Source organism: Hippopotamus amphibius, chromosome 12 (genome assembly GCF_030028045.1).
Source record: "Hippopotamus amphibius kiboko isolate mHipAmp2 chromosome 12, mHipAmp2.hap2, whole genome shotgun sequence".
Lineage (NCBI taxonomy): Eukaryota > Metazoa > Chordata > Mammalia > Artiodactyla > Hippopotamidae > Hippopotamus > Hippopotamus amphibius.
The window spans coordinates 53,844,987-53,917,075 of record NC_080197.1 but is presented as its reverse complement, the minus strand read 5'-3'; the positions used below and the strand labels follow the sequence as shown (position 1 = coordinate 53,917,075).

The window sequence follows — 72,089 nt, the reverse complement described above, 5'->3', positions numbered from 1 at the left end:
TTATTTTACAGATGGGTAACTGATACTTCGTGTAAGGGAGGAAAAACTTTCCTGTACCCTCTTATGTTCAGTGTCTGGGATCTGCAAGTTAAACTGAAAAAAGTTTAACAGAAGGAAAAAAACAGAGTTTACACATGCCACACATATGCACAGGAGAATTCACTGATGAATAACTCACAGGTGGTTGTTAGAATTTTGTGTTTCTATATCTAACTTAGTCGGTGTTGATGAAAAATCAATCAATAGTCAATCTAAAGAAAAAACAGAGGAGTTATTTTTTGAGCCAACCTGAGGGTTATAACCCTGAAGACAAGTCTTTCAGAAAACTCTGAGGATTGTTCCCCTAGTTAGAAGTCGAAAGCACATTTATATATATTTTTGAGACAAAGAATCATTCATCAAAATGACACACTGACATTTTACATAACGTTCACCAGAGATACAAAGTCCAGACATACATGTAGGAAGGGAGCAGCAGGTCACCATGACCCCTTACAGGACTAGGAAAAGAATGTTATCTTCCAAGGAGTTACACTGCTGGCATCAGAAGAAGGGGAAAATGATCTTTATGGTTAAGCAGACATTCCTGCCTTTGAGGAGGTCTGGTTAATGTATAACGTAGATGCACATTGCACATTAGGAAGAGTCCCGTAGCGGAGGGCATATGTTATGCCTCAATTTTCTTGTCCTACCTTAAAAAATATACATTTTATTTCATCATAGGTGATGGGGAAGGAGAGAAAGGGCACTTACAGGAATGGCTTTTTGGAAAGATAAATGTTTTTTAGGAGAATAGATAGGAGATATGATAGTCTTGAGACAATGTCTGTTTGGGTGTGGTGTCCACTTCTCAAGTCCAAGAAGATTGAAGTTGTTCTCGAGGAGGGGTTTTATGACAACTGAGTTCTTTTGGGAGAGTCTGCTTTAGGTAGATAAGAGATTTTAGAAATTCAAGTCTCTTTCACTCAAAACAATTCCTGTGCCACAGTGGCATATCCTAATCCCCTTTATTAGGAAGGTTTAATAATGTGCCCAAGGTCATACAGCTAATAAGTATGATTAAATAACTTGACCAAAAAAGCCTTAAAGCCAGATCTGAGTATGGGGATAATTTTTTTTTTACTTGCACTTGCAAGGGTGTCCAGTTATTAGAGAATTGGCTTGTGTACAAAATGGCAGATATTTAAAGGCAAAGATCACAAGGTCAGATGATAGCTCAATTGTTATCAGACAGTTGATGGGTCTGCTTGGTTGCATTTGGGTCAATTTTGATAAAAGTGAGACAATTCTTTCTTTCAGTTAAAAAGAACAAAAGGTGGGGACTTTCCTGGTGGCCCAGTGGTTGGGACTCCGTGCTCCCAATGCAGGGGGTTCGGCTTCCATCCCTGGTGGGGGAACCAAGATCATCTGGCAGGCCATGGTGGTGACCCCCCCCCAAAAAAAAAATCAACACCAAACAATAGAAAAGAAATCCAGGTTGGTTTGTTTCTCAGGGTTTAGGGTCTGTTTATCTTGGCTTATCTGGCTTATCTTATCTTGTAGGAATGTAAGGCCTTTTTTTTGGACTATGGAATGAAAGTTTCAGAAAAAACCATTGAAGCTGCATGATACAGAATGGGATAGAGGAAGGCAGGATTGCAGAGAGACCAGCTGCAGGAGGCATGGAAACAAGCACATCAATTTAAAAATTATCACTGGGATAGAATACAGAAGCTGGTTAAAAACAACAATCCTTAGACAAATTGATTTTTGGGGGGGCAGGCCGCCTGGGCAGCATGCAGGATCTTAGTTTCCCCACCAGGGATCCAACCCCGCACTTGAGAAGTGGAAGTCGGTGAAGTCTTAACGACTGGACTGCCAGGAAGTCCCTAGACAAATTGATCTTGAATATCTATTAAGAATTATTACTAGCAAGAGAAATCAGTGAGTGTCATTGAAATGAGAAGTTACAACTGAGAAAACAAAAAAGATTGTACGTGTATGAAAATTATAAAAGGGAGGACATATTATGATTTACTCCCGGCTGAATGTAAGCGTCAAGGGTTTATGCTGTGTCTGTTTTGCTCACCACTCTATGCCCAGTGTGATTGGCAGAGTGTGATTGGCACAAAGCAGATGCTCCACGGCTTCACAGTGAATTTTTTAGAAATCAGTATTTGACATTTCCTTATTTCCCAAGTGAGGTCAGGGTGCCCTCTGGTTTCGCCCTTCCTGCCCCTTTAAGAAGCCCAGGTGCGGCGAGAAAGCGCCGCCAGGAAGGAGGGCGGGGCGGGGCCGGGGAGGAGGGCGGGGCGGGGCGGAGCGGGGCGGAGGGCGGGGCGGGGCCGGGCGCCGGGGGCCTGAGCGGGTGGGGAAGTGGGACGCCGAGTGCGGATGTAAAGAAGGCGCGAAAAGAGACTCGAAGGCGGGCGACAGACGTGCCCCATGTTCAGCTTCCCAGGGCGGGGTTAGCACAGCCAGGTAAAGAGAAAAGGAGGACTGTGCCTGCTTCCTTTAAGACTGATTCCCGTCCTCCTTGGGGGGAAGTCACGTGCTAACGCTTCCGGAACTTGTCCTTTTAAACCGGTCTTCTTTCCTTACCAATTAACCCGTATACCAGGTATCCACCGCATAATCGCAAATTCGTAAGGGATGCTTCACTGGTGCTGGCGTGGGAGGGGGCATCGTCGCTCTGGATGACGCGGTGTCCACGTCGTGTTTGCTCTGCTTTCTTTTTAAACCGTAGGCTTTTGCGATTCAAGGGCTGACAGGATCCTTCCTACGCAGTTAGTCCAATGAGGTCGGGCTTTTAGAGACCCTGGATTACAAGGGCAGGAGCGTGCGCTGACACCCACTCAAGGTTGATCCCCAGTTCACAGACTAGTGGCCTGACAGGCATTTTGTCCCCCCGCCTTGTCCCTTGGTATTTTAACTAATTGTCCGCGCTTAAAAGTCGGAGTTTATGGGTAAATAGCTGGATTATCTTGAGAAATTGAAAGATCTGGCCACGTGTACCCTGGCTGACAGCAGTTTGCTGGCTCCTTTGGACTGTTTTGAAACAGTTTCCAGTTTGCCACAGTCCCTCTGTTATCTAACAGCCAGCCTGCATCACTTATTCATCACCAGTCTGGCCCGGGGTAGGCATTTGAGTTTGGGCCTCCTACTCTAAATACTTGGATGGATATAAGACTATTTTTTTAAAATAAATTTATTTATTTATTGGCTGCGTTGGGTCTTCCTTGCTGCGCGTGGGTGGGCTTTTTCTGTTTGCGGAGAGTGGGGGCTACTCTTTGTTGTGATGCCTGGGCTTCTCATTGCGGTGGCTTCTCTTGCTGCGGACCCCAGGCTCTAGGCGTGCGTGAGCTTCAGTGGTTTTGGCACACAGGCTCAGGAGTTGTGTCGTAGGGCTTAGTTGCTCCGTGACATGTGGTATCTTCCGGGACCAGGCATCGAGCCCATGTCCCCTGCATTGGCAGGCAGATTCTTATTCTTAACCACTGTGCCAGCAGGGAAGTCCCTATATAAAGCAATTTACATATTTATGCAGACCAGGTCAGAGGCCCCAGACAACTGGGGGTATAATTTATGTTTAAACTGCTCTTCCTCATTCTTACCAAGGTGTCTTTCTGTTAAGTCCAGGTTTGGTAAAGATGACTTATCAGGGTATTTACAGAAAGAGATTTGGGAGTTGATACTTTTATTACAATTAAATCCATAGTTTTTTGTTGTTTGTTTTGGGTTTTTTGTTTTGTTTTTAAGGAAAAAACCCTGAATCTTGGTTACATTGATGGTTTATGCTAGGACTATCTTTATTGAGCAGTCAGTATAATTTGTATGTCTCTAACCACAGTTATAATTTGGTAATCTGTACAACTCTTGGCTAGACTTCATAAAGGCAAGAACAGTGTTTGCCCTGATAATTACCCTAGTCCATCACTAGAATCTAAGCTTCCTGAAGATGGGGACTTTTATTTTGCTCACAGCTGCCAAGCACACTGCCTGTTTAAAGGGAAGTGATTAAATGAATGAAGGAACTTTATTGTATGTAACAGGCATGTTCCTGAGGATTCTCTCAAAATCAAATGCTTGTATATTTGTTGTTCTAAATTATTAAAAGGATTCTGTTGTGAAAAGGCATCTTTTAGAAGATTGGATTTTCCTAAATTAATGCACCAACGCTTTCATCTAAAATGAACTTGCACTTGTGCATCATCTGCTACAGAGCTAACACTGATATTTTCTTACTATGTAATAGGCTTGGAAGTGTCGATGAGCCTTGGAGTTTTCAGTACTATTGATGTTTTCAGAGGTCCAGGGATTCCAGCTGAGATCAGTTTGGCAGCCAGACCCTTATTCTTTCCCAAGGAGGAGCAGCTCTTATCAAGAGCAACACCAACAGCCTGTGCTGTGGGACAGCAGGACCAATGGCCTTGAGTCCAGGTTGGAGAGCATTTGCATCATTTCCCATGAACCGCTGTGGTGTCCTTCGGAAAGCTGTGAGAAGCAATGGTTTTCCCTTGTTTCCCTGGCACCACTGCCCCTGGAGAGGAACTGGAAGCTTTTTGGACCCTGAGATGAAAGCTCTCCTGGAGGAGAACACTGAAGTCACCAGCAGTGGCAGCCTCACCCCTGAAATCCAGCTGCGGCTTTTGACCCCCAGATGCAAGTTGTGGTGGGAGAGAGCTGACCTGTGGCCCCACAGCGATCCTTACTGGGCAGTCTACTGGCCAGGAGGCCAAGCCCTGTCTAGGTACGGCCCTAAGTGAAGCAAGAACCTTTAAGGCTCTCCACACATCCTTTCTCTTGTCAGTCCCTTCCAACTCCGCATTCTCCCTGCTGCTCGCAAAAAACCAGAGCGAAACCCCACATTCTTTTTTTTTTTTTAAAGTTCAATTTACTTTCTTTTTTTAAAAAAATCTTTTTGTTTATTTATTTACTTTTGGCTGTGTTTTCGTTGCTGTGCATGGGCTTTCTCTAGTTGTGGCGAGCGGGGGCTACTCTTTATTTTGGTGCGCAGGCTTCTCATTGCGGTGGCTTCTCATTGTGGAGCATGGTCTCTAGGTGTGCAGGATTCAGTCATTGTAGCATGTGGGCTCAATAGTTGTGGCTCACAGGCTCTAGAGCGCAGGCTCAGTTAGAGCGCAGGCTCAGTACGGGCTTAGTTGCTCTGAGGCATGTGGGATCCTCCCGGACCAGGGCTTGAACCCATGTCCCCTGCATTGGCAGGCGGATGCTTAACCACTGCACCACCAGGGAAGCCCCCACATTCTTTTCTTAATTTAGAGCAGTTTAGAAATAGTTTTGGGTTGCTTTGTTGCATAGTTTTACCTTCTACTCCAAGCTTATCAAGGTGTCTCCCCATATATAGGTCTCTCCCCAAGGGAAATCCTAGGTCAGCTGTCAAGACCCTAGGTAGCTGGTAATGATCCAGAAACCTCGCACTGTTCTCAGGTTCATGGTTCATGATGCATGGCCTGTGCAGAGTTCCTCGGTGGAACTTAAAGGCCCTAGTCCTTCAGTTCTTCTGGTTTAATCCTGTAAATGTTGCTCCTCAAACTTCACACTTCCTCCATCATTGCCTCTTCCCAAGCTCCCAGACAACGGGGGATATAAGTGATTGGGACATTGCTCAGGTGAACTCTGGACTTGCATCTGCATTTTTTATAATTATTTTTAAAAATTTATTTATTTATTTGGCTGCACCAGGACTTAGTTGCTGCATGTGGGATCTTCACTGTGGGGTGCGGGATCTTTTCGTTGTGGCATGTGGGCTCTTAGTTGCGGCATTGCATCTGCTTTTTTAAGGTCCCCCCTTCTAGCTCCTCATACTGCAAAGGTCTTCTTTAGGACATTTTCTCAAACACTCACACAATGCTTTTTATTAAAACAGCTGCTGAAACAAAGGCAAGAACTTTGAGCATTTTAATCTAGTCTTTGCTCTTAGATTGGTAAATGATTTAATCTTTTTATGCCTTAAGGTTACAAAACTGAAAGGAAAAGGATAAGGACTTCTCTTTCACATGGTCTAGCAGAATTCAGGTTGTATATAGTTTTAAACGCAAAATAAATAAATGCAAACAGAGCTTTTTGGAGACTCCTGAGTTCTGTAAAGTTTTCCAGGTTGTATCAAAGAATTCCAATTTTCTGTCTATTGTGTTGCCAAATTTTCAAGTTTTATTTACTTACATCATTTAAAAAAATACTCACATTTTAAGTAATATCTATGCAAGTTGTTGTTTATCAACTACAAATATAAGTGCAATCAAATTCCTTAAGAGGCTGTGTGGGGACTTTCTTGGTGGCTCAGTGGTTAAGAATCTGCCTGCCTATACAGGGGACATGGGTTCTATCCCTGGTCTGGGAAGATCCCACATGCTGCTGAGCAACTAAGCCCATGCGCCACAACTACTGAAGCCTGTGTGCCTTAGAACCCACATGCCACAAACACTGAGCCCGCTTGCTGCAACTATTGAAGCCTGCATGCCTAGGACCATGCTCCAAAACAAGAGAAGCCGCCACACTGAGAAGCCCATGCACCGCAACGAAGAGTAGCCCCTCCTTGCCACAATTAGAGAAAGCCCACGTGCAGCAACAAATACCCAACAGAGCCAAAAATTAAAAAAAAAAAAAAAAAGACTTTCTGAATCAGAGGTCACAAATTGGTGATCCACAGATGTGTTTTCTTTGGCCTTTACTTGTAAACTTTAAAAAAATCTGTCGCTAACATTTAAAACTTGAGGGATTGCATGTAAAAATTTACTTCGATTTGAAAAATAAGAATCTCTGGAGAATTCCCTGCCGGTCGAGTGGTTAGGACTTGGTGCTTTCGCTGCCTGGCCCAGCTTCAATCCCTGTTTGGGGAACTAAGATCCTGCAAGCTGCAAGGCATGGCCGGGGAAAATAAAATAAATAAATAAAATAAGTAAATAAATCTCTTATAACACCCGATTTCTGTGTGACAACAGTTAGCTCAAGATGAGTAACAGCTGTCCCTTTAGACGGGGCACTGCATCCCTGCCTTGCTGTAGTTCCTTAGTCTTATTCTGGCTTGCGGGATCTTAGTTCCCCGACGGGCCCTTGGCAGTGAAAGCGCAGAATGCTATCCACTGGACCACCAAAGGAATTCCCTCTGCTCTTCTTTATTATTCCAGTATTCAGGTCAACGGTCAGTTGACATTTATTATTTCAGTGTTTTCCCATTCACCTTCACTTGTTTGGTAACTACTTAGCCCGGGTCCAAATTCTTTGGTCGACCTGAACTTTGATCATACCTTACCAGAGAGGTCATTATAATACAGTTCAAGCAGTAGGTAAAACCACTGTCTGATGAGCAATGAAAAGGAGACTGTGAATTTTGGATCTAGTTTACTGAGTCCTGATTACAGCAGTACTTTGTCAGTCTGTATTTTTGGTGCTTGGTAGTTTCTGGATCATAGTAATACTTCAAAAAAGTTGACTTGAAGAGCATGATTAGTCAGTCGTATGGAACTGCTCTTCACACCTGCTAAAGAGGGACCCCAAAATGACTAGGTCTTCTCACTGCCACCTCTGCCCAACTCTTAAGATTGACATTTTATCTCACTCTAGACAGTTCAAGCTTGCCGATGTTGGACCAGATTCTTCTGCTAAGTTTCACTATTTGTCTGGTCAATCCAAAGAAAAAATTTGGACACGTCTTACTGACCTTCTGCCATCTCTCTCAGATGACGTTTTCCCTTTTCTTTCTGATTTAGGTATCTTTTGGATAATCCTGATGTTGTCAGAGGAAAATCTGTGTTGGATATTGGGAGTGGATGTGGAGCTACAGCTATCGCTGCTAAGATGAGTGGAGCTTTGAGGGTCTTGGCCAACGACATAGACCCTAGTAAGAATGTCGTATTTTAAAATGTTTGAAGCTCGTCTTTTTTTTCTTCCAGGATAAATATCTACAGATGCCTCAACATCATAGTCCATTTCCATGTGTATTTTTTTAAAATTTATTTTTAATTTTTTTTTTTGGCTGCATTGGGTCTTCGTTGCTGCGAGTGGGCTTTCTCTAGTTGTGGTAAGCGGGGCTACTTTTTGCAGTGCACAGGCTTCTCAGTGCAGTGGCTTCTCTGGTTGCAGAGCACAGGCTGTAGGCGTGCAGGCTTCAGTAGTTGTGGCACATGGGCTCAATAGTTGTGGCTCTCGGGCTCTAGAGCACAGGCTCAGTAGTTGTGTCGCACAGACTTAGTTGCTCCGCGTCACGTGGGATCTTCCTGGCCCAGGGCTCGAACCCGTGTCCCCTGCATTGGCAGGCGGATTCTTAACCAGTGCACCACCAGGGAAGTCCCTCCATGTGTATTCTGTGATCTGATATTGTGAACTTATTCAGTGGCACATTCTCTGTGGGAACCCTGTGAGGCCTGAGTTGGTGGTGCATCTTTCACAGGGGGCTTCTCTTTGTGTCTGGCAGGTATACCAAAGTGATACCCACCTGGGAGCACTCTGGGCTAGGGATTTCCTGAAATATGTAGGTAGTGTTTATCTGACCAAAACCCAAGTGAAGGTAGGCCTGTGTCTTTGAGGGAGATTTTATTCCACTTGAACCCAAGGTGAGACAGGTAAGGTTTAATTTTATCTGATCTTCTAGTCTTCCCTTTCACCGAGGAGCCAGCCCTTGAGGAGCCTCATTGTGCACAGGGGTCTCGGTTCCAGCCTGTCATCCTGTGCTCCAGCTCAAGGCTTGTTTCCCTGTCTCCTCTACAGCTGTGACAAACCAAACCTCTTCATTGTCGAAATAGCAAATGTCCCTTAAAACCTCAACATTTCCAGGTGTTTGGTATTGTTTTTCTGTTTTCAGGAATTCATGTATTTGAGAATTGCAGGAAACAGCTTAAATTGGCATATGCTTTAGGCTTCTTTACGTAAAGAAACAACTTTCAACAGAAAGGGGAAAAAAACATACTGTTAGGAGATTTTCTAAATTATTTAAATGAATTAATAGGGAATGAAAACAACCTAGCATATACCAATTCACTATGTGCTTTTTTAAAGTTGCAGGAATGGCTATTACACTAAATTGTGAGTTGAACCACCTGAATCCTTTTCCCATTTTAACCAAAAACGTTTTGGATTTGGAACAAGATAAGTGGGACCTTGTTGTGCTTGGAGATATGTTTTATGATGAAGACCTTGCAGACAGTCTACATCAGTGGCTGAAGAATTGCTTCTGGGCCCACAGAACTCAAGTACTGATCGGTGACCCCGGGCGACCCCAGTTCAGCGGACATTGCATTCAGCATCAACTGCACAAGGTGGCAGAATATTCACTTCCAGAGCCTACTCGGCAGGAGAACCACGGACTGACAACAAGCACGGTGTGGGATTTTCATCCTTGAGCTGTTGAAGTACCTCCAGTATGGATGTAGCTATGTTTAGGTTTAACCCTAAAAGACTCTCCAGCTCAAGGAAGGCAATTTGTATTAAATGGTGAATCTTGTTTCCAAAATATGGAGGTTAAAGTTTTGTCAGCCTTTGTCATGTAACTTGTTCTGCAGTAAGCCAAATCTAGGAATCTCTATCTGTAATTTTTTTTCTGGTTTTACTGCTATAGGAATATAATTATAGAAGGTAATATCCAATAGTAACCACATGTAACTTAAGTAGCTGAGAGGAATCAGATATTTCAGTAGTCTGTTTCTATAGTTGAGGACAACTATGATGTATCTTTGAATTAAACAAAATAAAAAATACAGAAGAATACTGTATTTAAAAAAATTATCTGTAAAGATCAGAGATGCCGTTAGTGTGGTACACAGTACACTAAGTCCCCTACGTACAAACCTTCAAGCTGCAAACTTTCAAAGATGCAAACATGCCCCTGTATGCCAGCTGTTGTACTGTACTACTGTACTTTTCAAGGTACTGTACTGTAAGATTTAAATTTTTTTTTTATGTACTGTTTGTGTGAAAATTATTATAAACCTATTACTATTTAGCCGACTGTTGGACTTATGAACCAGTTGGACTTACAAACCCACTCTCAGTAAGGAACACATTCGTATGTTGGGGACTTACTATACGTGGGCTTTGGAGTGAGGCCACTCTCTCACTTTATAGTTGGGATTTGGGGCTAGTTAATCTCTTTGAGCTTTCATTTCTTCACCTGTAAGATACTAATAAAATTTAATAAACCTCACCTCAAAGGGTTATGATAGTAAATGAAAGTATAACATGCCTCCTATAGGATTAGTACATAATAGGGCATCAATTAAGAAACATAGATAAAAGTAAAGATTTTAGAATTTCCTGCATACTTAGCACTGTGATAACCTCAGATAACTCTTTATGGTTTACTAAGGTCAGAAACTGGTTATGCTACCACTCCGTGTTCCAGGCTGCCAGGATCTTACATATCGATAAGAACATTAGGACATAAATGAGAAATGATGTGAAGAAGAATGTGGATAGTATACCACTATTTATGTAAAAAAGATGTATATAAATATCTACGTGTGAATGTATGTGTAAAAGATATATACTTACTTGCAGTAGACACAGCATACCCCTGGAAAGATATGTAAGAAACGGGTCACAGTGGTTGTCGTCTGAGAGGGCACCAGACGGCTGGTGGCTGAGGGTGGGAGGGAGACCTAGCTTTTATCATACTTTTGGGTCTGTAATTTTGTACTGATTATATGTACTGTGTTTCTTATGCTTCAATTTAAAACAAAACATGACCACAGTATATGTTACAAGTGTAAAACGCAGCCTCTCGAATGCACAGTTGCCCCTTCTACAACATGGGGGTGAGGGGCGCTGACCACCCCCCCCCACCCCCCTGGAGTTGAAATTCTATGTACAGCTTTACAGCGTGCATCCAAGTTTCTGCACTACTGTAGTATTTATTGAAACAAACAAACCAAACAAAAAACACATATAAGTGCAGTTCAAATCCATGTGGTTCAAGGGTCAGCTGTCCTCTCATGTTCTCATATACTGCTTAGGAATTGTTTATGACACTTGCATGCTATGCTTTCCAGTAATACACATATGCCAGTGGGATTAGGATACCAGGGAGACATGATCAGAGTTATAGTCATTCAACAGAAATGTAGAGAAAGCGGTTAAGGCAACGTTGTTTCTTAGACTGGAAAACAGGATCATCAGGTGGGAGATTTGGAGCTGGGGTCACAGAGGATCTTGTGATTCCCGAACTCTGGAAGTCAGAGTTTATTACAACCCAATGAATCAACTCTTGTTGTATCCAATTTCCATTGGTCTACTGGGGCTTAATTAATTATAAACTCAAAATTTTGATTCTGCATTTGTTAAAATGAATGGAAATTATAGGCTATAGTGGCATTGGATGGCATTTGAAAGGAAAGAGTTTTGTTGACATGTTCAAGGAAATTATACTCTGGAGCACAGTTGGAAATCAACTGAAGAGCACAAGAGTAGATTTAATTTTAAATATCTACAACCCTGTTTCTGTTAGCCTCTCTTAATTATCTATGAGGAAGGTACAAGAAGGTCTTTGAGATATCCAAATATTACTTAAAATATTTTTAAATCTCCCATATATATAACAGTGATACTTGAAATGACTTCATAGCTTAACAAATATGTTTGTATTAAGACTGTTCACATTTAAAGAGATTATTGATATGGTTGGATTGATTTCTACCATATTTATAACTGTTTCCTACTTGTTCCCTTTGTTCTTGGTTTCTTTTTTGTGTTCTACTTTTTCTGCCTTTTCTGGTCTTTTCTTTTTTTGGTGGGGGAGAGGGGCTCTGTCCTACAGCTTGTGGGATCTTAGTTCCCTGACCAGGAATCAAACGGGCCCTTGGCAGTGAGAGCTCAGAGTCCTTAACCACTGGACCACCAGGGAATTCCTCCTTTTCTGGTTTTAACTGAGCATTTTATGTGATTCCATCTTCTCTTCTCCCTTAGGATATCAATTGTATGTATTAAAAAAATTTTTTTAGCAGTTGCCCTAGAGTTTGCAATGTACATTTACAACTAATACAAGTCCACTTTCAAATAACACTGTTCTGCTTCGTGATTTTCAGTTTGTTCAGCTTTTATCTTGTGAGGACAGGAGTGATGACTTCCAATCTCTGTACATGTAACAGACCAGAAACTTGAAGTAGGGGTATTTTATTTATTTTCTTGTCTATTCATTCAATAAATACTTGGGTGCTTATTATGTACCAGACACTGTTCTAGGTACTGGAGAAACAGCAGTGAAAAAAAGAGAAATAATTTCTGTCTTCATGAAACTTACATACTAGGATGGGAGACAGCTAATAAAAAATAAAACAGACGTCATATGGTGACAGATGGCAAGGGGAAAAATGGAGCTCAGAGTAACAGGTAAGGGTGACAGGGATAGGTAGGATAGGGATGAGAGGCCAAGAATTTAAAGAGGGTGCTGAGGAATAGCTAATATAACTAGCAATAAAAAAAAAAATCAAGCTGCAAACTGCTTTAGGATGATAAATCCTTTCTAGGCCCTAAAAATCTGATACCTTAAATCTTGAAACTAGTTTCCACAAAAGGGGAAAAAGTTATTGACTTGGTTAGGTGTTCAATACTAAATCTTATTGAATTTGTCTTTAGAAAAATTTCATGGATGGAACAGGCCTTACGCATTTTACACATATATACATATGTACCACCTTTGCAGTGGCAATATATATATCTATGCTATAAACATATCACATTTATAAAGTAGTTAACAGGACAAGAAGTAGAGTTGAATATGTAAACCCTTCCTTCTAAACATGTACAAGAAATCATAGTTTCCCTATTATTCACTATTTCATAGTTAAAATAGGAAATCTTTAAGAAAGTCCCACTGAGACAGGCTCACAGCACAGGGAATATGCTGAATTTGGGTGTAGTTTAAGCACAGTATACTCAGAGAATTTTGTGATTATAAAGAGTAATACATTTCATTTGAAAACTAAGACCTGTGCTGTTTATTTCACAACATGAAACCAGTAGAGCTTCAGGATACAACCTCTGTGATAATATTTTGTGTTTACTCTTTCTTACACATCCTTGAGTGCAGGTTTTTTTTTTAAATTAATTAATTACTTTTTTGGCTGCATTGGGTCTTTGTTGCTGCATGCGGGCTTTCTCTAGTTGTGGCCATCAGGGGCTACTCTTTGTTGTGCAAGCTTCTCACTGCGGAGCATGGGCTCTAGGTGCACAGGCTTCAGTAGTTGTGGCACGAGGGCTCAACAGTTGTGGCTCTCGGGCTCTAGAGCACAGGCTCAGTAGTTGTGGTGCACGGGCTTAGTTGCTCCACGGCATGTGGGATCTTCCCAGACGAGGGATCGAACCTGTGTCCCCTGCACTGGCAGGCAGGTTCTTAACCACTGTGCCACCAGGGAAGTCCCTTGAGTGCAGTTTTTAAGGAAGAAAGTTTGTAGATGAATAGCATGTATCTGGGAAAAGTAGCCATAAAAATCAGTAACATACATATGCTGAATGGCTAAGGTATATGATGTCCTGGACTATGACATTAAACTATTACATTTCTTTGTTTCATTGAAATAATAAAGTCTGTGAAGAAGTTACAGGCCTGATGTTGAGCTTTGCTTTTTGGCCAGTGGACATTTAAATACTTTGGAAGGGAGTAGGCAGAAAACAGCTAGCAAGGTAATTATGCTTTTAGAAATAACTTTACTTAGAATTCTCCTAATGTTTATCCATATTGGTAAATTTCTCTTGTAGCAGCTCAACTATCTAGGTAGGAGAAGGAAATTTCCAGGGGAAACAGGTAATTTAAAACTTTGTTATTTAAGAAACAAACACATCAGAGGGCATGCTAGGACTGTCATTTCAAGAACAATCACTCATCAAACAAACTTAGAAATAACAGCACTATTAAAACGTTTAAGAGCCTGGTAACTTCAAAGCATAAATCATATTATTGGAAAGCCAATCTCTAAGACCACTGTTTCCTGGGAAAGTAGTATGAAGATCATAGCTGTGATAAGCTTCAACAGGCATCAATAAACGGTCCACGTCACTTGCTTTAGTTTGTTTGGGCCTACTAATTGCTCCAAGACTTCTCGTGAATGATCTACAAAGGAAAACAATGACAATATATTAATTCACAGTAATGAAAGATATTAAATGTGTCCTCATGTATAAACTGGGGATGAAGATTACTATTATATCTCATAGGGCTATTTAAAGGATTAAATGAGATGATATATAAAGCATAGTATAAACTAAAAACACATTTAATTAGTCGTAACCATCAATATTATTAGCTGCAGTAAACATAGTAATACTTTTAAAAAACAAGCATTTATCGTGTTCTCTGTAATTACATCTTAAATTCACCAACCAGAAAGTAACAGGGTTAAACTTCCTCAGGGTCCTGGCAAGAAGTAGATGACACACTAAAGTAGGGTGTTTGAACGGGGTTTAATGAAGTGACTATTTACAAAGGAGTGATTAAAGAAAGCATGATTAAAGAAAGCCAACAGGTAAAACACCCTGGGAAGCTGCAACATGCCCAAAAAGGCTAGGGGAGAGAGTAGTTACTAGAACAGGACAACCTGACCTGTAGTTGAACACTTTTCCATGTCATATAATACTTATAAAGCATGATTTTAAATAGATAACTATTATATGAATTCCTTGTAATAGTAATTCCCATAGAATACTGATCTGTATGACTGGACATTTAGATGGTTTTCAGTTATTCAAAATATATAGCAGTGATTTTAATATGGTTTACATATCTTTTGCAAAGTCAGTTTTATAATGTTTTTTAATGCTTTAATGCAAAAATACTGCTAAAATTTTATTATTTTAAAAATTATTCAGGAGTTGAACAAACTTGTTCCATAGATACAACGTATGTTGTAGGTATGATGTATCTCTAACCTAGTCTTGGAAATTTTCTAATTTAGTGGCTCTCAGACTTAAGGATTTCATAGACCAGTAGGAAAGAAAGTGGGCCCAATGTATGGTTACTAAATTTTAAGTAAGACAAAAATAAGCCAAAACATTAAGATTTAGTGCAAGAAAGAGAACTAGAGAGTGTTTGGAAATGAAAAGTTATAGTTGTGAAAACAAAGGTTTACATCAGCAGCTAATTTTTTAAAACATGGCTAAAAACATAACAAATGCAGTTTTGTCATAAAAATATCAGCTATTATAGAGGAAGTCTACTATTACAGGAAATCTAGATTAAGGACAGCTTTCAAATAGGTTGAAAGTAAAAGGGTGGATAAAGATATATTGTGCAGACAGCAACTATAACAAAGCTGCAGTGGTTATACTAATAGAAGAGGAAGGAATACTTTCCCAGTTATTCTATGAGGACAGTGTTACCTTGACACCAAAGCCAGACAAAGATATCACATACCCAAAAAACAACAGACCAATATTTCTTTTGAATATGTACTCAAAAATCCTCAATAAAACATAAGCAAACCAAATCTAGCAACACAGAAAAAGGATTATATGCCATGATCAACTGGGACTTATCCCAGGAATGCAAGGTTAGTTTAACACCTGGAAATCAATTAATGTAACACACTGTATTAGTTTCCTCTTGCTGCTGTAACAAATAACCACAACTTTAATGGCTTAAAACAACACAAATTTATTATTGTACAGTTTTGGACATCAGAATTCCAAAATGGGTATTACTGGGCTAAAAGCAGGTATTTGGAGGTTAGCATGCTTTTTGGAGGCTCTAGGGGAGGATCCACCTCCTTGACTCTTTCAGCTTCTAAAGGCCACCACATTCCCTGCATTCCTCCATATTCAAAGTGAGCAACATTGGACAAAGTCTTTCTTATCCTGCCATCTCTATGGTTCTCCTTCTTCTGTCTCCCTCTTCTACTTTTAAGGACCTTTATGATTACATTGGGCCCACCTGGGTAATCCAGGATAATCTCCCTATTCTAAGGTCAATATACTCATAGGTTTATGGACATTTGGCAGGGGGCAGGGGGCATTATACTGCCTATGGCATACACCATATTAATAGAATAAAGGACAAAACCGACATGATGATTTCAATAGACACAGAAAAGGCATTTGATAAAATCCAACATTCACGATAAAAACATCCAACAACCCAGAAACAGAAAGGAACTTCCTCAATCTGATAAAGGGCATTTATGAAAAACCCACCACTAACATCATCCTTAATGGTGAGAGACTAAATTATTTCCCCCTAAGGCCGGAAAGACAAGGATTTCTGCTTTTGCCACTTCTATACAACACTGCCCTGGAGGTTCTAGCCATGGAAATTAGGGAAGAAAAAGAAAAGGCATTCTTGCTGGAAAGGAAAAAGTAAAACTCTTTATTTGTAGTTAGGTAATATGGTATATAGAATTTCCTAAGGAATCCACTAAAAATTAGAACAAACAAATGAGTTCAGCAAGGCTGCAAGGCACAAGATCAATATACAAAAATCAATTTATTTCTGTACAGTGAACAATCGAGAAATTAAAAGCAGCTCTTTGGAAAAAAAAAAAAAAAAAGCAGCTCTTTGCCCCTTTCCTGTTTGCCCATTTCTGTTCCCCTCTAACCTTGAAAGAACCTAATTATAGGAATGAGCTCACTAGGCAATTTAACCTAACTCATGACTTATGTGCTCCTGAATGCACACCATGCCTTGTCTAGCCTGTTGATTCTTTTCCTAGATAAAAAGAAGTAAGAATGAAGAATTAGGCAGTTAAAAAATGACTTGCTCTCTACCCTCAACAGCGCCCTTAGCAATCCTGCAGGCAGATCACGCAGGCAAGGTTTTCTTCTCTCAGAAGAAAGAGTCACCCAGTCTGCACTCATTGGGGAATGATGCAAAACCCAAGCTTATGCCTCAATGATTCACTGAGATTCTTTCTCCCATTTTTCCATTTAAAAACTGTCATGGTTGAGCAGAATCTTTGGAGTTGGTCTCTGGACCTGGGTCCACCATCTCCCCAGATTGCTAGCTTTCTCTTCCTTCCTTCCTTCCTTCCATCCTTCCTTCCTTCCTCCCTCCCTTTCTTTCTTTCTATTAATTAAATTTATTTTTATAACTCAGGGTTCTTTTTTAAATATTTATTTTTTAATTTATTTTGGCTACACTGGGTCTTAGTTGTGGTACGTGGCAGGCAGGCTCCTTAGTTGTGGCATGCAAACTCTTAGTTGTGGCATGCATGTGGGATCTAGTTCTCTGACCAGGGATCGAACCCAGGCCCCCTGCATTGGGAGCTCAGAGTCTTAACCACTGTACCACCAGGAAAGTCCCGTCTTTCTTTCTTACTATTATTATTATTATTATTATTATTATTGCCACACCAAGCAGCTCACAAGATCTTAGTTTCCCAACCAGCAGGGAAAGCACAGAGTGCTAACCACTGGACCATCAAGGGAATTCCCCTGGCTTTTCTGATTAAAGCACCTTTCTTTTCTACTGACACCTGCCTCTTGAATTATTGGCATATGAGTGGCAAGCAGCCAAACCTCGGTTCAGTTACAAAATGAAATTAAGACAGTAATTTCATTTACATTACCATCAAAAAGAATAAAATACTTAGGAAAACATTTAACAAAAGTGAGAAACTTATACTCTGAAAACTACAAAACGTTGAAAGAAATTAAAGAAGAGCTAATAGGACTTTCCTGGTGGCTCAGTGGTTAAGAATCCGCCTGCTAATGCAGGGGACATGTGTTTGATCCCTGGTCCGGGAAGATGCCACGTGGTGCTGAGCAACTAAGCCTGTGCACCACAACTTCTGAGATTGCGCTCTAGAACCCATGAGCCACAACTACTGAAGCCTGTGCGCTTAGAGCCCATGTTCCACAAGAAAAGAAGCCACTGCATTGAGAAGCCCGCACACTGCAACGAAGGGCAGCCGCTGCTCTCTGTAACTAGAGAAAGCCCTCATGAAGCAACAAAGACCCAATGCAGCCAATAAATAAATAAACTAAAAAAAAAAAAAGAAGCGCTAGTAAATGGAAAGATGTCCATGTTCATAGATCAGAAGACTTACTATTAAGATGGCAGTACTTGGGACTTCCTAGGTGGCACAGTGGTTAAGAATCTGCCTGCCAATGCAGGGGACACAGGTTCGAGCCCTGCTCCAGGAAGATCCCACATACCTTGGAGCAACTAAGCCTGTGCGCCACAACTACTGAGCTTGTGCTCTAGAGCCTGTGAACCAGAACTATTGAGCCCATGTGCCACAACTACTGAAGCCCACACAACAAGAGAAGCCACCACAATGAGAAGCCCGTGCACCCCAATGAAGAGTAGCCCCTGCTCTCTGCACCTAGACAAAGCCCGCGCACAGCAACGAAGACCCAATGCAGCCAGTAAATAAAAATAAATTTATTTAAAAAAGAAAAAGATGGCAGTACTTCTCAAATTGATCTACAGACTCAATGCAATCCCTAGCAAAATTCCACCTAAATTGTTATTTTAATTTATTTTATTTTATGTTATTATTTTTTTATTTTGGCTGCGCTGGCTCTCCGTTGCAGCACGAGGGCTCTTCATTGTGGGCTTCTCTCTAGTTGTAGCACACGGGCTCCAGAGTGTGCAGGCTCAGTAGTTGCGGCTTGTGGGCGCTCTAGTTGTGGCATGCAGGCTTCTCTTAGTTGTGGTGCATGAATTTAGTTGTCCTGTGGTATGTGGGATCTTCGTTCCCTGACCAGGGATCAAACCCGCATCCCCTGCATTGGAAGGCGGATTCTTAACCAATGGAACACCAGGGAAGTCCCCCACCTACTATTTTAAAAAAAAGAAATTGACAAAATGATCCTAATATTTACCTGGGAATTCAAGGGACCCAGAATAGCCAATACAGTTTTGAAAAAGAACAAAGTTGGAAACATATACTTCCTGATTTCACTTTGGCTGGTGTTTCTAAGACTATTTTGGCATTTTTACGAGTTATGAATATATTATCAAATATTATATGTAAATATTTGTTTTCTGACTATATTTGTGTCACTCTTCTGTAGGAATTTATTATTGCACACACATAGAAAGACACTTTCCCCTCTACTTGTGAGCACACGGTATATTTTTATGTAATTTTTAAAATATGATGCTAGAGGGCAGTACTGCATTACTCAAAGTCTCCTCAGGCACCTTTTCCCCATAAAAATATAGAGTACTTAGGGTAGTGAGTCAATAGGAAGAATGCTGGATGCCTGTAAGTTTATTATGCTATAGGGAGAAACTGGGGGGTCTCTAAGTATTTCATGATCCCTTGCCAGAAGACTTTGTAGAAACTGTGGAGGAGGAATTTCTCTTTACTATTCTGAGTTCTTGACTGAGATCCCCTGTAACCAAAAACAGATTAACAAGAGAAAAACAGAAGTTTATCAACAAGTACACTTCATGTATACATGGGAGAGACCCAGAAAAAATGAATAAACTCCCCCAAGACAGCCCAAGCCACCACCTTAAATACCATCTTCAAAAGAAAAATGTGGGGGTTGTTGGGAAACCGGTTATGCGAATTACCAGGAAAAGCACAGGAAACAAGGGTAATGAAACCAAGCAGGACCCTGCTGGGCCCTCCTGGGTACAAGCCCCTCCATGTCTCCCACTTGTTGTTTGCAGACAAAGCTTTCATCTCCTAGGCCTTCCCCCAGTTCCAAAGAGCAGACTCAAACAGTTAATGATTAGAGAAGTAGAAAATGCAGAGACAAAGAAAGCAGTCAAGCAAGAAAAGTAATAATACCTTGAACAATAGAGTCACAGGACTACTAGTTCCTCCTGAAGGGATATAGATAACAATCTGACACATACCTTTGAGTTGTTCTGCAGAAACTAAGACCCCCTCCTCCGCCACCAGGTGAAGGATGGTGACTACATGCTGACCACCAGCATGTAGACCCCAGACTGGCTGGAACCAGAAGAGTGATGATTAAGATTCCCAAAACATCACCCCGTTACTTCACCACCACCCAATCAGAAAAATGCCCACGAGCTGAACATGCACCCTGCAACCCTCACCCCTAGTGTTACCGTTAAAAACCCTTGACTGAAAGCCATCAGGGAGTTCCAGTCTTTTGATCATCAGCTGTCCATTCTCCTTGCCTGGTGCCCTGCACTTTCCTTCACCATAACCCAGGGTCAGTAGATTGGTTTTGCTGCACAGGGGGTAACGAAACCCGATTTCGGTTTGGTAACAGTAAGATTCACCGTACAGATTTAAGTCAATGTCTTCTCCAGTGAATATGATTCTGATTTAGAGTCACCCTTTTCTTCTTAGTACAGAGAGGGAGACACTTTACAAATTGAGATCTCCTTTATAAATGTAAACTTTCCTTACAAAAGGGTAGCTTCTACTGTTTTCAAAGCTCCTCCAGCATCTGCTGTTTCTCAAGAAAAATTAGCTTATAATAATCCTATGCCAAAGAGGCATATTTTGGGGTGGCTTACTCTGCCACTCACCAAAACACAGACTCTCAGGACTGAAAAAGACTCTAAAGGTCATTTATACCAATCACACTACTGATGCTTGAAGTCACTCTCGTACTTCCTTTCCTTTCCCATTAATAGTTAAGCCACTTGACACCAAAGGCTTAGGACATTGCTCTACTGGGGAAAGAAGTAGAGATTGTGGATTAGGTGACTTAGGTTTTTTTTAATTAATTAATTAATTAATTAATTAATTTTATTGGCTGTGTTGGGTCTTCATTGCTGCACACGGGCTTTCTCTAGTTGCGGTGAGTCGGGGCTGCTCTTCGTTGTGGTGCACCGGCTTCTCATTGCAGTGGCCTCTCTTGTTGCAGAGCACGGGTTCTAGGCGCATGGGCTTCAGTAGTTGTGGCACATGGGCTCAACAGTTGTGACTCATGGGCTCTAGAGCACAGGCTCAATAGCTGTGGAACAGGGGCTTAGTTGCTCTGCGGCATGTGGTATCTTCCTAGGGCACGGATCGAACCCATGTTCTCTTCATTGGCAGGTGGATTATTAACCACTGTGCCACCTAGGAAGTCCTGTGACTTAGGTTTTTACTTCCAGTTCTACTATTAACTATTTCTCAGATTTGGGGCAAGCCACCTAAAATCATTGTATCTCTGTTCCCTTATCTTTAAAACAAGGGAGTTGTGTAGATGACTTCCAAGGAAACTTTTACCATTTTTCTAAAAAATCTATGACTGGGACTTCCCTGGTGGAGCAGTGGTTAAGAATCCGCCTGCCAATGCAGGGGACATGGGTTCTATCCCTGGTCCGGGAAGATCCCACATGCCGCAGAACGACTAAGCCTGTGCGCCACAACTACTGAGCAGCAACGAAGACCCAATGCAACCAAAAGTAAGTAAATAAGTAAATAAATAAGAAAGGAGAGAAAAATGGAATCATATAAAGTGTTCAATTAAAAAAAAATCTATGACTAATGTAGATGGAGACCACTTTTTGAAAGATATTCGTTACGGGAGCTTTTGGAGCCCCAAGAAAAAGAACTTATGGGAAATATAAACTAACAAACAGTTTTTCAAATGATCAAGGAAAATGTAACAATACACAGTGAAAAACGTGAGGCTGGCACATTTTTACAGTGATCAAGGTTCTAATGCTTTATTACAGTGTTTGGCATAAAGAGTGTCGTGCTGGATTAGTAATGGATGAATAAATAATAATGAGGAAACAGAATAACATAGGATTTAGAAAATGAATATATGAAATTTAAAAAGCAGTTGTCCTTGAAGCAAGGAATCAGCTTTAATTACAGGGAAACTCTGAAGCAAACCACTTGGCTCTTTGTGGTAAATCTTGACATATTTATTAACCAGGAATCTAAGTAAAGAACTTGCTTGTAAAGTAATCAAGGTGAAACAAATCTTCAGATACCACCAAAATTTGAGTCAATTCAATCAAAAGTGGCAGATTTCCTGTTGGGTTTTCCTCCCTTTCAATGAAAACATAAGGACTCTAGTGCTAGAGCTAATTGCCTTATTGCCCATCTAAAACCTAAACCTGTGAATACTGTGAAACACGTGTAGATAATGATTCGAAACTGAAATACAAGTCCATGGTAGGAGATTAACAAAACTGTGCGAGTTGAAATTACTGAAAATCATTGCAAACATAACTGAATTTAAAATAATTTAATACGTTTAAAAATTATTTTCCTGTTTCCATAATGTCTATGATTTACAGTATTTTAAATAGCAGCTTAGTTTTTTGTCTCTTCTGCAGAAAAAAAATCAGAGTGCTTCTAACAGTTTCAAGAACTAATTTACAATGTGGAGTTTTGCTTATTGTTTGATTGTAATGTTAAGAAATTTTATAAAAACTTAGAAATACAGTGGAGAAGATAAACCTATTAATTCAGGGAACCTGATGGGTAACTACAGTTGACACTGCCAATTTTGGGGCCAGGTTGCTTTGAGGAGAACTTAATACTAGAATTGCACACACGTGTGGATATACATACATTCTTTTTACAGAATATAAATCGTATTGTCTTATCTAGTCAGATGTGAGCAATCACATGACTACACAAGAGGAAACATAAGGTGTCATGAAAGAGGAAAGAATTTTTATTTATCAGGCAAAAAAAAGCACTTTTCTTTGAAGAAAAAAGAAATTAAAAAATAAAAAGGTGAATATATTAGTCCACTTTATTTTCATCCAATGATAGTAGCAAAAATACAATGTTAGCAGTGCTGACGGGAAAGAGGGAATAGTAGAGATGATTTGGGTAGTTGAAAAACTTCAGCTTTTTTTCTCTTTAAGAAACTTTGTTGATAAAAGCCATTGTATATGAACCCTTATATTATTATCAGATCACCCCATTTTATGACTCATAATTATACATAATGAGGGAAAGTTGAGGTCCATAAAAGTTAAGTTATTCAGTGTTTTGGAGAGATGGTAGGAGACGGGATTGGTGCTCATTTCACTTTATCTTGAGCTTTAATCTTAGCAATAATATTAAAAACTATGTCTCAATGGGCAAACGGCATTTCCGTTTCTCACTTTCCTATTCTGTGAAAAGAAGGATCAAGACAATAATATATAAATTATTCTGTGTTAAAAAAAAAATTGGGGAAATGCTTGTGTGGGGGAGCAAGACTTGCCTCCCCAAATGTCTCTCTGGCATGAGGAGTATTTCTAGCTGAAAACAATCTGGCCCAAAAGACTCAGGAATAAACTTTGACCTTCCCCCTTACTGCCTAAAAGAAGTATAGATCAAGCCCCCTTCACCCCTAATTGAGTTATCACCAGAGATTATCCACAAAGAATAGGGCCAGGTGTGGTGGGGACACTCAGCAGGGCCTGGAGATCAGAGTACCTTTACCCATCGTCTCTGCAGGCCCAACAAATATTTGTTTACCAAACATTTGCTTTGCCATCTTCATGTGAACTGCTTTCCTCGCCTATGATGTCCCAAACCTCTACCCCCAACACCTTCCTTAGCGATGAAGGTTTCAGACATTTTGGTGAGTACCTCAGTTCCCCTGGGTCTTTTCCATGTATACGTGTTATTAAACTTCGATTTTCTCCTCTTAATCTGCTTCCTGTCAATTTAATTCTTAGACCAGCCAAAAGAAAATTTCTAACTCCCTGGCACTTGGGTAAAAAAAGTTAAGTGTCTTAGCTATAGTGTTTCTCAGAGCCTTTGAGAAATTAATATTCATTATAGTGGTATGTTACATTTCTCAGAGATTTTGGACATATAAACATATTTTGTCTTATGCTTTATGCCTTGATGTCTTCTGGGACACTATACCATGTAACCATAGTTAGTAAGATGAAGGGATTGGGGGGACAGCAGATCAAGGAAAAAGATACGGCCACAAGGTGTCAATAGCTCACAAACAAGCCTTACTTGTGCAGCACTCTGACAGGTTTGCATGAAAGGGGAGTCCCTCACGATAGGAGAACTTCCAAAGGGGTGTGTGTGTGCATGCGTGCGTGGGTATGTGTGCGTGTTAGGAGGGGACACTACTCAGAAGGGAGTGAGGTAAGGGAACTCCCAGAACACCGAGGAGGGGGTGTGTCATGCTATTGCTCGGCAGCAAGACAGTTGGCAGATTCAGTAGTTTGAGCCATTATATGGGTAGGGAAAGATTTAGTGGGATGAAGGTTTCCTAATGTCTATAATCATAGCAGGCAGGCATCTCTCTTGAATTCACCAATGGATACTATATCTTTGGTTTCCAGTGATCTCAGTAATTATATAATTTATCTCAAATATCTTCTGCCTTAAAAGTCAGACTACTCACTGAAACATATTTTCCAGACTTGAAAATTCATATTTGTTAGTCATTTCTATATTAATACAGGCACATTTAAGCATTTTAATATTGGTCTTCTTGTACCCAAATTTGAAGTTTTGGGTTGTACCTTCTAAAGATTTCATTACCTACTGGGTCTTTGATGACTGTTTTAAGCAGTTTGCCTAAGGATAAGTTTTTCTTGTTGACTGTGTACAGTCTGTCTTCATGTCTATTAAAAGTGGAGGGAGGGGACTTCCTAGGTGGCGCAGTGGTTAAGAATTCGCCTGCCAACGCAGGGAACACAGGGTCGATCCCTGCTCCGGGAAGATCCCACATGCCACGGAGCACCTAAGCTCGTGCGCCACAACTATTGAGCCTGTGCTCTAGAGCCCATGAGCCACAACTATTGAGCTCATGTGCCACAACTACTGAAGCCCATGCACCTAGAGCACGTGCTCCGCAACAAGAGAAGCCACTGCAATGAGGAAACCACACACCACAATGAAGAGTAGCCCCTACTCGCCACAACTAGAGAAAGCCCATGCACAGCAATGAAGACCCAATACAGACAATAAAAATAAATAAATAAATTAATTAATTAATAAAAAAAATAAAAGTAGAGGGAGGACTTCACTGGTGGTGCAGTAGTTAATAATCTGCCCGCCAAAGCAGGGGACAGGAGTTTGATCCCTGGTCTAGGAAGATCCCACATGCCACGGAGCAACTAAGCCCGTGTGCCACAACTACTGAGCCTGCATTCTAGAGCCCATGTGCCACAACTACTGAGCCCACGTGCTGTAACTACTGAAGCCCAAGCGCCTAGAGTCCATGCTCTGCAACAAGAGAAGCTACTGCAATGAGAAGCCCACGCACCACAACAAAGAGTAGCCCCCATTCTCCGCAACTAGAGAAAGCCTGCATGCAGCAATGAAGACCCAACACAGGAAGGAAGGAAAGGAGGGAGGGAGAAGAGAAAATGTCAAATTTCCAATTATAACCAGAAAGATGATTAATCAAGGTAAAATTAGCAAACGTTGAGTTTATAGCATATTATGTAGCCAAGTTATCCTTAGACAAATAGAACATTAAGACAGAACTATTTCAGCTAAGCTTCCAGGACTAGAGGTACCAGCTACTCTCTCATTCCAAAATGAGATACCAGAGCACTTGTACATTGTACACCTACCCAATATGATTCAAAACGGAATAACACCTGTCAAGGGCCCCTGGTAAGTCTCTTTCAGACACCCAAGAACTGGAAAATTACTGAAGACAGCAGGATTATTCTCTGAACACCCACATCCTGTAGAGATGCAGCCAGCCCAGATGCTGCTGTGGACCAAATAGACATGAGCTCACCGCCTTTTCCTGACCTTGCCCTCTGAAGCCCAATAAAAGACTCAAACCCCCACCCTTTGGTGCCAACGCTACTCTATGCGTCTGGCCCCTTTCCTCCCTTGGAAAGTGAATACAAATGTTCTTTTCTTCCCTTGTTAATATTTCTGTGAATTCTTTCACAACCCATGTTGGCTCACCTAACATTTTGGTGGCCTGTATGGGAAGAATCTTCACTAACTGAATTCCTTCCGCCTCCACCTCTGGCTCGACCTTCCTTGTCGCCCACCAAGACATTCACCAAACTGTAAGTTACTATCTTTGATGGGGCTTTCTCTCAGGAGAGCAGTGGCAGCATCTAGGCGGCAGAAAACCCAACGTCAGGTCTGTCACTATCTGGGTCGGAATTTGGCCTTGGGGGATGACCTTCCTCCGGTCGCTGATTCATCTCTGAGGCTTGGGGACGCCTCACCCCAGAAGGAATCCTTCTAGGCTGTTCAGAGGGTGGGTGCTCCTTCTGAACTCTGGAATCCCAGAATGACCCTGTCCCCAAAATTTTCTCTTTACTCTTCTTCCTAAGTTGTCATTATGGGCAACTGTCTATGCATCCTGATGAAAGACTCTTCCTTGGGATGTCTCCTCAAACACTGGAAAGGTCTCATATTGGATGACCTCAAACCCAAACAAATCGTCTTTTTCTGCAACATGGATTGGCCTCAATATAAATTGGCGACAAAGGTCTAGTCCCAGGACAGCTCTCTTTACTGTCACCACCTTGGCAAACGGTCTGAAGTTCCTTATGTCCAGGCCTTCTTTCAACTCACTCAAGACCCCAAACTGCGGTCCTCTTGCCGCACACTGCTACTAACACCCCCTCCTTCCCTACCACCCACCTCTCCTCTGCTGGCCCCTAGTTCTCCTCCTCCCCACCGCACCCGTCTGGATGTCTGCCTTAGCCTACTCTTGAGCCAGCCACCCAAATTCCTTTATGTGAAGTGGGTGGTCCCAAAGGAATCATTTGCGTTCACGTTCCTTTTTCTGCGTCTGATCTCTCCCAAGTTGAACTCAAGCTAGACAATTTCTCGGAAAACCCCCTTCTTTTCCTGTCTCACCTTTCAGAGACACTATGCCTTTTCACCAATTCAGGTTTAACCTCTGAGGAAGGCAAAATAATCTTGGCGATACATTTCATCTCCAAGTCAGCCCCTGATATCCGTCACAAACTCCAAAAATTAGAAAAGGGCCCTTAGACTCCCCAATCTGAACTCACTGACCTGGCCTTTAAGGTCTTTAGTAAACGAGATGAGGATAGACCGAAAAAAAAAAAAAAAAGAGAGAGAGAGAGAGAGAGAACAAGACCACCACCTGGTCTCAAGAGTAGAAACAATCTTTCCAAATGATTGCCTCTGCGATTGGAGGCATTTGGAGGCACCCTCACCATTCAGGAGAAGACTTACCCAAGGTTCCCCAACCAACAACAACAACAACAAACCAGCCACTGGACCCCAGGCTGGCTCCTACATCAATTACAAACAAGCGGGGTAATGGAGTTGAGAACGCCCCAGGAAAAGGTTACCCCTGGGACCGTGCCCACTTTGTAAACTAAATGGGCACTGGAAGCAGGACTGCCCTCTCCTGGATAAGAAGGGATAAAATCCCCTTCCAGAAGCGGGGAACCTTCTTGCGGGGATCTCCTCCAACCCCATGGATCTTCAAGGACTTCTACAGTCTTCAGACTCACAGGCCCCAATGCTAGACCTGGCTCCGGGATCTAGACTTGAAGCCTTGGGTAACTCTACCCACAGCAGGTAAGAAAATCATTTCTTAATTGATACTGGAGCCACTTACTCTGCTCTTCCCGAGTTTTCAGGTCCCTTGATTCCCTCACCTATCACCATCATCGGAGTAAAAGACAAACCTCAACCTATGCTCCAGACCTTTGACTTACCTTGCTCACCGGGAGATCAAATATTTTCACATTCCTTCCTCGTCTTCCCCAGTTGTCCCACCCCCCTCCAAGGCAGGGACCTTATGACCAAACTAGGGACTCAACTCATTCTCCAGACACAAGCCCCCTTCCTTGGAATCTTAGGAGACTCTCCCTCTGATGCTCAGCCTTCCCCTCTCCCACCAGAAATACTTAAAACAGGTTCCCTCAATTGTATGGGACACTAACACCCTCCAGAGGGACTCTCACCTAACTCCTGTCACTATCACCATGAGGGACCCTCTCTCACTTTCCCTGCCAGTCTCAATATCCTATAAAACTGGAAGATCTTAAGGGACTCAAACCCCTCACTGACAAGTTCCTAAACGCTGGACCCCTTAGACCCACCAACTCCCTTAAACATCCCTATTCTACCCGTTAAAAAGGCAGACGGCACCTGTCACCTAGTACAGGACCTATGCATAATTAACGTGGCAGTGGTCCCTCTCCAGCCGGCAGTCCCAAATCCCTGTACCATCCTCAGTTCAATTCCTCCTAGCACTCGAGTCTTTACAGTCCTCGGTCTAAAAGATGCTTCCTTCACTATCTCTCTCTCCCAAGATTCTCAAGACATATTTGCTTTTACCCTGACACTCACCTCTCTCAACAACTCACCTGGACCTCCCTCCACCAGGGATTTAGAGATAGCCCCCACCTCTTTGGTCAAGCCCTAGCCTCTGATTTATCCACCCTGTCACTTCCAGGCAGCACTCTCATTCAACATATTGATGACCTCCTCCTCTGCAGCCCAGACCACAACACGTCCCTTACCAACACCATAGGCCCCCTCACCCACTTAGCTCCATGAGGCTACCGTGTTTCTCCTTCCAAAGCACAAATTAATCAGGTCACAATCAAATATCTAGGATTTCTCTTGTCCCCAGGACAATGGACCATCACTACTCGATGCAAAGAACTTATAGCCTCTCTCCTTCCATCTCATAACAAAAAGAAATTAAGGGCCTTTCTGGGCCTCACTGGTTACTTTCATGTCTGGATCCCCCAGTATGGCCTTACAGCAAAACCTCTTTATGAGGCCCTCCAGGGACCCAAAAATGAATGCTTGGGATGGAACTCCTCTCTCCAGTCAGTGGTTACCTCACTCCAGACACCCTTCACCTCTGCTCCAGCCCTGATCCTCCCAAACATAGGTAAGCCCTTCTTACTACACACCATAAACGAAGAGGGATTGCCCTGGGAGCCTTAAGACAAAAATGCGACCCAGCTTTCACCTCTCAAATTATCCAACAGGTGTCTCAAGTCTTAGACATTAAATACAACTACATACAGCCTGACACCCCCAATCTTCAGGAAAAATGGAAAAGGCTCACTCTTCCCTTAAAAGACAACTCACCAAGTTTGCCTTAAAACTCAATTAGAGCTGCCTAGAGCTCCTTCCCTATGCCCTTTTCCAACTCCAGATTACTCTGAAGGTCCCCTTATACCTCAGTCCCTTTGAACTCATGTATGGACACCCAGCTCTTCTTACTCCGTTTTCCACCACAAAGCCTCCTCCTTCAGGATCTTACCTCCCAGGTTAGGACTAACTCACAACCTTTTACGAACCCATGCTAATAGTTACCTACCCTAACCTGAGGACTTGCCCCATATACAATCCTACAACCTGGAGACTGGTTCCTATAAGGACCTTCCCAGACATAGCAGACCCCTGCAACCCCCCTGGAAGGGTCCATTTCAGGTACTACTTACAACGCCGACAGCAGCCAAGGTCTCAGGACATCTATCCTGGATCCATCTTTCACCACTCAAGCCCATCGATCCTCTGGCTGTGCCCTCACCACCATCCTCTCCCTACCCCTGTCAACAGTTATCCGACAACAGACTACGGATCTACCAGAATCCAGGGACCACCAAAACCATGAGCACAACTCCAGATTAATATGCCCTGGTGGGCTTACATACTTCTTACTCTCTTATTTTTCCTTCTACTCTATAAAAGATTATAAATCCTTCTATCCCTGGAAGAAAATTCCTAGCCCCTTGCTGGATCAGTTCCAAAGACTGCTAAGACAAAATGCTGGGTCTCTTTCTCACCTAATACTTAACCACGCTCTTTCACACCAGCTGGCCCTCCTTAAGTGCCACTCATCACGCTACTTCCGCACAATAAAAGAAACTATAGTCCTCCTTCAAAAGGCCAAGGGCTCACCATATTGCAACTGCTGGCTATGCGCTACCATTGACTGGACAGGCTTTTCCGGATTCCGAGTACCACCTCAGACATGGACTAACTTATCCCTACTCACAGCCTCCCCTCTCCCCCCAGTTTGGGCCCAACCTCCCATGACGATATTTCTGGCCTCAGGCTGCCTCATGGGTCCAAAAGAACCTCTTTGACCCACTTCCACAAATGCCCCTCCTCATCCATGGACCCATCTTCCAGGATGTTTCTTTGTTAATCCAGTCTTCCATATGTGTTATGGCCAATACTACCTTATGGGTGGTCCCTGGCTTCGCACCCAAACCACCACCTTTACCCACGACTTACGACAACCACAACCAATTGGAAATCTAGTTCCTCCCAACTGCAATCAAACTCTGTATACTTAAACCTCTCCAGGCAATGGGACAAACCAAAAACAAAGCTCAAATAAATAATTTCCCTAACAACCAAATTTGCCTTTCCAAACCAGGCAACTGGACACTCCCATCCTCCTTCAATGAACAGTCCTTTCATGGGACTTCTATTTGTCCACCTGTCAATTCCACTGACTGTCCTCTGGCCTCCTCTATAAATAACTTCTGGCACCTGCTTTGCACGGGTGAAACTAGGACCTGCCACATGTACATCGGCTCTTTCTTTCTACAAAAAGCTTGAGGCTAAAAACAAAAAAAGCTTGAGGCTTTGACTTTCACTGACAGCTTCTCACCTGGGGAAACAACACCTCCAGTGTCCGAAAAACTCCTGCCTGCTTAAACCTGTTGGTGGGACTTTTCTCTAACCGCCCCAAATCTCCCTACCAGAAGGATCAAATACAAACTTCCTCTTTAATGTAACTCTTACAGCCTACGTACCCCGTTCAGCCACACTATGCTTCCTCTGTGGGACCTCAGCATATCTCTGTATGCCTCCTAACTGGATAGGAAACTGCACCACTGTATCTCTATTACCCCAGATAAACCTCCATTCTGGGCCTATGCCTCTCCGCCACCTTTTCAGATACTGGACTAAACGATATCTACAATCCTAGTAACCACAGCCACAGCTCTGGCCTTAGACACTGGAATGGGGCTATCATACACTCTTCCATAACTGCCCAACAAATCTGCATGGAAATCAGAGACCAAGTTATGGCACTAGCTAGCCAACTAAGACTCCTACAGTCCCAGCTAGACTCCCTAGCAGCTGCAGCCCTACAAAAGAGAAGAACATTAGATTTACTTAAAGCCACACCGGGGGAACCTGTGCCCTTCTAAATGAAGAGTATTGTTCTTATATAAACCAATCTGGCACAGTTCACCAAAACCTTGATGAATAATAGACCAAGCCAATAAACTTAGCGAAAAGGGTATACAAGGGGGATGTGACTAGGGTATATAAGGGGCATGTGACTGGTGGAATTTTAAATTCAACACTTGGTCCTGGTTTTCTTGGCTAACTCCACTCTCAGGCTCTGTAGCTGCCATACTCTGTCTCCTCCTTTTCGGCCCTTGTCTTATCCAGTTTCTCCTCTCCACTATCAAAAACTGTCTTACTGCCCTTACTGAACCTCCTCCTCCTGTCACAAGTCTTGCTTTTTGGACAGTTCAATTCCAAGACAATCCACATATTCCCCACCCCACCCCTCCTGCAGGTAGGGACAGCTCTACGCCCCAACCCAGCAGGAAGAAGTGACAGAAGAAGAGACCTCCACCCCAATTCCCAGTAAATGGGCCAACTGGGTTTCATGTAACACTTAAGAATAGGTTAATATTCAGAGGAGGGAAACGTAAACCCACCCAATAGGATTCAAAATGGAGTAACACCTGTCAAGGGCTCCTGGTACGTCTCTTTCAGACACCCAAGAACTGGAAAATTACTGAAGACAGCAGGATTATTCTCTGAACACCCACATCCTGTAGAGATGCAGCCAGCCCAGATGCTGCTGTGGACCAAATAGACATGAGCTCACTGCCTTTTCCTGACCTTGCCCTCTGAAGCCCAATAAAAGACTCAAACCCCCACCCTTTGGTGCCAACACCACTCTATGCGTCTGGCCCCTTTAGTCCCTTGGAAAGTGAATATAAACTGTCTTTTCTTCCCTTGTTAATATTTCTGTGAATTCTTTCATAATCCGCGTCGGCTCACCTAACATACATGACTTGCAAATGCTTGGCTCAAAACTGATTTTGGAATCCATGGTGCCTCATCCGCTCAAAGACAGAACAGTGGGAAGTAACAGAAAATTGGAAACGGAAGAAAGGATTTCTTTGAAGACAGTTGTGATTTGAGTTGTAGAAAGAGGGCTGCAGGTGCTTGCTCCTCCCCTCAAGCCTAGTGAGGGAGGCTCTTAAGGAAATCAGTTGGAGAATCTGATATGTCTCTTGGAGCTTGGGGGACACACTACACTATCAGATCTAACAAAACTCAAAAGCAAAAGGCTACGGTAAGAGTCAGTGCGGCTAAAGAGAGGACTGAAGTTGGGAAACTCCTTCATTCCCACTGTCTAAAGTACTGTGCTTCCTGTAGACAGATGTGCGCTGGCATGGGTTGTAGTTTGCTCATGAAAGCAACCTGGATGGTCTAGGAAACCTCAACAGAAACAGACTGAAGGCATACTGCCAGCTGCCCGGGGGCAGAGGAAGAAAATGCTAGCTACATACCAAGAGACACATTTGCTTGAATCTAGCCAGCTGTGGACAGGAGATGCACGCAATGATGAGGGGAGTGGCAGAGAGTGGACTCTGAAGAAGATCGGAAGTGCCCACTTTGAGAGAGTCCGGAGCAGGATCAGCTCACCCGCAGAGCTCTCAGTGCTGCCACTAGGTCACACTGGCAGTGGCCAAGTAAGACTTCTCTTTCCCCTCCCTCCCTCCTGCTCACCGCAGCCCTACCCTGTACTGACGGTGGTGGGGTCAGAAACCATGGGGCGCAAGCCGGGAAAGGAAGAGGAGAAGCGTGAGGCGGTGAAACAGAGACACGAACAACATCCCCTCACCCACAGCAGCCCTTCCACCTACAGCAAACCTGGGCTGACTGGAGGAGCAAAAAGCTCTGATTTGAACTTGCTTGGAGTATTACACAGGTCTAAGACGTTTTAATTACTGAAATGAGAGGGTTTTCGTGATATGGAATGATAAGACTTTCGACTATTTGAGAATGATACGGAGAGCCAATGGCACATGATTGAGATTTTCACTTGGCTTTGGGAAAAATTAGCCCCCTTAGAGCAAATCTGTGTTAAAATAGCATGAGGAAAATGGAGTCACCATATAAGTACCGCTTTCTTGTTCATTGTATTGATTAAATGTACACATAGCTCAGTGAATAGATTTACACACTTTCAGCTGGTACTCTGAAAAGACCTATTATCACAAATTGCTGTTATTACATGTCATGTACTGTGTGCTCTCCTCCACCTTATAATAATAGCCTACTTGTTAGAACATAATTTTCTACCTTGTTTGATGACCAGAGAGCCTCTGTCTGGCTGCTCACAACCCTCAGAACAATGTTCACATGTACCAATTCCCTGTACTCAGTCACATGAATTTTTCTGGTTCTAAATTATTTTCTTAAAATTATGATTACTAATTTCTAATAGGTAATATCATTCACACGATACAAAATTCAAAAGGACAAATGGGTATACGGTGAAAGCTTTTTCCTACTCTTGTCTCTCCACAACTTTCCCCAGAGGTACCACTGGTAACAGTTTCTAATGTCACTTTTCGCTTTTGTGTTCTGAGAAACGTCTGCCTAAAATAAGATTTAGTTTCATTATAGATGTCACTGATAACCAAATATAACCCATTACAGGCTTTGTTTAGATTGGCAGTCCAAACACAAGAAAAACCAGACGCTGTCAAAAGGACTTCTAGGATAGTAACTATTAGACTGTAATTAGGAAAACGAGCTGGAAGCGCTGGACATACGTAGTGACTGACAAGTAAGATCCGGGTTATACTGTGGTACGGGACCCACCGTAGGGGTAATGTGAAAGAGTATCATGGCTCTAATAAAAACCAAGGGGCTGTGACTACTTTAGTGAAGTACCACATTAGCCGAATGGTTCTGAATCTCAACAAACTTGACTATATAAAGCATCATGTCATATCACGACCACCACCACTGCCACCATCACCATCCTGGTCGCAGTTAACATGTACTGAGCATTTGCTGTCACCAGCATCACCATCATCATGTGACTAACATTTACTGAGCCCTCCCTATGTGCTAGGCACCGTGTAAAGTGCTGTCAGATAATCCTCATGACCAAGTATATGAAGTCGGTACTGTCATTATACCCACTTCACATGAGGACACTGAATACTGGAATGGGCAAAATAATTTACTCCAGGTCACACAGTTATTAAAAGATGAAGCCAAGATTGGAGCCCAGGCAGCCTCACACTAACCTGTTATCAGGGGGCACCCGTGGAAAAGCAGGATACATATCTGAGGACAGCACGTAAGGACAGCTTCCACCGCCTCGTCAGTCAGGTTCACACAGTGCCCCATATGGATCTCCTATTCAAAAAGAAAGTATAATCAAAAGAAAAAATAGGACAACAATAACAGTGTGAAAAAGCTTGTGAAATACTGTACTCTGATAACAAAAACCCAAATATCCACTTGCGAGAAAAACTCTATAGAAAGGACCCGTGAAAGTCTGCAGTAATTTGGAACGTATAGCAGCTTTAGACGTTAAATGCCCAACCACTTTATAAGGCGGTTTGGCAGTATCTATTAAAGCTGGCAATAAGTATCCCCCAGAACTCAGCAATTCCAGCTGCAGATGTCCACTATATAGAGAGAAACTCTTGTACATGTGTGTAAGGAAACAACTTATAAATATGCCAACTGCAATATTATTTGTACTAGTAAAGAAGAGAAGATTTGGTAAATAAATGGCAGTTCATTAATATATTATAATAAGATAAAACAATTACAATGAAAAATATCTACTTGGTATTAACAGACATAAGTCTTAAACATAATGTTAGTTCAGACACTTTAGAACACAGTATTGTAGCATCTTATAAAGTTAAACATGTACTTACTATATGACCCAGCAATTCCATTCTAGGTATTTACCCCCCCAAAATGAAACCATATGTCTACACAAAGCCTTGTATGCAAATGTCCATAGCAGTGTTTATAATAGTCCAAAATTGGAACAACTCGAATGTCCATTGCATGGTGAATGTATGAATAAACTGTGTCATATCCAGACTATGGAATACTACTCAGCAAAACAAAAAAGGGATGAAATATTAACACATGCAGCAACACAGGTGAATCTCAAAAACATTACGTCAAGTGAAAGAAGTAAAAGAAAAAAGTAAAAAACCAAAAGACAATATACTGCATGATTCCATTCATATAAAAGTATAGAAAAGGCAAAACTATATTAACAAAATCAGTGGTTGCTTGGGGGAGGGCCACAGCAGGGCACTGACTGCAAAGGGATGGGAGAAAACCTCCTAGGGTGATGGAAATGTTCTATACCTAACTGTGGTACTGGTTACAAGGTTGTGTAACAATTACCAAAATTCATGAAACTGTATACTTAAAATAGGTGAATTTCACTGGATGTAAATTAAACCTCAATAAAGCTTGAAAAAATTTTAAAACATGATTTTGAATAAAAACGCAAATTGTAAAACACACACACTATGAAACTATTATGTACTATTTAAAAACATACAAAACAATACTATATCTTGTTTATGGATATATATACACATCACGCAAACACACAGAGAAATGAAGTAACCAAACGTGGAAGGAAAGCTACACAGGCATCTTTAGAGAGTGGTTACCTCTGAAGGAAGAAAGAGGGAGTAAATGAGGAAGGGAGCTTTAGATATAACATATAATAATTTTTTTAAGAATTTTTACTGAGATACAATTGACATACAATAAACTTCATATATTTAAAGTGTAGAATTTGATAAGATATAACATACAATAATTTTTTAAAAAAAGAACTGGAATAAATACAGAAAATGTTAAAATTCAAGTGGTTAGTCCACTCTGTTATATTACTCTCTATACTTCTTCATATATTTGAAATATTATCTATCTTTTGTTTAATGTTCTATTTTGGAACCCTTTTGCATTGCTGGTGAGAATGTAAAAGGGTACAGTTACTATGGAAACAGTATGGCAGTTCCCCAAACAATTATACATAGCATATGATCTAGCTATTTTCAATTCTAGTGATATACCCAAAAGAACTGAAAGCAGGGACCCAAACAGATATCTGTACAACTATGTTCAAAGCAGCAATATTCACAATAGCCAAAAGGTGGAAACATATCGATGGATGAATGGGTAAAAAAAAAAAAAATGTGACTATAATGGGCAAATTCATAAAGAGAGAAGATAGAACAGAGATTTCCAGAGGCTGCGGAAGAAGATAATGGGGAGTTATTGTTTAAAGGGTAAGGAGTTTCAATTTGGGATGATGAAAAAGTTCTGGAGATAGTTAATGGTGATGGCTGCACAACGATGTAAATATACTTAATTCCACTGAATTGTACACTACAAATAGTTAAAATAGTAAATTTTATGTATATTTGCCCACATTTAAAAAAATTTAACAATTCTGGAAGTAAAAGTCATCTAATAATTGATATGTATACTTCTGGTGGTATTTCTTTTCTCCCTGAAGAGATGATATTATGCGGGTATACGCACTATAATTAGTCATATCTTAGAAATAAAGGAAACTTGAATATATTGAAAACTCATGAAAACTGAGGCAGAAAGCACTGTATATTATACCCTGGCAAAGGCATCCTATGATATGAATTGGCAAAGGCTACAGACAATGAAATACAATTGAGAACGACAGATGGAAGGAAGAGTGTTCAAGCCAGGTTTCATTTAAAATATATTAAGGCATTAAAAAAAAAGAAAATATTCAATTCTGGCAAATTGGGGTCCTAGCAAAAACTGTGAATTCACAATATAACCTTTATGGGAAACAATTTAGCAATATGAGTTTAAGACCATTAAAAAATGTATTCATACCTATTGATCCACTTGCTTCATTTTGGGGAGTGCACTATAGCAATGGAAGGAAAAGTGATATGCCTCAACATATGATTTAATAGCTAAAAGCTGTAAATGATCTGAATTACCAGCATCAAAAAAATGATTACAGGAAAGTGATATACAACATGGACAGATTTTGTTCTCTGATATGCCGGTGCCTAGAACACAGCAGATACTCAATAAATATTTGTTTAATAAATGAATAATTTTACACAGCAAATTAAACCTTTAATCATGAAGATTGTAGAAAACTATAAAATGACTGTAATACAAAGTTAAGAATATGATAACATTTACTGAGGTACTACCATACATCTGGAATTGCAGCAATACCTGGGGAAAAAATGATGACAAAGTGATGAACAAAATGGTCCATGCTCACCGAGAACTCAGACTAGCAGATGTCAGAGGCGACCCTGACATTCAGTAAGTGCCGGAACATACACTTGTACTAAACGTCAGTCTTTAGGAGAGTCCTTGGGCTTTTAATCAAATTTATTTTCAAATTATAAACTACTTAGCAACATTGATAATTTAATTTCCCAGAATTGAATAAATTAAAAGCAACAGATTAAAAGAGAGTATCTAATAAATTGTAGGCATACAATGTATTACCCAAAACAGAAGAATGAATTAAAAAGATAAAGACGTTTAGATTTTAGTTTCAGTCAGAAACTGTGGTCACAAAGATGCTGTAAGCCAAAGGTTAAAATATGTTCCTTTAAGGAAGGAATTAAGTTCTAACAAATTTTAGAAAGATTTCCATTAAAATGTTTTGGTACTTACAGAAATAAGCTTTGGAAAACTGAAAAAATGAAAAATTCAATGACCAACACGTTAGTTATTGGATTTTTTCCTAAGTCTGCTTAGGTTGGTGCTCCTAATTTCATAAACCTGAAGTAAATATGTAGGTATATTTCCTACCACTGCATAACAACTAATTTCCAGGTGGTTTTATTAGGAAGTGATAAACTAGGTTAACTGTTTGAGAGCTTTGTTAAAAATGATGGTGGTTACAGGATAATGTTGTAAAAATTGAATAACTTAATGAATAGAAGGCAGTAGCGTGGAGGCTAGAATACAGTAAGTGCTCAACAAATTTTAGTATTTAACACAGTAAGAATTATGGCAGTTTATTGTCCCCACAGTTAGAATGCAATTTGGAATATGGAATTTCATATTTTTAAAAATATGAATTTTTTAAAGAAGGAATTTCTTCATTAAAAGATTTGTAAAAATATATATGCTATCTTATACACACACACACATAAATACTGATTCTCATTTCAGCAATACACACAAGCAGGATGCAGATATATAAATATCACCAAAAAACTCTCTGGGCAATAAATCAAGCAGAAATATTTTGGCAAAAACATGGCACCACCATCCTATTATAATAGTGAGTACTAACATTTATAATTCATTTATAGCCGGCTTACTTCTGAAAAGGATTTGATGTGACTTATTGAAAAGTACAGCTATATTAATTAAGAATAAAAACAAAATAAAATGCTGTAAACTGGGAAAGGAAAAAAACCAAAATCTTGGGACAAAAGACTTCCTAATATTTAGAAACAGGTTACAGGTGTCATTGAACACAAAGGCTGAACACTAATTTAAGATCTTTTTGAACAGCTGCACAATGTGCCTTCTAGGGAGGAAAAACCTTTTCTCTATCCTCTCATGTTTGTCTTTGGAAGCCTTCGAATTAAATTGACAAAAAGATTAGCAAGAGAAAGGACAAAGTTTACTCACAAGCTCACAAAGAAAGTGGCTCAAAGAAATGGCTAGAATTTAGAGTTTATATACCATCTTAATAGAGGAAAGGGAAGGGGAGAAAGGACACTTAGAGAAGAACAAACGACTTTTAGGGAAGACAAAATGACCTTTAGGAGAGTAGATGGGAGTTATGATAAACTGCGACAATGTTTGTTTAATGCAGATTCTCATCTGACTTCCCCACATATGGGAAGTCTTCCTTAAAGGGGGTTTGAGGCAGTTGAATTCTTTTGGAAGGGTCTGCTTTTACGCAGATGGGGGAAGGTGGGGTTTCAGACAAAGTCTTTTTTTTTTTTTACCTCTGTTATTTCTCAGACATCTTCAGCTCAAAATAATTTTTATGCCACAGTGGTATATTCTGGATCCCTTCATGGATTCAGAAAAAGGCAGTGGCAAGAGAATAAATACGATGTCAAGAAAAATACACTGGCAAGAGAATAAGTAGTCCTGGCAAAAATATCAGTCAGACATGAAAATTCTAAAGCATGTCATTTTACATTCATAAAATTTCACTATCTTCATCCATAATAAGACTATTCTTAAATGTATTAGAAGCTAAAACTTCTGGAAAATAAGAACTTTTATTGGAAGTAAAATGGATTTTATTATAAAGCATATTTTATCTCCTAACTTTAACCAGTTTTTCTTCACTCTAGGAATAAAGAGGTGAAGGTTTAAAAAAAAAAAAAAAGTCCATGGAAATACCTAATTGAGAATAAGGCACTGGTTGTCTTCTAGGTTTAAAAAAGAATTTCTGAGGATAATATAAACTCAGTTATCATCATCTTTACAGATATTTTAAAATTACCTCCAATTTCTTGGCACAAGGTCCACTAACAAGTGCAACCACACCACTGTCAGATACCTAAGCAAAGGGAAAAAAGAACAGAGCACATAAATGGAGATGACAGAAGCAAACTTTCCTAAAAGTTATTAATTATTTAGATATAGCTTTATTTCCTCCCATTTAGCAAACGTGTTTTAGCTACACATACCTTCCACCCTTACTTAAAATATTTGAGAGGCCTGTGGCAAATTATATTGCAATTATTTAACTACCAAAGCATGAAGTCAACAATTTCAGCAACAACAAAAAGAATTAATTATGTTCTGATGAACTGTGGAAATACACTTGGCAAATACATACAGTCTCTAGGTTTCAAGTCTGTATTTCATTTACCTGAGTAGCTGAAAAATCAACACACTGCAAAAATGGGCAGTTTTCTCCTAATGCCTGCAGGGACACATCAGTAATACCTAAGCAGCCACCTAAATCAATGATCTTTAGCAGCCGGCAATTGAGTGCAAGAGCGAGGACTCCTTCATCAGTGAGATTGCAGCATCTTTTCAAAGAAGCTTCGTGCAGGTAAGAACAAGATGAAGCTACCGCCTTTATCCCTGAGGGAAAACATAATTCTGTATCAACGAGCTGTATATGTTTATATATGAGAAAGGTGACTGATTCTCATTTCAGCAATCACCAGTACTGACACATCCAGTTGTATGTTAGCCGTTTCCAAGGTAGTCCATGTGGGGATATACTTTTTTTTCCAGTGATGTTGTCATTATTTAAAACTCTTTTGGAATGTTTCAAGAATTCTTTACACAATCTGTACTATATTGTTTAGAATATCTGCAATTAATGACAAGTCTTTTTTATTTATGATTAGATTTGCTTTTAGGAAACAGCCAAAAGTCATTCAGAACCAAATTGGGTAATTAAACACTAGATTCTCTTTTTTGTTATAAGTTTTAAAGTAATAAAGTTAATTTTCTTGTGGACTCTGAAAAGAAACCAAATGTTAAATGGCCCAAATGTCTTAAGCAATAGTTTTCATGCTTATCCTTAGGAATCATAGCTGTATCTCTGTGTTCTCCCTTCCCTCTTTGATTCTGCCCTTTTCTACCACCATGCTCCTTCTCCGTTAGCCTGGACCCATCTTACATTTTATCGAGGGTCAAGAAAAGAGAAGCCCTAAATCCAACTAAACTGATGTAAGAGCATTTTGGCCACAGGTACGTGACAATGCGCCACATGAATAGAAGAGCACTCCAGGAGTCCTGGGCCCTCAGTCACGGACAAACATTACAGCACTGTTATAAGACACCTTTATGGGCAAGAGACACAAAAGGGGAGATGGTGAATTTGTGTGTAGGTCATCCTCATTGTTTCCCATGTCTTAAGAAAGAACTCATTTTATTCATCAGTGTCCAGCAGGAAAATTCTTTTTAATGAGTCAATATTTGTGTAAACATTTTAAAACGTATGCATCTTTGTAATATTATGAATATCCTAACTTGCTAACCAAGCTGACTATAAAACAGAGCCAACTACCCACAAGATTTTTCAGAAACCTAGGTAGCCAAGTAACTCATTCTTTCTTATATTGAAGAAAAAGATAAAAATCCTATATTGAAAAAAAATGGTAAGAATCCATTAATTCATGTAACAGACACTGAAAAATGCAGTCTGTCTGGCTATAAAAAACTGTAGCTGGATGAGACTGGTACCAAGTTTGGCTGCTTGCTGCTCGAAATGCCAATACTCTAGAGACAACTGTTGGTGGAAATGGAAGAGTTTGCTTTATTCAGGAGGCCAGCAACCTGGGAAGATGGTGAACTAATGGTACTGGTCCGTGGCCTGTTAGGAACTGGGCTGCACAGCAGGAGGTGAGCGGCGGGTGAGCAAGTGATGCTTCATCTGCATTTATAGATGCTCCCCATCAACTCGCAGGGTGGAAAATACGGGGGGGGGGGGGGGGGGGGAGGGGGGGGGGGGGGGGGGGGGGGGGGGGAGGGGGAAATATAAACTCATGCGAGGGATCTAGGTTGGGCTCCTTATGAGAATCTAATGCCTGGTGATCTGAGGTGGAGCTGAGGCGGTGAGGCTATTGCTGGGGAGTTGCAAATACAGATTATCATTAGCAAAGAGGTCTGACTGCACAGATCTAATAAACAGTTGCTTGCAGGCTCATACCAAACCCTACCAGTGAGTGGCAGGAGGGACATGCTGCATCTGGTGGCAGGGTTTATAGTGGCAAGTGAGTTGATGTACTTCAATTTACAGCTGCACATGGTGGCAGGCTCTAAGTCAGAATCCAACACTTTAGTCTGAGTGTAGCACCCCCATTATTTTATGACCACTTCTGTCCACGTCTCTTTCCGCACTGTGCACGTGTCTCAGTCATTGGTTCTGGTAAGCCCACAAGCCAACCCTAGCCAAAATGAGTAAAAAACAACGTTGCTGGAGAGCATCTTTGAAAAGGTGGAAGACCAATGATGAGACAGCAGAAGACCTAAGGATAGCCAACAAAAGAAAGCTGTATTTAAAGAAAATACCAAGAGTCTACTTAAATTATAGGTTTCATTGCAACAGGTGAGGTTATGAGGGTTTTGGTTTTGTAATTGTGGCGACCGGCTCTTCAATGAAGCCATGAAACCTTCAAAACTGCTTCAAGCACCCAGCATTAAAAGACAAGCCTTTGGAGGTTTTCAAAAGAAAAATACGTGAACATGAAGGACAGGAGCAATTACTGAAGGCCACCACTTCATCAAACGTGTCTGTACTGAAAGCATCATTCTTAGTGGCTAACCTCACTGCTAAAAGTAAGAAGCCCTTTACTATACGTGAAGAGTTGATCCCGCCTGCTGCTAAGGACATCTGAGGTGAACTTTTAGGAGAAGCTGCAGTTCGAAAGGTGGCACATGTTCCTCTTTTAGCTAGCACCATAACTAGACGAATTGATGAAATAGCAGAGGATACTAAGGTACAATTGTTAGAGAGGATTAATGAATCACCATGGTTGATGAGTCTACCAATGTGGACAACAAGGCAGCAGTGCTTGTTTCTGTGAGATATATTTTTCAGGAGGATGTGCATGAGGATATGCTATGTGCACGTTTGTTGCCAACCAACACCACAGCTGCAGAACTATCCAAGTCTTCGAATGATTACATATCAGGAAAACTGAATTGGTCATTTTTTGTTGGTATATGCTCGGAAGGAGCGGCTGCCATGACTGGATGGCTTTCTGGTTTCACCACTCAGGTCAAAGAGGTCGCTTCTGAATGTAAGTCTACGCACTGTGTCATCATCCATAGAGAAATGCTGGCTGGCGAAAATTGTCACTTAAACTTAATAGCATTTTGCAGAATGGGATTAAAATTATCAGCCATGTTAAAGTACATGTCCTTAACTCATGTCTGTTTGCACAGCTCTGTGAGAAGATGGACACAGAGCACACACATCTCCTCTTACACACAGAAGTGAGATGGCTTTCTAAAGGTAGATCACTGGCCAGAGTTTTTGAGTTACGAGAGCTGGTCCAGAGACTTCTTTTAGAAAAAGTCACCACTGGCAGCACAGTGACACACAATAGGTCGCAAAACTTGCTTACTTGTGTGACATATTCAACCTGTTCAACAAATTCAATCTGTCACTTCAGGGGAGAACGACAACTGTGTTCAAGTCAACAGTTAAAGTGGCTGCATTCAAAGACAAACTGGAGTTATGGGGGCAAGTGAACATTCGGACTTTTGACATGTTTCAAACATTAGCAAAGATTTTGAAAGAGACTGAGCCAGGGCCTTCTTTTTCCTAGCTGGTGAGTGATCACTTGTCTCAGCTTTCAAGGGTTTGAACAGTACTTCCCAAACACAAAAGATCCCTGAACTGGGAAGTAATGGATCCGAGATCCATTTGTGAATAAGCCAGGTGAATCGACTTTGTCCCTGCTAGAAGAGGATCAACTGCTTGAGATCACAAATGAAGGTGGCCTTCAAAGTATGTTTGAGATAACTTCAAATCTCCATACGTTCTGGATTAAAGTCAAGGCGGAATATCCTGAGATGGCCACAAAAGCACAGAAAAGCCTGCTTCCATTTCCAACATCCTATCTTTGTGAAGCAGGGTTTTCTGTAGTGACAGCAACCAAAACGAGATTATGGAATAGACTGGACATAAGCAACACGCTTTGGATGTCACTGTCTTTCATCACCCCCAAATGGGACCATCTAGTTGCAGGAAAACAAGCTCAAGGCTCCCACTGATTCTGCATTATGGTGAGTTGTATATTTCATTACATATTACAATGCAATAATAATAGAAATAAAGTGCACAATAAATGTAATGTGCTTGAGTCATCCCGAAACCATCCCCCGCCCCCTCGCCCTGACCATCTCCAAGTTGCCGGTTGGGAGACAAGGTTGTAAAGGCAGTGTGGAGGGGGAGCTGCAGGGTACACGAGCAGTTCACACACGATTTTCAGATTGGTTGGCATCAAGGTGACGTTTCAAGGATCACCAATCTTCTGGTTTCAACCAGTTTGGGGTCTAGGTGCTTACGGTCAGCAGTTTTCATCTGGTGGGGGTCTGCTTCCTGTAAAAACAACTTAGGAGTGTGTGTTAGACCTTTATATCTTTCAGGGAACTGGGAGTTTGGTGATCTTGCTATGTGACTGCCTTATAGCCTAAACTGTAGCCATCTTCCCGGCCCATGTCCTTGAAGGTGGTATCTGGAATTAAGCAAGCAAGATTAGCTCCTTTCTAGTCATTGTCTAAATTAGTTTTAAGGCATGCTTGGGACAGCAGGAGTGGAAAATACATGATTCCAGTTTTGTGCTGCTCAAAATGGGGCAGCTTACGCTCTGGCTACAAAACTACAAAACTATGCATTGAACAGGATGACAGGAGACTGCCTAGTAAATTTAATCTGATGATGGTTTAACTTTCTGTTGTAAAATATTACAACAAGAAAGCCTTAGCAAAGTATGAACTGGTCATTTCTTGTTTCACTATACTAGGCAAAATATTTAATATATAAAGGTATCTATCCATGTTTATTTTAAATATGTTTAAACTTCAAGGTAGGGACAATGTATTTCCTAACTTTCGACACTAATTATAAGCAAGAATTTTAATTTTGATTCTTTAGCTTAGTTTGAACATTTTATTGATAAATATAGTTTCTATTTCTTTGACATCTTTATACTTTCTTTTAACATATTTTCCCCTTCTCTGCTCCAAAATTACGCCAGATGGTGAACAGTGCTCTACCAATTCATTCAGTGTTAATAAACATACCTTTTGAAGTTATGGAAATTCTGTTTTCTTTTGAGGAATTTAAATTTAATTTCTTCAGTTTTCTGCAGTTACATAGGTGCAGGAGAGCAGTATCTGAAATATCACAGCTTCGTAGATCCAGAGTTTGGACTTCAGGATGCAAAATCTATAATAAATACGTGATTTTGAGAGATTAATTTTTCCTATAAATATAAATGTTTATTCCATATTCAGTGTTTTGATGGTCATAACAGACAAATGGGGTGGAAAATACAGCAAAGAATACAGAAATATATTTGTGTGGAGACAGATACATAAAGCAGGAAAAAACCAAGCCTACTTCCAACTGGAGGTGCAGCTTCTAGTGTCCCCAAAGTCTTACTGGGACACAGAGCACTGCTGAGAGAGCTGGTACAGACCTGGGAGACCTGGGAGCAGAACCAAGGTGGTGATGGGGGCTGCTTATCCTCTTCCAGTGGTTCCTGTAATTAGAGATTCTAGCCATGTGCCTCTTTGCTCAGCAAGTACAAGTTTTTAATCACTTATATATCACATGCTTATTTAGAATATTTACCTCCTTCATTTTTATTTCTGGGAGCTAGTACAAAGAAACCCAGTATAACTGAATATTTATTTGAGGGCAACAAATAGCAGATCAATTTCAAAGCATTTTCAGCTCTCTTTCTGAGGGTATTTTCCTTCTCTTTTGCTTTATTCTTATGAAAATAGAAATGGTTTATACTTCTCTGAACATGAAAGTAATGCACTATTATTGTAAAACATTCAGACAGTATAGAAAAATTATAAAAATGATACAAATAACTATTTCTATTTATTGAGCATTTACCAGGAAGGGTACTAAGTGTGTTACATACATTATGTCATTTAATACACTTTCTCTTTTTCTCTCTCTCTTACATACACAGACACACAGACACACAGACACACACACACACACACACCCTGAGAGATTGGTCATTGCTGTTTTATAAATGATAGAATTGAGCTACCTAGAGCTTAAGTAGCAACACAAAGTACAGCTAAAAAGGGAGCAGAGCTAGGACTGGAAACCAGGTCTCCCTAACTCCAAAGGCCATGCTTTTCACTAGTTATAGATAAAAATTACTCATAATACCAACACTCAGTGACAAATATAATATTAGTTTTGATTTCTGAGTTTTTTAAAAAAACATTTGAAGAAAAATGGGATCAGATCATATATATTTAAAAACTGGCACTTTTTTAATAAAAATAATTAATTGTGGCTGCATACTATTTCATTTTATGCATGCACCATGACTTAGTAAATGCACTCTACACCAGCAAACACTTAAGTTGAAGATTCAGACTGATTTTAAGAGGCAATATAGTACAGTGTGTAAGAGCATGTACTCTGGAGGCAGGCTGCCTGAGTTCCAACCCTGTGATTGTGATCAAGCTCTGCTTTCTTTTTGTGCCTCACTATCTTCATTAAGATGAGGATAATATTTGTAAGAAATAAAGGTGCCTTGCTTATAATATATGCTATATATGAGAGTGAGTCAAAAATTATCCGCACTCTGGTTATATTAAAACTTCTGTTGGCCGCACTGTCTTATCAGTGCTTTCCATTCAAGGCTACTGTCTCCCCAGTCACTGCTGTGCAGGTGTGAACATGTTACATCAGTTCATTTGTAACTGTGGTGCAAGCAAGAATGGATGCCCCACTTGTGATCTGTACCAAAGAAGAGCGGCGTGCGGTGATTCGTTTTTTGTGGTCTGAGGATGTGCACATCCGCACACTTCTGCCCACACAGTCGACACTGCAAAAACTTTGTTTTGAGGTGTTAAAGCATCCTCCCTATAGTCCTGATCTTGCTCCATTGGACTTTCACCTGTTTGGTCCCTGAAAGCAGCACCATGAGGACGAAGATTCACTGCTGATGAAGAAGTGAAGACAGTGGTGCATTCGTGGCTCGCAGCTCAGCCTAAAACATTTTTTAATGAGGGAATATGAAAGCTGGTTGATAGATGGACAAAGTGTATTGAAAAGCAAGGAGGTTACATAGAAAAATGATGTATTTGTCTTTTCTAAAACTAAATTAAAATAAATTCTACAGCCAGAGTGTGGGTAATTTTTGACTCACCTTCATATAACTGTTAGCTATCTTATTATTACAAAAATATTATGGTGAGCATTCTTATGTGCTTTTTAAATTATTATTTTCTTGAGGTTCATACCAGAAGTAAATGCTAATTATGTGAGGTGATGGAGGTGTTAACTAACCCTACTGTGGTAACCATTTCACAACATGTAAGTGTATCAAATCATCACATTGGGTTGTACACCTTAAACATACACAAGGTTATATGTCACTTATATCTCAACAAAGCTGGAAAAAAATACCAGAAGTGAAATTTTTGAGTCAATGGTAAGCAAAAATTTAGGACTATTTTTTTTTTTTCCTGGGTTGGCAGTTTATTTAAAAAAGAAAAAAACACCCCGCTTATCTTATTTTCTTCCTTGTCCACCATTTTTCTTAACAGAATGAGTTACAAAAAATCGGGGAGGGGGGTATATTATCTTTGCAGACTGACACATGTGCAAAGACCTCGTGAACAATAACAATGATTCAAAAGCTTCTAGGCTTACTCCTGAATCAGGCAAAGAGCAAAGGACAACATAAGAAGGAATTTTGTTTACAGTAATCTCGTCACACAACGTTGATCATGACAGTGCAGTGGTTACGATTAGGTTCAAGACAGGATACTCCTCGCCCAAACACCAGACATGCTAAAATCAGCCGGCTGCTTCAAACTGGAGGAAGCAGTGCAAGCAGTCACCTGAAGAATGAAAACCAGAATCGGTAAGGCTTTTCTGGCGGTGAGATTCTGACACCTGTGGCTCCCTCACCTGGGCCACTCTCACTTTGAGTCTTGGTCTTTCTTTTCATCCAAGAGGGCGGAGTGAATCCCCAGCTTTTTCAGTTCTTCCACCAGGTCCCCGTTCTGGTGCATCTGCAGAAGAATGTCACAGCCCCCCACAAACTCGCCATTGAGGTACAATTTACACTCTCACAGCAGGGGATAACAGTGATTGCTCCCCACACTATGGTCAGCACCGGGTATTACTATTTTTTAAGTCTCTGCTAAACTGAAAGACAAACTGTGACTTTGATTGCTAATAAGGTATTATTGGTGATTTATATTTTTCCTTGGAGTATTTCCTGATTTTTCTGTTTATTATTTGTTTGTTTTGATTTTTCTTATTGGTTTGCAGGCATACTTTACATTGGCAAGATAAAAAAAATAGAATTTCACACATATTGCAAATATTTTTTCTAGTTTGTTACTTGACTTTCTTTCTTCTTGCCATAAATAAGTTTATATTTTTATATATTTAAATCTGCCAATCTTTTTCTTCCTGTTTGCTAACTTGGTGTCATGTTTAAAAAGGCCTTCTCCACCCAGACTATAAAAAGATTTAGGAAATATTTCAAAAAGAGCCATCCCAAGATGTGAGCAACTTCTCAAAAAATGTTAGATCTAGCCTTTTAAATAATTTCATAAGCACGACTTCCGTAAGGATGGGGATTAGAGAGAAACAGCCAGAGAAATAATGCTTTTGACTTTTCTATCTCATTTACCCCCTTAGCCCTTTTTTATTCAGGTAAAATTAGGTTTAAATGAATGTTCAGGATTGCCGTAAAACAAAAATTTATGCCACTGAAAAACAGGCTAAAGGGATGTGGGGAAGTGAAGAAAACCACATCTTCTGTAGTGCCAAATGTTTCATCTGTGAACTACATGTATATTATACACACGCACAGAACCATCAACAATAAGAACTTGGATTCTACCTCCATAGAGCCAAGCAGACTACAACACTAAAATGTCTACGTTCAAATGCAAGCTAATATGAACAAAGTAAAGCATCAAAGGCACATCAGGTTCATGTCAAGGAAACTCTAATGGCACAGTGAAGCACAATTTCACTGCTGTAGACAGATGGGGAGTGCTACCATCAGAGCTTGCTTCCTTTTCATCACAGCCTTTGGGCAGAATGTGTAGTAAGTCAGCAGTAAGTAGTTCCAGTCTCAGACAGTGAGTGATGATAACTGCAAACCCATTTTACAGCTAAGAAAACAGTGGTTTGATGTCAGAAAGAGTAGCAAGGCTGGGATTTTAATTCAGGTTGGAGGTCTTTACTATACTTACTCTCTTTCAGAATAGTTAATTTTAGCTTAGTTAGGGAAGGGGAGTAAGTATAAATTAGCTGGAGTGAGATACCCAAGAAGAATGAGAAGAGTTTAGAAGAATGATTTTTAACTGATTGCTAACCATGAATGGATAAAATTAGTCTAGTAGGCTATGATCAATATTTTAAAAAAATGAAATAGGACACACCAGAATAAAATAGAAAATATCCAAGTGTCCTGCACACAGTACTGTTACACCTTGGTGTGGTCTGTGTGCTACAGTCACAGTGTAACATATATATTTCTTACTGTGGGTTTTTTTTTTTTTTTTTTGCCATTTGTTTATTCACCCTGCATTTTAATTTTTTTCCAGCTTTATTAAGGTGTACTTAATCAAAAAGTTTAAAACTTCTTGAAAATATGGCGTTCACGGATGCTGGTACCATGAAGACGAGAAATACACGAAAGAATAGTGGGAGAAGATTTTTTAGAAACTATTACACATGAACATTTTGGTATTCTGGAGAAAAAAAGAACCCAAACACTTTATTATATTTTAAAATTATTACTAATCCTACTATAAACCACTGTTCCAAAAATCTGAAACCATAGCTAAACAGTAAAATACAATAGCCTGCTTTACAGTTGTACATGCTCTTACCTCACTTATATTTGAATCTGTTATCTGCCCCTGCAGGCTCATTATTTTGATCAGTCTATCTTTTATGTTGGGTGGCAAAGGCTTAATGTCTGTGATATATCTAGAGATATTCTTCATGAAGCACCAAAGGCATCTGAAACACAAATACAATATAGGAAATGTCAGGTACCAATCTCTCATATTTGTTTAATGCTATTTGTTAGCATTATTCCTTTCATAAGCAGGATGTACTTTTTATATGAGTATTTACAACTTAAGCTTGGCAAGATTCAAAAGCCTAGTCTGTGCTCAGTTATGGACAAGTTTCTTTTCCTCTACAACTTTTTCTCAGCATACCTCATTTACTAAAATGCATTCTAATGACAAGATATTTTTCTTAAGTCAGCCTCTCAAATTCCTAAGACACAGCTACCATCAAGTTTTTAGTCACATATTTCTAAGTAAACATTAAGCTAGGGCCTACTAATTGACAAGTTTTATTTGTTAATCCAACAAACCTGCTTTCACTATTTTTGCTAAAAATTATGAGGACATTAGAATCACTCAAGAAAAAACTGTAACCACAAAGATTCCATAAACAGTACAAATCATAGAGATGATAAGCTTAGTGCCAGTACTGTATATGCACAGTTATCAAAGCAGGCAACAACCAAGACCTGTAAGACCAACGTACTTCTTATGTGGCCTGAAATTCCAATCATCTGAGACACTCATACGGTGAATAATAAACACAAATCCTATTTAATTTCTGCCTGCAAATACTCCCACATATATACAATTTTACATTCATGAGTAAATGTGGTCATGCACTTGAATTTTTTTAGTGCAATCTTTATTTTTTCTTCTTTTGGTTGCCTCTGCCTTTCCCTCTCCTATCCTTCCCCCTTCCATTCGTTTAGTTCCTCACCCTATCCTGTGTATGTTCCCTCTTATTTTTTCTCTGTGCTTGTATACACACAAATATTTACTCACACATGTATGTATGTACTCACACATACATTTAAAGGGTTAGGTTGGGGGTGGGGAGAGATCACTGTGTCCTAGAATGGAATCCCTGTATACTTACTTTTCTATGCCCTCTTTTTTTTCTTTTTCTCTTTTGTTTAAGTTCTTTATTGGAATATAAGTGCTTTACACTGCTGTGCCAATTTTTAAGGTACACCAAAATGAATCAGCTGTATTTATACACATATCCCCACCCTCCCTCGACTCCCTCCCTCCCTCCCTATCCTGGTCCTCTAAGTCATCACCCATCTACACCCTCTTTCATTCAATAATATCTTAGGAAATAATTTAAAGCATCAAGTATGGTTTTAATTCTCCTTTAATGTCTATATAATATTTTATAGTGTGGATGACTTATTTAGTCATCCCCTATTGGTGAGCATTCCATTTTTGCTAGGATATGTTAACATATGGTGTCAGATTGTTTTCTTCATATTCCCATCAGCAGCGTTGGAGGGTCCCCTTTCCTCTACATCCCTAAGCAGTAGGTATTATTGTTCATCTTATTTTCCTGTTTACTTCCATTATGTCCATTTCCCAATCTTATCCCCCAGGACTCTAGGAAATCATTCTAATGTCTAATGTGTATCATTTCGTAGTATGTGTCCTCTTAACATGACTGTTACATGGACGCATTTCTAATTTGTGTATGAAGTATTTGTCATAGATTTGTTTAGTTTTTCATTCAGCACTGTTTTTAAGATCTACTTACTCTTCAATGTTGGAAGATCTCATGGATGAAACGTGGTATCTCATTATTACTTTAATTTGTATTTCTCTAATTACTAGTAAATTGAATGAATATCTTTTCATAAACTTTCTGGCTATCTGGACACACTGTTCTCAGAATTGTCTAATCATATCCTTTGCCTATATTGCTGTTTTTTACTTAAATTTGTAAGAGCTATTTTTGTGGCCAAATACATGACTGATTTTGTATATGCTCTATAAACATTCAGAGAATGTATATTCTCTGAGAGACATAATGTTCTCTTTCTGCATATTATATGTGTGTCTAAATATCTGTATGTCTAAATATCTCTCTCCGTGTATGTATACATAAATATATTATGTGTATATGACTATTTATTGATTAGTACACAAATATATTATGTGTATATGATTATTTATTGATTAGTATCATTTAATTCTTTTATGTTTTTACTTTTTCTACTAAATCTTTAGAATTTTTAGTTTGCAATACTTGTATTTTGAAATCAAGTTTTCATTTCTACTAGTTTTTGCTAGTACATTTATGTACATTACTGTTTTACAATGAAAATTTTCAAAAATACAGAAAAATAAAATAGAATGATATAAATAATGTACCCAAAACCTAGAGTTTTTAAATTTATTTTGTCATATTGTGTCAGGTATCTTTCATAAGCTACAAAACATTTCAGATAAGATTAAAGCCTCCTTTATCTACCTATTCAGGTTTACTTTATCTCCCTTTGTAAAAACAACTATCAAGTTTTTTATTTTTATTTTTATTCGAGTATAGTTGGTTTACAATGTTGTGTTAGTTTCAGGTGTACAGCAAAGTGAATCAGTTATACATATACATATATCCACTCTTTTTTAGATTCTTTTCCCACATAAGCCATTACAGAGTACTGAGTAGAGTTCCCTGTGCTATATATTAGGTCCTTATTAGTTACCTGTTTTATATATAGTAGTGTGTATATGTCAATCCCAACCTCCCAATTTATCCTTCCCCATCTCCTCTCCCCCTGGTAACGATAAGTTTGTTTTCTACAACTGTAACTCTATTTCCGTTTTGTAGGTAAGTTCATTTGTACCCTTTTATTAGATTCCACATATAAGTGATATGATATTTGTCCTTCTGTCTAACAACTCACTCAGTATGACAATCTCTAGGTCCACCCATGTTGCTGCAAATGGCATTATTTTGTTCTTTTCTATGGCCGAGTAATATTCCATTGTATATATGTACCATGTTCTTTATCCATTCCTCTGCTGGTGGACATTTAGGTTGTTTCCATGTCCTGGCTATTGTAAATAGTGCTGCAATGAACATAAGGGTGTATGTATCTTTTCTAATTATGGTTTTCTCTAGATATATGCCCAGAAGTGGGATTGCTGGATCATATGGTAGCTCTATTTTTAGTTTTATTAGGAATCTCCATACTTTTCTCTATAGTGGCTGCACCAATTTACATTCCCACTAAGAGTGTAGGAGGGTTCCCTTTTCTCCACAACCTCTCTAGCATTTATTGTTTGTAGATTTCTTGACGATGGCCATTCAGACTGGTGTGAGGTAATACCTTATTGTAGTTTTGATTTGCATTTCTCTAATAATTAGTGATGTTGAACATCCTTCATCTACTTTTTGGCCACCTGTATGTCTTCTTTGGAGAAATGTCTATTTAGATCTTCTGCCCATTTTCTGAATGGTTTCTTTTTTTTTCATATCAAGCTGCAGGAGCTGTTTGTATATTCTGGGGATTAATCCCTTGTCAGTTGCTTTGTTTGCAAATATTTTCTCTCATTCTGAGGGCTGTCTTTTCATTTTGTTCATGGTTTCCTTTGCAGTGCAAAAGTTTTTAAGTTTAACTAGATCCCATTCATTTATTTTTATTTTTATTTTCATTACTCTAGGAGGTGGATCAAAAGTGCCAGCACGGTTGGGAGGGCTCTCTTCCTGATTCACAGCTGGCACCTTCTCTGTGTGTCCTCACATGGTGGAAGGGGCTAGGGATTTCTCTGGAGCTTCTTCTGTAAAGGCACTAACCCCACTCATGAGGCTCCACCCTCACGATTTAAACACTTCCCCAAGGTGTTTATTCTAACAGCATCACCTTTAGGGCTAGGACTGCAACATATGAATTTTAGAGGTACAAAAACATTCAGACCATAGCAGACCTCATAAGTATTCACAAATTCCAAAGCATAGTTAAATGTTATTTATCCATCTTGAGGATATTAACAGTGAAAATTCAAACCATACACCTGTGCATAATAAAGGCATGAGATACTAGGGGTTTTTTGTTTGCTTGCTTGTTTGTTTTTAATTTTTTAAAATTAATTAATTAAATTTGTTTATCGGCTGCATTGGGTCTTCGTTGATGCACTCAGGCTTTCTCTAGTTTTGGCAAGTGGGGGCTACTCTTCATTGTGGTGCGTAGGTTTCTCATTGCAGTGGCTTCTCTTGTTGCAGATCATGGGCTCTAGGTGGGCTTCAGTAGTTGCGGCACATGGGCTCAATAGTTGAGGTTCACAGGCTCTACAGTAAAAGCTCAATAGTTGTGGCCCACGGGCTTAGTTGCTCCGCGGCATGTGGGATCTTCCCAGAGCAGGGCTGGAACCCGTGTCCCCTGCACTGGCAGGCAGATTCTTAACCACTGCGCCACCTAGGAAGTCCCAGTTTTTTAAAATTTAATTAAAAAATATTTATTTATTTATGGCTGCGTCAGGTCTTAGTTGAGGTATGCGGGTTCTTCGTTGAGGCACATGGGCTTCTCTCTAGTTGTGGTGTGTGGGCTCTAGAGCACAAGGGCTTAGCTGCCCCGCGGTATGTGGGATCTTAGTTCCCTGACCAGGGATCAAACCCTCATCCCCTGCAATGAAAGGCAGAATCTTAACCACTGGACCATCAAGGAGGTCCCATGAGATACTAGGTTTTAAACAGGAATTCTGCTTTTGGCTGGGACTTTATATCCTTGCCAGTGATGTGGGCTGCTCTTGGAAGAGTGACCTCAAGCTAGGTGGCTCTGCAACAGAGGTAGATTCTAACAGAGCTGAAGAATGGAAGCTATCTGCTGACCCTCCTCCCCACAGGTGGGCAGAAAGTCCTTCCCTCAAGGGTGATCTGGGTGGCACATCTCCATGGATATCACTTCCATTTTCCAAAACTATGTATCATTTAGGTGTTTATACATTTTAAGTGATTCACACTGAACTGGACTACAAGGAATAAGAAGGGTAACAAGTTTAGACTCTCTCAGCTGTCATTCTCCTCAACTCTGTTCTGATATTGAAATCAGATGGTCTACCATAAGCAGAAATTTGTCATTTATTTTAAAAGTTAAAAGCTTAACTGAAAGAGATCACTTGGAGAGTAACTGCTTTATTAAGATGTAACTGACATAACACAGTGGTTTTTAGTGAATCCACAGGGCTGTGCATCCATCATCATTATCTAATTCCAGAAGATTTTTGATACACTAAAAAGAAGTCTTATGCACATTAGCACTCACCTGCCAACCCTCCCCACCTTCCACAGTCTTGGGAACTACCAGAAGCTCCAGAGAACACATGTAGGACACACTGTGACAGGGTCCTATTTTCTTTATCTCTAGATTAGCCTCTTCTGCACATTTCATATAAATGGAATCATAAAATACATGGTATTTTATTCCTGGCTTCCTTCACTTAGCATAACATTTTCATGTGTCAGCATGTCACTCCTTTTTACTGCCAAACAATATTCCATTATATGGGTATACCACCTTTTGTTTACCCCCACGCATCAGCTTATGAATATTTGGGTTGTCTCTACTTTGGGGCTATCATGGATAATACTGTGATAAACATTTGCGTGTGAGTTTTTGGATGGATATATGTTTTCATTTCTTTTGGGGACATAGCTAAGAGCTCAATTGCTGGGTCATATGGTAACTCTATCTATAAACATTTGAGGAACTGCCAAACTCTTTTCCAAAGTGGCTACACCAATTTATTTATTTTTTTCTTCAGCTCTTTATTGGAGTATAATTGCTTTACAAAGTGAATCAGCTGTATTTATACATGTCCTATATCCCCTCCCTCTTGAGCCTCCCTCCCAAGCCTCCCTCCCACCCTATCTCACCCTGCTCTAAGTCATCACCCATCATCGCGTTGATCTCCCTGTGTTATGCAGCAGCTTCCCACTAGCTATCTGTTTCACATTTGGTAGTGTGTATATGTCAATACTACTCTCTCACTTCGTCTCAGCTTCCCCTCCTACCTCCCATCCTCAAGTCTGTTCTCTACGTATGCATCTCTATTCTTGCCCTGCCACTAGGTTCATCAGTACTGTTTTTTTTTTTAGATTCCATATATGCATTAGCATATGGTATTTGTTTTTCTCTTTTTGGCTTATTTTACTCTGTATGACAGACTCTAGGTCCATCTACCTCATGACAAATAACTCAATTTCATTCTTTTTTACAACAGTAATACTGCATCGTATATATGTGCCTCATCTTATTTACCCATACGTCTGTTGATGGACATTTAGGTTGCTTCCATATCTTGGCTATTGTAAATAGTGCTGCAGTGAACACTGTGGTACATGCATCTTTTTGAGTTAGCTGCACCATTTTATATTCCTACCAGCAGTGTGTGAAGGTTCTAATTTCTCAATATCCTTTCCAATATTTGATATTATCTGTCTTTTTCCTTTAATCTGCCTTTTAAAAAAATATTTATTCATTTGGCTGCACCAGGTCTTAGTTGTGGCACATGGGATCTTTGCTGTAGCATAAGGGATCTTTAGTTGCTGCATGTGGAATCTTTTAGTTGCAACATGCAGGCTCTTAGTTGCGGCATGCATGTGGGATCTAGTTTCCTGACCAACAATCAAACCAGTGACTTGGCATTGGGAGCATGGAGTCTTAAACACTGGACCACCAGCAAAGTCCCTAATCTGTCATTTTTTTTATTATAGCCATCCTAGTGGCTATGAAGTAATAGCTCATTGTGGTTTTGATATGCATTTCACTGCCTGCTTATGATGTTGAGCACCTTTGCATGTGCTCGTCAGCCATGTGTATATCTCCTTTATAGAACTATTTAGATCCTGTTCCCACTTTTAAGTTGGGTTTTGCTATGTATAGGATTCTTGGTTGAGATTTTTCTTTCTGCACTTTAAATATGTCATCCCATTGCCTTTTACCTCCATTGTTTCTGATGAGAAGTGCACTGTTAATCTAATTAGGGTTCCCTTACACGTAAGTAATTTTTCTCTTGCTACTTTCAGGATTTTCTGTTGGTCTTTTGCCTTTTTGGATAGATTACAGCACCAAAGATTAACAGGTAAACTAAAACTTCCTTGTGCAGGTCATAATGGAAACTATTCTGGGCTTACATTGCATCTTGGTTGTCTGAAATAAGACCTACTGGTCTCCCCTGGGATTTAGTCATAGTTGCCTGATTCTGGGACTCTGGAGTCACAGCTGAAGTCCATATTCCGGTCAGCCACATCCTCCTTTTGGGAGCAATATTAATAGCCTTAGTTGATTGCGATATGACAGAAATTGAATACATTTGGTCCTAGCCTCTGCTGGTTAAATGAATCAGTGTGGTGAAGGAGTGTCATACTCATGTGATAATTTGTCAAAAGCCAAGAGGGTAGGACCAAAAGGTGAAATGCTGGGAAAGGCAGTTCTCTATGGGTTTTGCATGGTCCTACCTGCCTTGCTGGGAATAACAAGAATACAAGGCCCCAATACTCTATCTGGGCCACTCTCAGGATTGTGTTTACAATGAGCAACACTGAGATAAAGTACTGTTTCCCTCCAGGACAAAGAGGTTGCTTACTGCTTGCTATAAAATGCAGAGTCCCCAAATTCAGAGTTTCTCTCCTGTAACACAACCCGCCCTTTGTGTGGGCCTCCATCTTGGCCTGCTGTGTTGCTGCTGTGTGTCTTGGAGGTCAAGGGGAAGTGACATAAACATGCTAATGCTCACGCTGTTTGTTGTACAATGAATAATAAAGTCCTTGGTGTCTCTGATCCAAAACCCAAGCCCTTAGTCTTCTACCAACATTCGTGAAACAAGACCAAGCTAAAAACATATTAGCTTGAAGAAGAGAAAAATCAAATGCCACAATCACTCCTCTTTTATTTTCCTTTATACAGATTTCAGCTATATTTTAAATGTTTTCTTTTTTCCATGATAACACCCTTTTTTCTCCCCCCTCCCTCTTCCTCTCAGTCTTTTTCATTTTGGGCACTTCCCTGGTGGTCCAGTAATTAAGACTTCACCTTCCAATGCAGGGGGTGCAGGTTCAATCCCTGGTCAGGGAGCTAAGATCCCACAAGTGTCTTGGCAGAAAAACCAAAACATAAAATAGAAGCAGTATTGTAACAAATTCAATAAAGACTTTTTTAAATGGTCCACATCAGCTTTTTTTCATTTTGTTCTTGGTCTCTTCTCTGAGCTCAGGCTATGCCCTGTGTTCCACATAGTAGATGGTTTCCTTTTTCTGTTCCTGTTCCCTCTACCAGCACTATCAGAGAGCCGGGACAGAAACAAATTAAATATTTCTTAAAATGCTGCTATGAGAACTATTAAATGGCTCATAAAGACCATTCAAAAAGCCTGTTGGTCAAACAAAGCAAGTTTATTAAATTCGCTGCAGTGAGGGTTTAACGGGGTTTTGATAGTGTCTCAACAGGGGAAAGCTAGGGAAGAGTACATTCAGTATTTGGGGATGTAAGCTCAAGTAGTTTAAGAAGGTTCTCCCCCCTCCAAGATGGGGAATGGGACAGGATTAGGCAAAACTTGTGATGTAATAGTTTAAGACTGATGGACATGGGGTCGTGAAGTAAACTTTATGAATAATCTATTCCGATAAATATAATATTTGCCCTAACAATCAAAATGTTTATCCTAATAACCAAATGTTTACTTAGAAAAAGTTATTAGATACAAAAAACAGATTGGTGGTCCTCGGAGCTGGTGGTGGGGGGGGGGGAGAAATGGATGAATTGTTGGTTTTTTTTTTAGTTCAAATAAATTTAATTAAAATTTTTAAAAACTATATTTCTAACTGCCTATCTGGTATTTCAAGTGGATGTTCTGATTAATTTTCCTGATAAGACACTTACTTCTCCACAATTATCTAACAATATCACCATTCTACTGGTCAACAAAGCTAAAAATTTTACAGTAATTTTTAATTTTTGTCTTTTCTGGGTCCCTTTATACAAAATTGTTCACCATATCTCAGATCCAAAGGATTCTCCAAGGCAGTATTACTCAAAGTGCTGGTCCAGTGAAGAGATTAGAAACTTATGCAAGGATGTAAACTCAGCAGTTTCTGTCATAGAGCAGTCCCATCCCTCTGGACATAACAATGCACTTAGTAAAACAGTTGACTGCTATTCTGGATCAATCCTTACCTTGTTAGCAAGGTAAGAGAAACAAAGATAACCCAGAAATAGCTTGCTGAACAACTGCCAGTCTGATTGTATCTCATCTCAAAAAAGGCTAGAAAATAGTCCTGAAGGCAAATATGGACCTTTACCCGGGAGACAACACTCTGGTATGACAATGAAGGTCATGTAGTCATCTTTTTGCTTTAATTCCAAGTTTTGGATAATTTTCTTAATATGTTCTTGTTTCCTCTTTTTTCACTAAGCATTATGTTTTCAAGTTCCCTCCATGTGAATATATACACATCTACTATTTACTTTTGTAACAGCTGCATAATATTCCATGGCACCTCTCCGGGTGATGGACATCCCAATTCTCTGTTACCAGAATGAATTCGGCAATGAACATCTTCACATGTCTCCTAGTTTGGGCTCTCCTTACCCCTTTCCAAAATTTTAAAACAGTTTCCTACCTTCTTATTCTTAACTGCTCCCTAATTCAACTCTCCCTCTGCTCCCAGCAGTTCCAAAACCTTTGACAGCTTCCCATTGCTACAAAATTGAACACTCTTATTTCATTCTGGTGGCCAAGGTTCTGCTCCTAATTACCTGGCTTTATGTCTTACTTTTACATTATTCATATTGTATTCTCCAGCCAAGTAGAATTACTACCTTCTGATCTTCTCACATATTTCTAACTTTCCTGTTCATCAAGCTTTTGCTCTCATTACTTCCTCCTGAATGCATTTCCTCTCATTCGTAAACCCCTCCTTTGTGGTATTATTCTACCTGTATTGTAGTTATTCATATACTTCTCTTGTGCTAGTCCCATAAGACTATACCTCTTTTATGCTAGTTACTTCCAACAATCATCAGCATAGTGTTTCATATGCCACATGTGCTTTTTTTTTTTTACTATTTTATCTACTTATTTGGCTGTGCTGGGTCTTAGTTGTGACATGTGGGATCCTTAGTTGCAGCATGCAGGCTCCTTTAGTTGCAGCAAGCAGGATCTAGTGCCCTGACCAGGGATCAACCCCAGCGCAGCCTGGGTTTATGAGCACTAATGTAAATGTCAAATTCTACTATTTTAGAAGGCATTCAGTAGATTAAAGTGATTGTTCTCCTTAGCCTTAATATTTTTACGTGGGAATACTAATGGAATGAAAGCTCCTGGAGAGAAGTAATTGCCATAAGAACTGCAGTTTCCAACACAATTTCTGGTGTGAAATAACTAATAATAACAAGAACTAACATTTAGTGGTGTTTATTTTTTGCTAATGTTAAAATAAAATAAAATGGAGACCAAGCTTGAAAATCCTCCAAGCAAACAACACCAGTTAGGCTGCATAAGTTAAACTTAATCTAGCTTATTTCACAAACATAAGCAAAAGGGAACTTGGATTATTTCTTGTATATGGCTCTGATAACAATAAGCAAAACTTAAATCATCTTCTAAAATAGTATAAGATAAACACTTTTAATCAATCTCCTGTCATCTGTAAACTCCCATTGTAACAATGAATCATTGTAAATGTTAAACAATTTTCTCATTCTCACTTTATAAACCATCCTGTAACTACATACCTCTGAACTTCTAACCACTTTCAGTTTGAAGTCTCTCTTCACCAATAGTTTCTTTCTCGTTCAATAAAATATTCACATCAAATAAATCTCTCTGAATTTTCTTTTGACAGTTTCTGGTGTCAGAAGTGGGACCTATGGATGATCCCTGATAAGCCAAGAGGCTGGTGAGTAAACAAGTGCCAGTAATCATGGAGCCCACTACGCTCACTATTTTCTCACTGACCAAGGAGTTTCACAGTAAATCTCTCTTGGATCCAAGCTTCACTCCCTTTTGTGTTGAGCTCTCCAATTTTATTGAGCAACAGTTGTTGAAACTTTTTGGTAATTCACCCTATTCTGTTCAAAAAGCAGGGGAGGTGTAATTCCCTGTGTTTCAGAACTGCTGTTCAAAAACAGGACCCCTCAGAGTTAAGATATCCTAGAGAATCTAAGGTGAAGATGGGTTCCACCTGGTCCAAATCACAGACCAAGATCTTGTGCCTTTTTGGAAAAATGGGTGAACTTTATGAAGGATGACTGGAATTGCAGTGACCACTTTGGGGACCCTTTAATTTATATAAGATAGTCCAACTTATGGACACCCTTAAAAAGAAAATATTCTAAAATTCTCAGAGACAATGGTAGGCAAAAGCTTCCAAAAGACAAAATGACTCCAAAAATAGCTTCTCTAAAAGAATTCTTACAGCACACAAATAAAAAAGTTTCAGTAAAAAGCTCTAGCCATCAACAGGTAACCTTAATTTATCTCACCTGCCAGAAATAATTTGGATCCAGCTATTCTTTTGAGTTTTATATTACTGTACCTGACACATGGCTAACATTTTTAAATGAAAGTTATACGACCTCTGTGTCTGTCTATATATTTATGTATGTGTATGTATGTATATACAAATACATGTACGTTATGTGATATTTTTTAAAGAGCTCTATTTAATCTGCTTAAAGGAAAATAAGCACTTAGGTAAACTGAGCACTCTTAAAGCTCTCAGAAATACAGAAACCAATCCAAATGCTTTCCAACTTTGTGTGATCTGGAATAATTTTTGGTAACAAAAGCTAATTTAAATGTGTTGTTTAATAAAATAGGCTGTCAACATTAAATATAATGCAAACATACAAACATTTGCAAGTATAAATACATTGTCAACATTAAATATAACGTGAACATACAAACATTTCTACCCAGGTTTACTAGTCAAATAAGCTTGTGCTATCTCTATGCTACAAAATTTGTTAGCAAGAAAAACAACATAAGATGATGATTACTGTTTAATGTTTAACCCAAGCATACTTACTAAAAACAAGTAAATTACCTAGATGAAAGATAAAAGTTTATACTAAGTTAAATTAAATGGTGGCTATTCATTATCTATTATATCCTATCTAGATCATTTCCAAATAAGTTAATACACCGAAACATTAATTGCTAAACATAAATTTACCATAAGTTTTTGGCATCTTAATTTTTATAGGCAAAAGATATTTGGGTTTATTAATAATCATGTTTTGCCAGGTTAAAAAACTATACTATAGAAAATATGAACAGAAACCTCCTAGGTGGCGCAGTGGTTAAGAATCTGCCTGTCAACGCAGGGGACACGGGTTTGATCCCTGCTCTGGGAAGATCCCTTATGCCACGGACCAACTAAGCCTGTGTGCCACAACTACTGAGCCTGTGCTCTAGAGCCTGTGACCCACAACTATTGAGCCCATGTGCCGCCAACTACTGAAGCCCGTGTGCCTAGAGCCCGTGCTCCACAACAAGAGAAGCCACTGCAGTGAGGAGCCTGTGTACCATGATGAAGAGTAGCCCCCGCTCACCGCAACTAGAGAAAGCCATGTGCAGCAATGAAGACTCAATGCAGCCAGTAAATAGATAAATAAGTAAATAAGTAAATAAACAAAAATTTTTTTTAGAAAAAGAAAACATAAACAAGCCAATTACGAATTTTAATGAAACTGAATCAACAATTTAAAGACATCCCAACAAACAAAAGTTCAGGACCAGATGGTTTTACAGATGAATTTTACCAAACATTTAGAACAAAGTTAATACCTGTACTTCTCAAATTATTCCAAAAAATTGCAGAGGGAAGAATGTTTCCAAACACATGCTATGAGGCCAGCATCACTCTGATACCAAAATCAGACAAAGATATCACACAAAAAGAAAATTACAGGCCAATATCACTGATGAACATAAATGCAAAAATCCTCAACAAAATATTAGCAAGCCAAGTTCAATAATACACAATGTTCAATGGGGATTTAACCCCAGGGATGGGATTGAACTAATCTCATCCTTGAATGGTTCAATATCCACAAAGCAATTAGTGTGAAATACCACATTAACAAATTGAAGAAAAAAATCATATCATCTCAATAGATGCAGAAAAAGCTTTTGACAAAATCCAACATTCATTTATGATAAAAACTCTCAACAAAGTGGGTATAGAGGGTATACCCACAAAGTGGGCATTATACCTCAGCATAAGAAAGGCCATCTATGACAAGCCCACATCTAACATCATACTCAACAGTGAAAAGGCATCTCCTCTAAGATAAGGAAGAAGACAAGGATGCCCACTCTCACCACTTCTATTCAACATGGTATTAGAAGCCCTAGTCACAGCAATCAGGCAAGAAAAAGAAATAAAAGGAATCCAAATCAAAAAGGAAGAAGTAAAACCATCGCTGTTTGCAGATGACATGATACTACACATAGAAAAAACCCAAAAGACATTGTCCAAAAAACTACCATAATTCATCAATGAATTTGGTAAAGTTGCAAGACACAAAATTAATATATGGAAATCTATTGCATTTCTGTATACTAACAATGAACTATCACAGAAATTAAGAAAACAATCCCATTTACAACTGCATCAAAAAGAATAAAATACCTAGGAATAAAGATAACTAAGGAGGTAAAATATCTGTCCTCAGAAAACTATAAGGCACTGATGAAAGAAATTGAAGATGACACAAACAGATGGAAAGATACACTGTGTTCATGAATCAAAAGAATTAATATTGTTAAAATGACCATACTACTCAAGGCAATCTACAGATTCAATGCAATCACTATTCAAATACCAATGGCATTCTTCACAGAAATAGAAAAAAATAATCTTAAATTTTGTATGGAAACACAAAAGACCCTCCAACAGCCAAAACAATCTTGAGTAAGAAGGTCATAGATGGAGGTATCATGCTTCCTGATTTTAAACTATAATACAAAGCTACAGAAATCAAAACAGTATGATACTGGCACAAAGACAGACACATAGATTAATGGAACAGAATAGAGGGCCGAGAAATACACATTTCTGGTCAATTAAGCCATGACAAAGGAGGCAAGAATATACAATTGGGAAAAGACAGTCTCTTCAATAAGTGTTGCTGGGAAAACTGGACAGCTACATGTAAAGGAATGAAATTAGAACATTTTCTCATACCATAAATAAAAATAAACTCAAAATGGATTAAAGACTTAAATGTAAGACCTGAAACCATAAAAATCGTGGAAGAAAACATAGGTAGTATGCTCTTTGACATTGGTCTTAGCAATATTTGGGGTATGTCTCCTCAGGCAAGGGAAACAAAAGCAAAAATAAACAAATGGGACTACATACATCAAACTAAAAAGCTTTCACACAGCAAAGGAAACTATCAACAAAACAAAAGGCCATCTACTGAATACAAAGATATGTGCAAACAATATATCTGATAAGGGGTTAATATCCAAAATATACAAAGAACTCATACATTCAACATCAAAAAAAAAAAAAAGTCAATTAAAAAATGAGCAGAGGAACTGAATACATATTTTTCCAAAGAAGACACATAGATGGCCAAGAGGCACATGAAAAGATGCTCAACATCACTAATCATCAAGGAAATACAAATCAAAACCAAAATGAGATATCACCTGACACCTGTGAGAATGGCTATTATCAAAAAGACAACAAGTGTTGGCAAGGATGTGGAGCAAAGGGAACACCTGTGCACTGTTGATGCAAATGTAAAATTGGCGCAGCCACTGTGAAAAACAGTATGGAGATTCCTCAAGAAATTAAAAATAGAACTACCAGACTTCCTAGGTAGCACAGTGGGTAGGAATCTGCCTCCCAATGCAGGGGACATGGGTTCGATCCCTACCCTGGGAAGATACCACATGCCTCGGAGCAACTAAGCCCATGTGCCACAACTACTGACCCTGCGCTCTAGAGCCCATGAGCCACAACTATTGACCCCATGTGCTGCAACTACTGAAGCCCACATGCCTAGAGCCCGTGCTTTGCAACAAGAGAGGCCACAGCAATGAGAAGCCCTCCCACCACAATGAAGAGTAGCCCCCACTTTCCGCAACTAGAGGAAGCCCGTGTGTAGCAACGAAGACCCAACACAGACAATAAAATAAATAAATAATAAATAAATAAATTTATAAAAAAAAAAATAGAACTACCATACATTTCAGTAATTCCACTCCTGGATATTTATCCACAGAAAACAAAAACACTAATTCAAAAAGATATATGCATGCACCCCTATGTTCACTGCAGCATTACTTATAATAGCCAAGATATGGACACAACCTAAGCACACAACAACAGATGACTGGATAAAGAAGATGTGATATATAATTTTTAAATGGAATATTACTCAGCCATCAAAAAGAATGAAATCTAGCCATTTCTGACAATATAGTTGGACCTATAGGGCATTATGCTAAGTGAAATAAGTCACACAGAGAAAGACAAATACTGTACAGTTTCACTTATATGTAGAATCTAAAACACAAAACCAAACAAACAAAACAGAAACAGTTATAGACACAGAGAACAAAGAGATGATTGCCAGAAAGGAGGAGATGGGGGGAAGAAAAAAAATGGGTGAGGGAGATTAAGAGGTACAAACTTCCAGCTGCAAAATAAATGAGTCATGGGTATGAATTGTACAGTGTGGAGAATATAGTCAATAACTATATAATAGCTTTATATGGTGACATATTATAAGCAGACTTACCATGGTTATCATTTTGAAATGTATAGAAATATTGGGACTTCCCTGGTGGTCCAGTGGGTAAGACTCCACACTCCCAATGTGGGCAGCCCAGGTTTGATCCCTGGTCTGGGAACTAGATCCCACATGCATGCCGCAACTAAGAGTTCACGTGCTGCATCTAAGGATCCCACATGATGCAACTAAACATGCCACAATGAAGATCTTGTGTGCTGCAACTAAGACCTGGCACAGCCTAAATAAATACATAGGATAAATATTAAAATATATATATATAGCAAGGGACTTCCCTGGTGGTGTAGTGGTTAAGAATCCACCTGCCAATGCATGGGACACAGGATTGATGCATGGGACACAGGATCAATCCCTGGTCCACAAAGATCCCACATGCTGTGGAGCAACTAAGCCACAACTACTGAGCCCTAGTGCTGCAAATACTGAAGCCTGTGCACCTAGAGCCTGTGCTCTGCAACAAGAGAAGCCACCACAATGAGAAGCCAGCACAGCACAACATAGAGTAGCCCTTGCTTGCCACAACTAAAGAAAGTCTATGCACAGCAACGAAGACTCAACACAGCCAAAAGAAAAAAAAAAAAAGAAATATTGAATCACTATGTTGTGTGATGGTAACTAACATAGTGCTGTAGGTTAATTATATTTTAAAAACAAACAACAAACAAATTCACAGAAAAAGAGATCAGCTTTGTGGTTACCAGAGGCGGGGGGAATTGGATGAAAGCTGCCAAAAGCTACAAACTTCCAGTTATAAGACAAATAAGTACTAGGAATGTAATGTAATGCACAACATGATAAATATAATTAACACTGCTATATGTTACATATGAAGGCTGTTATGAGATTAATTTCTAAGGTTCTCATAAGAAGAAGAAAGCTTTTTTCTATTTCTTTAATTTTGCATCTGTATAAGACAACAGATGTTCAGTAAACTTATTGTGTATGTAAGTCGTCATTATGCTGTACATTTCAAATTTACACAGTGCTGTATGTCAATTATACCTCAATAAAACTGTAAGAAAAAACTGTACTGTGTGAAAACGTCTCAAAAGATATAATTTTTTGTAATTATGTATTCATGCATTTGCTAATCTACTACAGGATGCTGCTATATGACAGACAATTCACAACTGCATACTTCCTAGTTTTCACTGGAAAATAAACGTTAATAAACGTTAAAATTTATAATCAATATACAAAAATAAAATACTAGAAACAAGAATGAAAGAAAACAACTTCGTATACGAAGTATGAGAGGAAAATGAGATGTATTTTTATGTGAAGAATATGTAAAGAATACGTTATATTTTTGTTATGAAAAAAGAGTAATTTTGTACAGTAATTTTGTAAAGTAAAATTACTGTTCATTTCAGAATGAGGAAGAGAAAAGGATTAACACAAAACCTAAATGGATACAGAAAGTGCTTGCTTAGAAAATTTATATTGGGATACCAAATTGTACACTCTAAATATATGCTGTTTATTGTTTGTTAAAAAAAATTAAATAAATTTAAAAAAAGAAAAAAAAGAAAATTTGTATTGGAAAGTCAAAGTTAGCTAAAATTAGATGAATTTATTTATAAGGATTCTTAAAAATGAGCTCAATAATAAACTGATACAAACTAGAGCATTTTCCCCTGCTCTGTGTTAAAAGTACACAGTTCCTTAGATTATTGGTCTGCTCTTAATAAGACATACAGTAAGTCTTCTACATACTAACCTTCAAGTTGCAAACTTTCAAAGATACGAATGTGCGTTCACACGTCCAATCACTTAAGTTAGTTCAGGTGTCTGGCGTATGCAGTCACACGCGCACATCCTCTACGAGGGTTGTGCTTTTGTGTATTTTACTGTACAGTACTGCATAGAGTACAGTAGTACAGTATCTTTATTTCAAGCCCAGGATGTCCAGAAACAAGTGTAAAAGCAGCGGTATATAGCCGATAGTGTTAGCTGGGTACCTAGGCTAACTTTGTTGGACCTACAAACAAAATGGATTTACGAACGTGCTCTCAGAACAGAACCTGTCTGTATGTAGGGAACTTACTGATTATAAAAAGTTTTTCTTTACCTTTTGTGTAATCTGTCTAGGAACTTAACATTCTGTGTCTTAGCAAAATAATTTCCTGTGCTTCATGTTATCTTTATCAGGTCCTTGATTACTTAGGAAAACTGAATCTTTACAACATAAGAGGTAAGGTTTATTCGGTTTTGTTTTGTCTTTTACAACTATGTAACTTTCTGTATTTGCGTTTTTGAAATCTTTTGTCACTTTGGCTGAAGTGACTAAGTTTTGTTTCACAGTGACCTGTGATCCTTATTAATCAAGTGTTTTAAACCTTTTGACATTTTTTACAAACTTCCCAAAATCAAATTCTGAATGAAGTCTTCTTGTTTTGACCGCACCAGGCAGCTTGTGGGATCTCAGCTCCCCAACCAGGGACTGAACCCGAGCCTCAGCAGTGAAAGCACGGAGTTCTAACCATGGACCGCCAGGGAACTCTCTAAATGAAAACTTTTTGATCTCAAACTAACTTTGGGATTTTCAAGAGGGTCTCTGGAAGAGCTCAAAAGATTTGTTCTCTTGCTTTACAAAAAGAAAAGTATTAAACTAATTGGGCTTACTTGCTATGTTAAGTTGCATGGAAAGCACTGTCAAATAAAGGTGATGCTTGAACCTCTTTAGGTTATATTTGTATGGATACATGTTATTAATATGTGTTCCAGAAATTGCATGAAATTCCTAGAAATCTGACACATCCTGGTATAATGTTATCAGTCATCTTAAAATATTGTTATGTCACAGAAACAACCAAATTTATCTGTCAGTTACATCATTTTTTTTATAATGAACTCTCATCAGATCTTTAACCATGACTATTTTTAAATTTTCTGTCATTCACAGTTACTGTTCCATTCTTAATTCTTCTCGGAAATTGTTTACAATCAGCTACAGACCAAAATGCTTTGTCTTTATGGAGATTCATGGAAAGGACCCTGACAAATATAGGTTTATGATAACTTTAAGATCATACCACCAACCTGGGTAAGACTTTCTAGAACTCTAATGGAGAAACTGCTTAATTCATAAAACTGCTAACCCAAGATCAAGCAAAACAAGGATTAATTACATGGGATGAATGAACCGATGAAAATAATTATAACTTTTATGACTTTGAAACATTGTCAGTTTTTTAATGCTTGTTTTCCAAATTTAAAGAACCTTTTTTTTTCTTTTCCTCTCCTTCTAAGCTACCTAAACTTACAACAATTTGGTAAAGTATACTTTTGTAAACAAAAATGAAACATTTATCTTTTTTCCTTACCTGATTCCTTCAGAATTAAAACAAACAAAAATCCTCTTACTGAATATTCTTATTTTCATGGCAATATAGATATTTCCATAAATTCAATAAGAATCTGTTCTCCTTGTAACAGGACACAACTGGACAAGTCCTTGGCTTGTCTTCTCAGCATAAAGATGCTTCTAAAGGTCTAACCTGAGTTTCTTAAGACAGTTTTAAGGATCTAAAGTTGCCTTTATGGAGCCAATAAAGACCTTGGATATTACCAAAGCTTTGACTGGAAAATCGTATTTGAGAATGTGCATAAAATCACTATTCTTGTCGCACTTGTGTAAATAACAAGCCAAGTTTAAAGAGACTAGACTTATTTACAAACAAATTACTTATTGTGATTATCTTTGGTAAAAATGAGGTGATTACAGAGAGAAAAATTATGTTTAAACAGAAAATTCTGGCATAGCCATAAGCAAATTCTAGTCCTGTTTATTGTCTTCGAGGTTCTAAATCTAATTGTAAACTGGACTGGATCCTGAACTCTTCCAGTTTTCTCCAATGTCTGGCTATGACTCTCCAAAGTAATATTTTCAATCTTCTCCTGTTCTTCTGACTTGAAATAAAAACCAAAACTGTCCTTTTCCTCAAATCTTACAAGCTAAAACTACAGGTCTTGATATAGACTTCAGAGAAATCACGACAGATCACGTGTAATGACAACCTTCATATCTACTTCTATGTGGGCCACTCAGAGCTCAGCAGGACACCTGATGACATCATCAAAGATATTCAAACTGCAAACCAGGAAAATCTATCACTTTGAAACTGCCATCTTCATTCCATCATCTAAAGATCCGAGCTCAACTCCAAAAATGTTCTCGACTGGCTGCTCTGTAGACTCAACAACTACATTTATAATTTGTTCCAACTAATCGTTAATCTTTGCCTTTCTTTTGTTTCCACAGAAATGCTTCTTATTAAATACCTGATTGTTCAAATCATATAGAAGCCTACTTAGATGGAAGCTTACCTGTAACACCACCTTCTAAAATAAGACATCCTCATGTTTATACCATCTTAAGAAATCAAGACATAGTTGAGTACTCCAAGGCACTAATGCAATACTGAAAGGCTTATTTCCACCAGGTCCATAAAGCTTTCTGTGATCTGCCTCCAAAAGAAGGCAATGTGCCCCATATAGTAGAGCCTAGAGACTCATTTTATTGGAAAAGACACCAACAAAAGACTGCACTTAAACCTCATTAGGAGAGACCTTATCCTCTGCAAAATCTCTACAATTACAGCAAGAATCTATAAATTCTTTAGTTAGAGTTATTTCAGACAGTTGTATAGCCTTAGACACCCTAACCACCCAAGGATGGAGATGCATATACTGCAACTGGTAAAAAAAAAAAAAAAAAAGTTTCTTCTATGTAAATATATCATAAAGATCTTAAAGATCAGAGGCCAATCTTTAATCAAATAGGCAACGCTTCTTCCCTTGATTATTTAGTTGGTTAAATCATGGCTCCTGGGAATCTCTGCTCTGGAGAATCTTGACAATCCTTGGCTATTATTCTCCTCGTAGTCATCATATTAACCTCCCTACTGCATTGTATCCTCTCAAGAGTTTTAAATGTCTTTCAGCAGCTACTCACACATCAAATGTTATCCATCAGGATTAGACAACTGCAAGAACTCAATGAGCCCACTGCCCAAGTCCAGGGTGACTAGGTAACTGCCTGGTAACAGCAACTACATGACCATCCATCCCAAGCACTACATCAAAGGCAAGTGAGAGTAACACCATATTGGTTCATATTCTCACATTGCTGAGAGAAAGACCAAAAGTTGGGGATTTTTAAAATAAAACAGATGGAGACCAGGCTTGAAAATCCCCCAAGCTGACCAAACCAGTTAGGCCACATAAGCGAAACCAAATCTAGTTTATATCAAGAAGATAAGTGAAACTTAACAGGTTATTTCTTGTAAATGCCTCTAATAATCAACTTAAACCGCTTTCTTAAAATAGCATAAGATAATCACCTTTAACCAATCCCCTGCCATCTGTAAACTCCCAATGTAATAACCATTGTAAAGGTTAAATAACTTCCTCATGCTAACTTTATAAACTATCCTGTAACTACATGCCTCTGTGCTTCTGGTTTCTCCCTCAATAAAATATTCTTATCAAGCAAAGCTCTCTGAAATTTCTTTCAATACGAGGCAGCCTTCTAAGGATTTAAATAATGTTAAATTTATTCCTCACTATCACGCCATGAGATAGGTACCGTTATTATACTAATTTTGTTAATCAAGAACTCGGGCACAGAGAGGTGGAGTTACTTTCCCAAAGTCACACAGCTGGAGAATACCAGAACCAGGAACTGAACTCAGCAAATGCAATCAAGGGTTTGCGCGGCGTGTCAAATCATCAACCTTTACCCCTGCAACAGTAACTGGGTGGAACTTCGCTGAAGGCTTTCGAGAGCCCCATCTAGTGTTGTGTTGTGTTTTGTTTTGTTTTGTTTTACCAAGGCTTTCAGCTCGCGTCAAAGACAGGCCGCTGGCAGGAACCGCCCAGGCGCCGAGCTGTCAAGGCTAAGGGTTCGGACATCCTTCGGGCGACAGAGGGGCAAGGCTGCCGGGCAGCCCCCTAAGCACGATGGTCCTCAGCCAGGAGAGGGCACATCAGGGCCCCCGGAGTGGAAACACCCGCGGGGCCTCCTCGCTGGGAGGCGGGAAGGGGGCGGGGAAGAGGAGCCGCGCCGGGAGGTGGGGGCGGGCGGCGCCGGGGCGGGGCGACGGGGAGGCGGGCTGGGGCGGACTCACAGATCCAGAAGCTGACTGACCCGCCGCGGGCTGGGCATCGCGGCCGCCCTCGGGAGCCTCTTCCGCGGTCCCGGGGCCGCCGAAATCCAGCCAGAGACCGTCTGTCAACTCCCGCCCCGCGCGAGACGCGTAGGCCCTCGTGACGTCACCCGCATCTTCCGGTGACCTGGTGCGGGCGCGCGCGCGACTGCGGAGGGACGGCGGGGCCCGGCGGGGGCGGGGCCGTGCGCGCTGCGCGGGAGCATAAAAGGCAGAGGGGCCCGGCACTCGGGAGCAGCCCTGCGGCTGTTGTTCCGCAGCCGCGGCGCGGCTCGGGCGGTTTCCCGGGTCGTCCGGGCCCGGCGCGCGACCCAGCCCTGTGCCCCTGGAGCCGCACGTGGCAGCGAGGTCGCTGTTCTTACTACAGGGGTGCGTTGGGTGCTGGGCCGAGCGTCTGGCCATGCACACCGGCGAACCCCTTGGATACAAACTCCATGACCGAAACGGAGAGTTTTAGAGGATCTGAGAGTGACTGCCGTTTACCCAGCACTTTCTCTAAGAAAGCGCGCACTGAGTACGCTTTCAGTAATTAACCATATTCTTTTAATCCTGTAAAGTCGGAATTGTTGAGCCTTATTTTACAGATGAGGACACTACGCTCCTACAAAAAAGCTCAGTAAGGGACTTCCATGGTGGCGCAGTGGTTAAGAATCCGCCTGCCAATGCAGGGGACACAGTTCAAGCTCTGCTCCAGGAAGATCCCACATGCCAAGGAGCGACTAAGCCCCAGCTGCCACAACTACTGAGCCTGCGCTTTAGAGCCCGTGGGCCACAACTACAGAGCTTGAGTGCCA

At 39.8% G+C, this 72,089-nt stretch overlaps 2 protein-coding genes across 6 annotated transcripts; one reads left to right on the top strand and one right to left on the bottom strand.

The window, feature by feature from the left end:
* Window positions 1-2,329: 2,329 nt before the first annotated feature.
* ETFBKMT (electron transfer flavoprotein subunit beta lysine methyltransferase) lies at window positions 2,330-11,554 on the top strand. 2 transcript variants are annotated; one of them, XM_057701151.1, is made up of 4 exons: window positions 2,330-2,460; window positions 4,235-4,729; window positions 7,713-7,843; window positions 8,998-11,554. In XM_057701151.1, exons 2-4 carry the CDS (start codon window positions 4,404-4,406, stop codon window positions 9,339-9,341), a joined length of 801 nt encoding a protein of 266 aa, XP_057557134.1. In that variant the 5' UTR covers window positions 2,330-2,460; window positions 4,235-4,403; the 3' UTR covers window positions 9,342-11,554. The 2 variants fall into 2 exon arrangements, with proteins under 2 accessions (XP_057557134.1, XP_057557135.1); XM_057701152.1 differs by lacking the exon at window positions 2,330-2,460 and adding an exon at window positions 2,466-2,599.
* A 1,483-nt stretch (window positions 11,555-13,037) lies between these two features.
* AMN1 (antagonist of mitotic exit network 1 homolog) lies at window positions 13,038-71,419 on the bottom strand. Of its 4 annotated transcripts, none has more exons than XM_057701147.1 (8): window positions 71,257-71,419; window positions 49,392-49,524; window positions 44,574-44,718; window positions 39,673-39,890; window positions 39,301-39,357; window positions 34,064-34,175; window positions 19,736-19,832; window positions 13,038-14,041 (listed from the first exon to the last, which is right to left on the bottom strand). In XM_057701147.1, the coding sequence occupies exons 1-8, from the start codon at window positions 71,292-71,294 to the stop codon at window positions 13,852-13,854; spliced, it is 990 nt and encodes a 329-aa protein (XP_057557130.1). In that variant the 5' UTR covers window positions 71,295-71,419; the 3' UTR covers window positions 13,038-13,851. The 4 variants fall into 4 exon arrangements, with proteins under 4 accessions (XP_057557130.1, XP_057557131.1, XP_057557132.1 ...); XM_057701148.1 differs by having other exon boundaries at window positions 71,277-71,394; XM_057701149.1 differs by lacking the exon at window positions 19,736-19,832 and having other exon boundaries at window positions 71,257-71,415.
* Window positions 71,420-72,089: the final 670 nt, after the last annotated feature.

What these genes read in the sequence shown, in the direction of transcription:
- AMN1 (XM_057701147.1), bottom strand. Translation starts at nt 71,294, where the DNA reads ATGCCCAGCCCGCGGCGGGTCAGTCAGCTTCTGGATCT. An exon ending in AATTTCCATAACTTCAAAAG is followed by an intron (nt 39,891 to 44,573) that starts GTATGTTTATTA and finishes GTTTTCCCTCAG; the next exon opens with GGATAAAGGCGGTAGCTTCA. An exon ending in TTGATTTTTCAGCTACTCAG is followed by an intron (nt 39,358 to 39,672) that starts GTAAATGAAATA and finishes CCCTTTGCTTAG; the next exon opens with GTATCTGACAGTGGTGTGGT.
- ETFBKMT (XM_057701151.1), top strand. Translation starts at nt 4,404, where the DNA reads ATGGCCTTGAGTCCAGGTTGGAGAGCATTTGCATCATTTCCCATGAAC. An exon ending in GGAGGCCAAGCCCTGTCTAG is followed by an intron (nt 4,730 to 7,712) that starts GTACGGCCCTAA and finishes TTTCTGATTTAG; the next exon opens with GTATCTTTTGGATAATCCTG. An exon ending in GGCCAACGACATAGACCCTA is followed by an intron (nt 7,844 to 8,997) that starts GTAAGAATGTCG and finishes GCTTTTTTAAAG; the next exon opens with TTGCAGGAATGGCTATTACA.